A 72,089-nucleotide genomic window follows, 5' to 3' on the forward strand; every position below is an offset into this window, starting at 1 on the left:
GAGCCAGAGACAGAGAGAGCCAGAGCCAGAGCCACAGCCAGAGAGAGCCAGTGTTGGAGGGGTTCAAACAGAGGGCAACCTGGAACATACACACTGATATTTAATCAAGAGAAAAGACAACAGTTTCATACCAGAATCCTCACTGTCATCATCTTCATCGTCGTCTTCATCAGACCCAAGATCCCTTTTGTCGTCATCTGCCTCCTGAGACTCTGAATCTTCATTTTCCTCGTCGTCTTCATCAGACCCAAGATCACTTTTGTCATCGTCATCTGCCTCCTGAGACTCTGCATCGTCATTCTCATCAACACCCTCCTCCTCTGATGGGGTGTCTAGATGCTGAGCTGACTTAGAGCTAACTCTGTAGAAAGAAGAACTATTAAACACAACACTTCAACAATATCCTGGCTGCAATACTCCAGTCTTTAGAACCAAAGACTGGCCAAAGAAGACCAATTTAGACATAAAATGGGTTGTTTGGATCCTGATTGGTTAACTGCCTGTTAACAGTTCAATTTGAATTATCAATGCAGATTCACTGTCCTACAGCCCAGCCAGGAAATCTATAAACTTAATCTCCCCTGGAAAAAGGTTGACACATTATTAACTCATTCTACTAGGCTAGCATTTGGTTTGCAACAGTTGGGGTTTGTCTAAATCTTGCTGCTTGCTTTTCCGACATGTGCAAAAACATTAGTTTTTTTTGGCAATCTCCACCCTTCCATAGGAGAGAATAAACATGACTGACAATCTCTGAGCCAGACGAATACATTTATCAGGATCATTTTAATGGATATATCAAAAGAACTGGCAATAGAAACAAACATAAAACAAATGTCTGTTGTCATTTCAGCTGCTTGATTTGATTGTGTGTTAGCTTTAGTTGGCTAGCTAGCAAAGAAGTAGCAAGCCTGCATGGCAACCTTTTTTGCATAGAATGTTTGGAATAGACAAAGGTTGTTTGGCTAGCTACTTCGGAATCTCAGAACTAACAACTGGCTTTTGCCCAGAGTATATTGTCTGGTGGAAGGACGAAATTAAACAAATTTGCTCATTTTCATTTTCATTTATGAAAACATGTCATTCATCTTTAAAAATATATGTTGGTAACCATTTTCTAAAAAATGAATGATAGTGAATAACACTCTCCTATGGGCTATTTCCCCTGACCCCCCGAGCTGTGTTGGGTCTTCGAACAGCCCATAGTCGGCAGTTAATCACACGATAATCCCTAGGTTCTCATGCCTTATTTCTTAATTACATCTAGGTCAAGGTCTACATATTTACAGCCCATCTCAAACTGAGGACATGCAGAAATAGAGATAAAAAAAGACAGCAAAAGCTCATACTTGTTCTTTTCTACTTCTTCCTCCTCCTCCTCTTCAGTCACCGGTTTCTCTGCTGTGACCTTTTCCACTTTCTTAGCTCCTGGCTGAGTAGCGACAAACTTGTCTTTAGCCACAGCCCAATTTTTTTTTTTTTTTTTTTTTTTTATTTCACCTTTATTTAACCAGGTAGGCTAGTTGAGAACAAGTTCTCATTTGCAACTGCGACCTGGCCAAGATAAGGCATAGCAGTGTGAACAGACAACACAGAGTTACACATGGAGTAAACAATTAACAAGTCAATAACACAGTAGAAAAAAGGGGAGTCTATATATACATTGTGTGCAAAAGGCATGAGAAGGTAGGCAAATAATTACAATTATGCAGATTAACACTGGAGTGATAAATGATCAGATGGTTATGTACAATAATGTACAATCAATAGCTACCTGCCTTCCTGTAAAGGACAGAGGAGAGAACGACTTGATTGCAGCAGATGAAGCCACAGTAGACTATTGAGATGTGCCTCATCTTTATCAGAGATATTCACAGGGCAGAAAAAGGTCTCACACACTGTTAAGAATGCTATTTTCTTATGAATATTCTCTATTGGAATTTGGCCTCTAGGTACCCTCTCTCAGGCCAGAGGTCATCGTAAAGCAGGCCTCAGTAAATGGTATCTGGGCCCCCATAACCATAGGTGTCCTTAAATGATTAAGATGTTTCAAATGTATAGTCTATTCAACCCCAAGGTCTCCACCTTGATCGAATGTTTTGGCACCGGGCACAGAAGGGTGAAACAACAAACCGATATGGTAAGAGTATTTAGATCAGCCCTTATAGATTTTGCGCAAACCTCTTAGAGGAACATTTGTCTTCACATATGCATATGTCTGTCTCTGTCAATTCAACTTTTAATTAAGAAGTTGTTCCCCTTTTCAATTCCTAAACACACACACCAGGTTAAGGTGTCTCACCTTTGATATCCTTTAGGTTTATTGCGTTCAAGACCTTTCCTGCCTCCAAGACATTCTTAAACTGGACAAACGCAAAGTCTTTCCATCTGATGAAACACACACGGAAAGGTAAACAGAGTGAGGAATAGTCAGACACCAGATAGAAAACATGTTACTGACTCTGTAGTTGTCTTTGCGCAACTAAATCCACAAAGGCTCAACAGTGCTTAGTGTGGTTGGGTGGTGATTCTCTCAAGTTGAAGTCTGTACCTGGTTTAAGGGGGATGTTAGCCTCCAGAACTGTCCCAAACTTGGCAAAGGTCTGCTTCAGATCATCCTCAGAGCACTGTGGGAACACAAGACAAACATTAACAACTAAATGCAGACAAAGCATCCTCGAACAAAGGGGAGGCCAAAGGAAAAGATTGTTTGTCTGTTAGTTATGCAAGGGTTCTCGTAACCCACAATCCCCGTGGTTATATCAGCGGAGTGGGCAGGTTTAGGGCAATTAAATATTGTGTGGATGAAAGGCGGGTGGGTGGCGGGGAGGTTGAATAAAGAGAAAACAATGCATTAAAAATCCAGAAATGTACACAGTGAACAAGACAATAGGAACAACTTCCTAATATTGAGTTTCACCCCCTTTTGCCCTCAGAACAGCCTCAATTAATTGGGACATGGACTCTACAAGGTTTCGAAAGCATTCCACAGTGATGCTGGCCCATGTTGACTCCAATGCTTCCCACAGTTGTGTTAAGTTGGCTGGATGTCCTTTGGGTGGTGGACCATTCTTGATACACACGGGAAACTGTTGAGTGTGAAAAACCCAGCAGCGTTGCAGTTCTTGACACACTCAAACCAGTGCGGTTGGCACCTACTACCATACCCCGTTCAAAGGCACTTCAATATTTTGTCTTGCCCATTCACCCTCTGAATGGCACACATTCATGTCTCAATTGTCTCAAGGCTTAAACATCCTTCTTGAACCTTTCTCCTCCCTTTCATCTACAGTGATTGAAATGGATTTAACAAGTGACATCAATAAGGGACCACAGCTTTCACCTGGTCAAATCTGTGTCATGGAAATAGCAGGTGTTCCTAATGGTTTGTACACTTAGTATAATTATTGTGCAATCATATCTATGAGCTACATTTAGGTTTTTCTTTCATTATTTTTTATCTGCTGTTGGTACGTAGATTAAGCCTAAACTTCATGGCCTAACTGTAGCGTGCATCAAATACACACCAATTGCGAAACGCTTTGGGGAACTTGGGTAGAAAAAGTTAATGATGAGCCACTGAGGCAACAAGGTCAGCGTTTCATTCAATAAGAGAAAAGCTGTGAAATGGAGAGTTGAAAATAAATAGAAGGGAGGGCCAGAACAGTATACTAATGATTGGGAAAGATTAAATTAAGTGGTAAAAAGAAGATTGTGCAATGATTGCGAAGCGCTATACAAATTCAACCTCTCACAATGTCTAAAATAATATTAACTCCCTCAGAATTAAGCATTTATTGCAGTAAAATTATACACCAAATGTAATATTGTTACTCTGGATCAGGAGTGAGGAAATATGATCTTTCTTTCAGCATCTAGAGAGAATAAATGAGCAAATTTGTGAAAGGCGTCATCTTCATCAGCATCATAAAATATGAAATTTTATTAAAAAACATGTTGGGTCATTTTAACAGCTACTAATTTCCTTAAAACCAGTCACTGATGCCATTTGGAAATGTAGCATAGAAAAACGTTGCATTTTCTCCCTGGTTCCTAAACATCTTTGCTGCGGGAGAGAAGCAGAGATGAAAGAGGAAAGAGAAAAACTATCAATTATATCAATTTATGACATTCTGATGAGCAAGGGTTTATTTAGTCTTCTAGGGCAACAAGTAATGATAGAAGAGAAGCTGCATGTATCTAATTATAGACAAGTTGACTAAGTCTAAAATGTTGGAAACGATAAGCAAAAACACAAGCCTATCTAAAAAAAGGCCCGTCAAAAACGAATTCGGCCATCTCTGACTGTGCAGACAATTTTCTATATTTGGGGGTTATAGTTAAGTGCAGGCAGTGGCGGTTCTAACTTGTATGGCTCCCTGGGCAACCCCCCCCCCCCCCCCTCAAAAAAAAAAAAACAATTCTGCACTAATTGTAATTTTATTCAAGACGGGAAAACTTTTTATTTTAATCATAACATTTAAACTTTGATTCTATACTAGAATCAAATTTTTTCACTATTACCCTATTGCTAACAAAAAATAAATACAACTAAATTGCACAAATTCTATATCACACAAATAGAAGAACACACTTATAAAGAAGAGAACCTGATTATATTATTGCACTTCAAAAACAAGAAACACACTAACTAAATTGCATTACTAAATGCATTAGTACCGTACAAAGTTAGAGGTGCACTATTTGATAGATTCCCCTGCTCCCCCTACCTCGGGCTTCCAGTGGGGAGACCGTGAGGTCAACCTACCCCTGCCCCATCTTGTATTTCTGAGTGGGAGACCTTCCCAGGCACCCACTCCGACAGTCAATTGACCTACAGTCCCACACGGTGACATGATATCATTGAAGTGATGTGCAAATGAGCGATAGAAAATTGATTGCGCAAATGTCACCAGAATATTTTTTTGTGCATGCACCCCATGCTTCCCTGGGCGGCTGCCCATGTTGCCTATGCCTAAATCCAACCCTGGGTGCAGGCCTCAGATTTGAACTTTCTCACAGTGTCAGGCAGTTGTGGATGGGTTGTTAGCAATTGAGGACAGGTGAAAAGCTGGCTGATCATCACTAGTGTGTCTGTGTCAAACCTTGAAACTGAGATTCCTGATGATTAGTCTGGCTTTCCTTCAGTTTTTCTTTAAAGCTCCTTGAGATTTATGGTATTTTTGTGAAACTGGTTCTTTTGGTGCTGTAGCTGTGTAGAAGACAAGACCACACATGTTTGATCCTCTAACTTCACCATAAGAAATGGAAGGTAGGCATCTAGCTAAGTAACAGCTAAGCATCCACATAAGGTTTTTATACCCGTTGTTCCCTTTTTCTTGTCGTTTAGTTTCTTCTTGGCCACCGACACGTTGATCTTCTGTCCATCAGTCTTTCACCTCTCTAACCACGGGCTGTGCATCCTCCTACATGGAGTAGGTGACGTACCCAAACCCCCGAAATGTGTCTTCACCTGTAGGGACCATGTATCAGAGTTGTCTTTTCACACATATTCTTTAATACTATTACAAAGCAGGACATTGTCTGAATTACATTGAGATCAGCACAATTTTACAAAGATGACAAATGTCATGTAACTAGTAGCCGTTTCACAAAACAGTGCTTCACAGGTCCAATCTCAGAGAATATCTCCTCCAAGCGGTAGTTAGATGCATCTACTGGCAGACTCCGGACGAGAATTGTTAGGGCTGACATTGTTTAAGGAAATTTCCTTTAAAATTATTCATAAATATTATCCTGCCAACCACTATATGAAGAAGTTTAAGGAAAACATCAACTCAAATTGCTCCTTTTGTAATGACCACCCAGAAACAGTGCTGCTTCTTTTTTGGCATTGTGTTCATGTAAGAGAACTGTGGCAAGACATCAGTAGGTTTATAATTGAACACATTTATGAAGATTGTACACTATTGTGGAGAGATGTACTGCTTGGATTCTTTACATACAATAGAGATAAGCTGAAACATTATGTAATTCATTTCATTATTCTTTTGGCCAAATTTCATATACACAAATGTAAATTTACAAACAAAAAACATTTTCTTACCCTACAAAAGAAATGTAACTGTATTTTAAGACAGTTAAATACTCTACTAACAAAAAAAGCTATTGGAATTGTAAGTGTATGTATGTCTCTTAAGGTCCTTGTGTAATTGTAATGTGATATTGTACCCCCTAGCTCGATTGTCCATTGTATGTAGTCTATATGTACTTGTGTTACCTCATGTACTTTCTGTATTGATTTGTTGTTAATCAAAAAGGATGAACATTTATTTTTTAGCTTTGAGAAAGATCCGGCAAGCAATGCTTTTTCCCGGGAACTGCTCACACGAGCATAGTAACATAGTAACAAGCGATGCGTTTTCCCGGGAACTGCTCACACGAGCATAGTAACATAGTAACAGATTTGTGGGAGAGAAGCCGCAACCAAAACTTTTATTTGTGATGCAGATCGGCGTGACGGTTAGTAAAATCAAACCACATTTTATTGGTCACATACAAATGGTTAGCAGATGTTAATGAGAGTGTAGCGAAATGCTTGTGCTTCTAGTACAGACAGTGCAGTAGTATCTAACAATTATCTAACAATTCCCCAACAACTACAGTTGAAGTCAGAAGTTTACATCCACTTAGGTTGGAGTATTTAAAACTAGTTTTTCCAACCACTACACAAATTTCTTGTTAAACTATAGTTTTGGCAAGTCGGTTAGGACATCTACTTTGTGCATGACAAGTATTTTTTCCAACAATTGTTTACATACAGATTATTTCACTGTAGGTCAGAAGTTTACATACTAAGTTGACAGTGTCTTTAAACACATTAGAAAATTCCCAAAAATTATGTCATGGCTTTAGAAGCTTCTGCTAATTTGAGTCAATTGGAGGTGTACCTGTGGATGTATTTCAAGGCCTACCTTCAAACTGCCTCTTTGCTTGACATCATGGGATCAATAGTACACAAGTATATACACCATGGGATCACACAGCCGTCATACTGCTCAGGAAGGAGAAGCCATTTGATTTGATTTGATTTCTGTCTCCTAGAGATGAACGTGCTTTGGTGCGAAAAGTGCAATTCAATCCAAGAACAACAGCAAAGGACTTTGTGAAGATGCTGGAGGAAACCGGTACAAAAGTAACTATATCCAGAGTAAAACGAGTCCTATATCGACATAACCTGAAAGGCCGCTCAGCAAGGAAGAAGCCACTGCTCCAAAACTGCCAAAAAAGCCAGACTACGGTTTGCAACTTCACATGGGGACAAAGATCGTACTTTTTGGAGAAATGTCCTCTGGTCTGATGAAACAAAAATAGAACTGATTGACCATAATGACCGTCGTTATGTTTGGAGGAAAAAGCAGGAGACTTGCAAGCAAAGAACACCATCCCAACCGTGGAGCACGGGGGTGCAAGCATCATGTTTTGGGGGTGTTTTGCTGCAGGAGGGACTGGTGCACTTCACAAAATAGAAGGCATCATGAGCAAGGAAAAGTATATGGATATATTGATGCAACATCTCAAGACATCAGTCAGGAAGTTAAAGCTTGGTTGCAAATGGGTCTTCCAAATGGACAATGACCCCAAGCATACTTCCAAAGTTGTGGCAAAATGGCTTAAGGACAACAAAGTCAAGGTATTGGAGTGGCCATCACAAAGCCCTGGCCTCAATCCTATAGAAAATTTGTGGGCAGAACTGAAAAATCCTGTGCGAGCAAGGAGGCCTAGAAACCTGACTTAGTTACACCAGCTCTGTCAGGAGGAGTGGGCCAAAATTCACCCAACTTATTGTGGAAAGCTTGTGGAAGGCTACCCGAAACATTTGACCCAAGTTAACCAATTTAAAAGGCAATGCTACCAAATACTAATTGTGTGTGTGTGTGTGTGTGTGTGTGTGTGTGTGTGTGTGTGTGTGTGTGTGTGTGTGTGTGTGTGTGTGTGTGTAAACATCTGACCCACAGGGAATGTGATGAAAGAAATAAAAGCTGAAATAAATCACTACTATTATTCTGACATTTCACATTCTTAATATAAACTGGTGATCCTAACTGACCCAAGAGATGGAATTTTTACTAGGATTAAATGTCAGGAATTGTGAAAAACTGAGTTTAAATGTATTTGGCTGAGGTGTATGTAAACTTATGACTTCAACTGTAAGTGTCCAACAAGCTTTTGTAGTCTTGCTTTTCCTGGGACTCCAGAAGATTTAAGAGGAACAGGTATGGCAGCGGAGAGGCCTGGTGTTTTCCTGGGACTCCAGAAGATTTAAGAGGAACAGGTATGGCAGCGGAGAGGCCTGGTGTTTTCCTGGGACTCCAGAAGATTTAAGAGGAACAGGTATGGCAGCGGAGAGGCCTGGTGTTTTCCTGGGACTCCAGAAGATTTAAGAGGAACAGGTATGGCAGCGGAGAGGCCTGGTGTTTTCCTGGGACTCCAGAAGATTTAAGCGGAACAGGTATGGCAGCGGAGAGACCTGGTGCGTAATTGTGCAACAGAACAAAGACAGACAGGCTTGGGATGTAGACTATAGTCTAAATTAGAAGCATATGCATATTAGCCCATAATTCCTAAGCTCAATACTGCAGTGAATATATCCCGTAAATTTACACAAAATATTTATTTTTTATCAGATAACAAAATCATAGGTAGCCTACACTGTGCTCCCGAGGCTGCGCTGAGTGCGCTCCCTCCCAGTCCCCTGGTACCAGCTTGAAAAGCTACCCTATAGTTTCAGCCTTTTAGGGACAAGAAATGTAGCCTACAACAACGTAATGAAGAATGTTATTGTTTTCAAGTGAGTACAAAACTCTAGTCTAGGCTGTAGACTGCAGTGAAAAGCCTGTCATTTGAATAACTGCTCAAAAGCCTGGTGTTTTGAATGCATATTCATTTCAAATTGATTGCATCTAGCCTGCCTGATTGGACAATCATTTGGATACATTGTTTTTCCCCCTCAAATGTTTAGCCTTCAAGGTCCAGGCACATTAGCAAGCCAGCAACATGGGGTATTTTCTCAGGATTTATCAGCTAACAGAAACATGCTAATGCAGGGATCTCTAGTGGCGAGCATACAAATTATGATAATGCGGAGGAAGTTTGGCTTCAGTGTTTAAAAGCGTTTGAAAATTAAGTGGATACTATTAGAGATTGGTGCTGTTGAGGTATTCAGAGCACTACGTAACCTACGTAATGCAGAGCCTATATCACATGACATTTCTGGTACAATTCCGAAACATCTAAACAATGACTCCTTTTGCGAAAAGTCTACTAAACAAGAGTTAATTTAATGTTTTTCCAAGAATGTAAAACTGTATACAATAAGTCCCCACTATACCTAGGGTACTCAAACGTGGAACTTGTAGGTAAGTGAAGTGCAAACTGTCACGTCCTGCAGTCACATCCTGGTCTTGAGGGGGTCCTGAGTGCTTAGGGGGTAGGGGCTAGAGGCTATTTCTGGACTGGACCACAGCTGTGCCCTGTTGTCACTTGGCCTTGCTGGGGGCCATGCCGAGGGACTAAGGGGTAGTGGATAGGGATAGGGATTGTTTCTGGACCGGACCACAGCTGTGTGGGTCCTGCCTAGCGTCACATCTTGGCCTTGAGAGGGACCATACCGAGAGTCTTTAGGAAGGTCTCCAAGGTAGACAGGTACTCCTGGGGGTGTTGTCTCAGGTGGCCTGCATGTGTTGACTCCTCCCATTTCCTGTCTGTCACCTCCATCCCTCGTTTTCTCCAATAGGCGATGATCTCCTCCATGCCCTCCGGGTCGCACAGTGCGTCGTTCTGGCAGAAGAAGACGAGGGCGGGTGCGGTGACAGGGTTATTCCAGAAGACATCAATGCCGTTGTTGAAGTAGTCGACTGTGTGGTGTTTGAAGGCTCTGAAGTAGAGCATACTGGCCCATTTCACCTGGCTCTCCAGCCGGGGGAGCAGGATCTTACCTAGACCTGAGGAGATAATCAATGACAAAATGTAGTGAACAAAAAATATAAAAACGCAACACGTAAAGTGTTGGTCCTACGGTTCCGGAGCTGAAATAAAAGATCCCAGAATTTTCCACACGCACAAATAGCTTCTCTCAAATGATGTGCAGAAATTTGTTTACATCCCTTTTAGTGAACATTTCTCATTTGCCAAGATAATCCATCCACCTGACAGGTGTGGCATATCAAGAAGCTGATTAAATAGAATGATCATTTCACAGGTGCACCTTGTGCTGGGGCCAAAAGTCCACTAAAATTTGCAGTTGTCACAACAATGCCATAGATGTCTCAAGTTGAGGGAGTGTGCAATTGGCATGTTGACTCCAGGAATGTCCACCAGGGCTGTTGCCAGATAATTTCATGTTCATTTCTCTACCATAAGCTATCTCCAACATAATTTTAGGGAATTTGGCAGTACATCCAACTGGCCTCATAACCGCAGACCACGCATAACCACTCCAGCCCAGGACCTCCACAGTCGGTTTCCATACCTGCGGGACAGTCTGAGACCAGCCACCCGGACAGGTGATGAAACTGAGGAGTACTTCTGCCTGTAATAAAGCCCTTTTGTGGGAAAAAACTCATTTGGATTGGCTGGGCCTGGCTCCCAAGAGGGTGGGCCTATACCATCCCAGTCATGTGAAATCCATAGACTTGGGCCTAATGAATTAATTTCAATTGATTGTATTTTATGAACTAACTCAGTAAAATCATTGAAATTGTTGCATTTATATTTTTGTTCAGTATAAATGTCCTGAGGATAAAGGACAACATCAGCTCACTGGTTAGCTTTATAACCTCTAACCAGGCTATACTAGACAATGCTAGGCTGTCATATGTGTTACACCTGGTCGGTATCTGCTCACGGTAACCCCTGTCCCCCAGACTCACCTGTAGCCATCCTCTCCAGTGAGCCCAGCACAAGGCTGTCATAGATGTGGCCTCTGATCCTCTGAGTGAAGCCGTAGTACTTCTGTGTGTCGCGGGACACATGCACCAACAGCTGGGTGAAGGTGTACCCTCCTATGGAGAAGGCGTGCACGAGCAAGGGGCGTGACACAAAGCAGTCACTCTGCAGGAGATCTAGTACCCTCGCCCCGTAGTCCAGGCCCCAGCGAGGCCACAGAAACTGACTCACCTAGGGTAGAGGAGAGGGGATATAAGAGGTATTTTAGAGAGAAAGGAGACCATAGAGAGGAGCATTCTAAACAGAATGTTTAAATTGTTACAGATTTTCCACCCATGAACGTTGTCCCTTCCTCACCGCACTCTCCACTATGAGCACGTCAAAGCCTGTACGGAAGTAGATCTCACAGTACTTGGCCACAGCCTGAGGTCGCGACCCCAACCAGGGCAGCATCAGCAGCAGGGGCTTGGTTGGGGCAGAGGTAAGGGCTAGGGATGGAGAGGTACTGGCTGCATCGTTCAGGGCAGACAGAGGGCCAGGGGAGGGTTTAGGTGAGGCTGCGTCATTCAGGTACAAGGTGATGGTCTTGCTGATGCGGTGAACGGTGACCCTATGGGCTTGCATGGTGACAGCAGGGATTCAGAGTGCAGGGTTAGGGAGCCTGGAGGTGGTGCTGTAAGGCAACTGTGGTGAAGGCTTTGATCTGGAAGGGGAAAAATATTTTGCAGTCAGATTTGCTGTTTAAACATGCAACATTACAGATAGGGTTTGGAAGCATAAGGACCTTATCTTTCACATCAGCGAGAAATAATATATATTCAATTGATACACACCTTTATAGGGTTAGGTTTCCCACACTTCCATATTACAGAGGTTCTTTACAGAAAACAGACGGAAGACCGAGTGGACTAGCTACCTATGCTAATTAGCTATATGCATCTCCAAACACATGTGTAAACGGAAGGCCCCAAACGTGTTGTCACTGAAAAATACTGTTGGCTGCAATGGCGTTAAAACAGTGTACTTACATTTGGGCAGTGGTGTAAAAGATGCCTTAAAAGAAAATGACTCAAGTACAAGCCACCCAGTAAAATACTACTTGAGTAAAACTCTTAAGTATATTTAAAACCAAATAATTTAAGTATCAAAAAGTGAATGGAATTGCTAAAATCTACATAAGTATCAAAAGTAAAAGTATAAATCATTTCAAGTTCCTTATATTAAGAAAACTAGACGGTAAAATGGAATTTGTTTTAATGACAGATAAAGCATTTGTGTTTAGTGAGTCCGCCTGAGCAGAGGCAGTAGGGATGTTCTCGACAAGTGTGTGAATTGGACCATTTTTCTGTCAAAATGTAATGAGTACATTTGGGTATCAGGGAAAATGTATGGAGTAAAAAGTACTTGATTTTATTTAGGAATGTAGGTTAGTAAAAGTTGCCAAAAATATTAATAGTAAAGTAAAGATACCCCAAAAACTACTTAGTAGTACTTTATTTTTACACCACTGCATTTGGAAAATTATTTTGATGTGATATGAAAGAGGGATGTGTTTCTAGAACCGTACTGCAATTGAGAATCGATTCACGTTTAAATGGTGCATTTAACTGTTTTGTCTTCTAGAGCCAATTCGCCTTTAAACGGAACATGTAATGTCCTTGGACTATAAGGAGCAACGTTAGGCTCCTTTAGTCCATTATTGGGCTAGTCGTAGCCTACAACATTCTGCCTTCTTCCTACAGTTTTCAGCCATTAGCTCCGCCCACCACTGACTCATGTGAACTACAATCCCGACGCTGTGTTTTAATGTTTAGAAACGTCAATAATCATTGCTTGTAATATGGCTTTCCAAACATATGGCCCTTATCTTTCAGCGAGAAAGAATCCTTCTGATAAAAAATATATATATTGTAATGACCTGACTAGATCATAAAGGAACAATTGTCCAGACAGAGGGTTGAGTTTACGAATTGACGGTTTATTAACCCAACTTTACACAGGCTACTGTTTGGCCGTAGCCCACACCAAATAAACGAAAGATACCCCACAAGCCAACCGTGACCTTCTCTTGTGAAGGCCAGACATAAGAGAGAAAACAAAGGTTAAACCTGGTCTTAACTTCCAATGCTCCATCCCCCTGCCCAACCCCCCTCCACGCCACTACGCCAACCGCCAGGAAGCCCGGCATCAGAACATTCCAGGCATTCCCGTGATTGGCAGATAGCAGATTGATTGACATGTCGGACCCCGCGAACACTGGGTACTGGTAAGTACAACACAACCACCTACTAGCCTAACACATAACACACAGCTGTCTGTGCGGGTCGCTACAATATACAGTGGGGCAAAAAAGTATTTAGTCAGCCACCAATTGTGCAAGTTCTCCCACTTAAAAATATGAGAGAGGCCTGTCATTTTCATCATAGGTACACTTCAACTATGACAGACAAAATGAGAGAAAAAAATCCAGAAAATCACATTGTAGGATTTTTAATGAATTTATTTGCAAATTATGGTGGAAAATAAGTATTTGGTCACCTACAAACAAGCAAGATTTCTGGCTCTCGCAGACCTTCTTTAAGAGGCTCCTCTGTCCTCCCATCGTTACCTGTATTTGTTACTTGTATTTATTTACCTGTATTTGGAGGACAAAGAATGCTGAGTTGCATCCAAAGAACACCATACATACTGTGAAGCATGGGGGTGGAAACATCATGCATTGGGGCTGTTTTTCTGCAAAGGGACCAGGACGACAGTCTCCAGATCTCAACCCCATAGAAAATCTTTGGAGGGAGTTGAAAGTCTGTGTTGCCCAGCAACAGCCCCAAAACATCACTGCTCTAGAGGAGATATGCATGGAGGAATGGGCCAAAATACCAGCAACAGTGTGTGAAAACCTTGTGAAGACTTACAGAAAACGTTTGACCTCTGTCATTGCCAACAAAGGGTATATAACAAAGTATTGAGATAAACTTTTGTTATTGACCAAATACTTATTTTCCACCATAATTTGCAAATAAATTCATTAAAAATCCTACAATGTGAAGTGTACCTATGGTGAAAATTACAGGCCTCTCTCATCTTTTTAAGTGGGAGAACTTGCACAATTGGTGGCTGACTAAATACTTTTTTGCCCCACTGTATATACACACTCACTGTACTGTAGCCGTTTTGCACAGATCCATATGTTTTTATTTATTTTATTTTATTTCACCTTTATTTAACCAGGTAGGCAAGTTGAGAACAAGTTCTCATTTACAATTGCGACCTGGCCAAGATAAAGCAAAGCGGTTCGACACATACAACGACACAGAGTTGCACATGGAGTAAAACAAACATACAGTCAATAATATATACGATGTGAGCAAATGAGGTGAGATAAGGGAGGTAAAGGCAAAAAGGCCATGGTGGCAAAGTAGATACAATATAGCAAGTAAAACACTGGAATGGTAGATTTGCAATGGGAGAATGTGCAAAGTAGAAATAAAAATAATGGGGGTGCAAAGGAGCAAAATAAATAAATAAATAAAATACAGTAGGGAAAGAGGTAGTTGTTTGGGCTAAATTATAGGTGGGCTATGTACAGGTGCAGTAATCTGTGAGCTGCTCTGACAGTTGGTGCTTAAAGCTAGTGAGGGAGATAAGTGTTTCCAGTTTCAGAGATTTTTGTAGTTCGTTCCAGTCATTGGCAGCAGAGAACTGGAAGGAGAGGCGGCCAAAGAAATAATTGGTTTTGGGGGTGACTAGAGAGATATACCTGCTGGAGCGTGTGCTACAGGTGGGAGATGCAATGGTGACCAGCGAGCTGAGATAAGGGGGGACTTTACCTAGCAGGGTCTTGTAGATGACATGGAGCCAGTGGGTTTGGCGACGAGTATGAAGCGAGGGCCAGCCAACGAGAGCGTACAGGTCGCAATGGTGGGTAGTATATGGGGCTTTGGTGACAAAACGGATTGCACTGTGATAGACTGCATCCAATTTGTTGAGTAGGGTATTGGAGGCTATTTTGTAAATGACATCGCCAAAGTCGAGGATTGGTAGGATGGTCAGTTTTACAAGGGTATGTTTGGCAGCATGAGTGAAGGATGCTTTGTTGCGAAATAGGAAGCCAATTCTAGATTTAACTTTGGATTGGAGATGTTTGATATGGGTCTGGAAGAAGAGTTTACAGTCTAACCAGACACCTAAGTATTTGTAGTTGTCCACGTATTCTAAGTCGGAGCCGTCCAGAGTAGTAATGTTGGACAGGCGGGTAGGTACAGGTAGCGATCGGTTGAAGAGCATGCATTTAGTTTTACTTGTATTTAAGAGCAATTGGAGGCCACGGAAGGAGAGTTGTATGGAATTGAAGCTTGCCTGGAGGGTTGTTAACACAGTATCCAAAGAAGGGCCAGAAGTATACAGAATGGTGTCGTCTGCATAGAGGTGGATCAGAGACTCACCAGCAGCAAGAGCGACCTCATTGATGTAAACAGAGAAGAGAGTCGGTCCAAGAATTGAACCCTGTGGCACCCCCATAGAGACTGCCAGAGGTCCGGACAGCAGACCCTCCGATTTGACACACTGAACTCTATCAGAGAAGTAGTTGGTGAACCAGGCGAGGCAATCATTTGAGAAACCAAGGCTGCCGAGTCTGCCGATGAGGATGTGGTGATTGACAGAGTCGAAAGCCTTGGCCAGATCAATGAATACGGCTGCACAGTAATGTTTCTTATCGATGGCGGTTAAGATATCATTTAGGACCTTGAGCGTGGCTGAGGTGCACCCATGACCAGCTCTGAAACCAGATTGCATAGCAGAGAAGGTATGGTGAGATTTGAAATGGTCGGTAATCTGTTTGTTGACTTGGCTTTCGAAGACCTTAGAAAGGCATGGTAGGATAGATATAGGTCTGTAGCAGTTTGGGTCAAGAGTGTCCCCCCCCTTTGAAGAGGGGGATGACCGCAGCTGCTTTCCAATCTTTGGGAATCTCAGACGACACGAAAGAGAGGTTGAACAGGCTAGTAATAGGGGTGGCAACAATTTTGGCAGATAATTTTAGAAAGAAAGGGTCCAGATTGTCTAGCCCGGCTGATTTGTAGGGGTCCAGATTTTGCAGCTCATTCAGAACATCAGCTGAGCAGATTTGGGAGAAGGAGAAATGGGGAAGGCTTGGGCGAGTTGTTGTGGGGGGTGCAGTGCTGTTGACCGGGGTAGGAGTAGCCAGGTGGAAAGCATGGCCAGCCGTAGAAAAATGCTTATTGAAATTCTCAATTATGGTGGATTTATCAGTGGTGACAGTGTTTCCTATCTTCAGTGCAGTGGGTAGCTGGGAGGAGGGGTTCTTATTCTCCATGGACTTTACAGTGTCCCAGAACTTTTTTGAGTTAGTGTTGCAGGAAGCAAATTTCTGCTTGAAAAAGCTAGCCTTGGCTTTTCTAACTGCCTGTGTATAATGGTTTCTAGCTTCCCTGAACAGCTGCATATCACGGGGGCTGTTCGATGCTAATGCAGAACGCCATAGGATGTTTTTTTGTTGGTTAAGGGCAGTCAGGTCTGGGGAGAACCAAGGGCTATATCTATTCCTGGTTCTAAATTTCTTGAATGGGGCATGTTTATTTAAGATGGTTAGGAAGGCATTTAAAAAAAATATCCAGGCATCCTCTACTGACGGGATGAGATCAATATCCTTCCAGGATACCCCGGCCAGGTCGATTAGAAAGGCCTGCTCGCTGAAGTGTTTCAGGGAGCGTTTTACAGTGATGAGTGGAGGTCGTTTGACCGCTGACCCATTACGGATGCAGGCAATGAAGCAGTGATCGCTGAGATCTTGGTTGAAAACAGCAGAGGTGTATTTAGAGGGCAAGTTGGTTAGGATGATATCTATGAGGGTGCCCGTGTTTAAGGCTTTGGGGAGGTACCTGGTAGGTTCATTGATAATTTGTGTGAGGTTGAGGGCATCAAGTTTAGATTGTAGGATGGCTGGGGTGTTAAGCATGTTCCAATTTAGGTCGCCTAGCAGCACAAGCTCTGAAGATAGATGGGGGGCAATCAGTTCACATATGGTGTCCAGAGCACAGCTGGGGGCAGAGGGTGGTCTATAGCAGGCGGCAACGGTGAGAGACTTGTTTTTAGAGAGGTGGATTTTTAAAAGTAGAAGTTCAAATTGTTTGGGTACAGACCTGGATAGTAGGACAGAACTCTGCAGGCTATCTTTGCAGTAGATTGCAACACTGCCCCCTTTGGCAGTTCTATCTTGTCTGAAAATGTTGTAGTTTGGAATTAAAATGTCTGAATTTTTGGTGGTCTTCCTAAGCCAGGATTCAGACACAGCTAGAACATCCGGGTTGGCAGAGTGTGCTAAAGCAGTGAATAGAACAAACTTAGGGAGGAGGCTTCTAATGTTAACATGCATGAAACCAAGGCTATTACGGTTACAGAAGTCGTCAAAAGAGAGCGCCTGGGGAATAGGAGTGGAGCTAGGCACTGCAGGGCCTGGATTCACCTCTACATCACCAGATGAACAGAGTAGTAGTAGAATAAGGGTGCGGCTAAAAGCAATAAGAATTGGTCGTTTAGAACCTCTGGAACAGAGAGTAAAAGGAGGTTTCTGGGGGCGATAAAATAGCATCAAGGTATAATGTACAGACAAAGGTAAGGTAGGATGTGAATATAGTGGAGGTAAACCTAGGTATTGAGTGATGAAGAGAGAGTTATTGTCTCTAGAAACATCATTGAAACCAGGAGATGTCATTGCATGTGTGGGTGGTGGAACTAATAGGTTGGATAAGGTATAATGAGCAGGACTAGAGGCTCTACAGTGAAATAAGCCAATAAACACTAACCAGAACAGCAATGGACAAGGCATATTGACATGAAGGAGAGGCATGCTCAGTCGAGTGATCAAAAGGGTCCAGTGAGTGGAGAGGTTGGTTGGGGGTCACGGCGATTTAGACAGCTAAATCGGTAGCAAGCTAGCATAGGAGCAAGCTAGCATAAGATGGAGGTCTGTTATTAGCCAACTCTTGCGTTCCGTCAGTAGATTAGTGGGTTTCCGTGTGGTAGAGGGGATGAATCCAAATCACACAACAACAACAAAAATAAAAACAATATATATAGTTATAGAGGCCCAAGAAGAAAAATAAATCAATAAATAAAAATAAAATAAAAATGGTCCGATTGTCTATTCAGATAGCAGCTGATAAGATAGCCAACGGCTAGCAGGCCGCAGATGAGCGCCCAGGCAACGTTGCGCCGGAGGAGCCAGCCGGACAGTTCCCTCGGGTAGACAACGTCGGCAGTCTAGCCGTGAAGGCCCGGTGGGGCTCCGCGTAGGCAGCAAAACGGGTCCGGATAGGTGACTGCAGCCCAGGAGTGATTGATGGAACTCTTCAGCTGGCTAGCTCCGGAACAATTGATGTTAGCTCCGGAATCGACGAAAGCCGATAGTCACACGGATAGCAGCTAGCTAGCTGCGAGATCCAGGCATGGACGTCCAGAGCCAGCGGCCGAAATCCAGGGACATGGAGAGAAAAATTGGTCCGATATGTTCCGCTCCGAGCCGCGCTGCACCGCGCCGTACAAAACTGGCGATAGATTCTCGAGCCAAAGGACAGCCGATGACCACAAACCGTGGTCAGCTGAGTACCAACGATTAGCCAGTAAATAAGCTAACTAGCTTCTGAACTAGCTTCTGGACCAGCTTCTGGCTAGCTCCCGGCTAGCTTCTGGCTAATTTCTGGCTAGCCTCTCGGAGAAAACCGATCTGAGGTAAATAATACTTTTTTATATAAATATAAATTGGTGAAACGGATTGCAGGAGAGTGTTCTGAAGATGAGTTTTTGGAAAATTAAAAATGTATGTGAAAAAAAAGTTGTAAATATATATATATATATATATATATACGGGACACGACAGGACGAGGACAAAAATACGTCTGAACTGCTATGCCATCTTGGGAGAGTTGATATAGCTATTAGTCCCTCCAAAACTATACTTCTGCTACACTTCCAGAGTTAGCTTACACACAGGTGTTCGCAGCATACTAGATAGCTAATTTTTAAAAAAATCTCTATATTTTTTTTCCCCTCACTGATATGAAAGAAACTCTGTATGCATCCAAAACAGTTAGGCAAAGGACGAATGTTACTGTTCAGATTGAGCATCGGGGCTCTTATCAACAGGCCAATGACTTGTGTCAGTCATTCTCAAGGGGAAATCGTACCCCTGACTTTCTCAAGGACACAGTCATTATGTGCAAACACAACTAAAGGTTAGCTGCACATTTGGTAGCTGATAATATCATTGAAAAATGCTGGTAGCTGGCCAAATGAACGAAAATGGATCGTTCCATATGTTTAAAGACATGTTAATGATTCATTTATAACTATTCCCCAGGTCGTTGCTGGAAATGAGAAGGTGTTCTCAGTCAACTTACCTGGTAAAATAACGGGTAAATAAATAAAATGGTCAATGTGGCCGAGATAAATTCAATAACAAAAAAAAACACTTTAAATTGTATGATCAAGCGGTCAAAACTGGCAAAGCTAACTTAGCTAGTTATCTTACTGTCGTTAGTTATCGGGCTTAGCTGCCTATGTCGCAAAAGGCATACAGTATCATGTATACAGTATTGACCTCAACACTAGGAATGTTACTAGCTAGCTATCATAAGAACTTTCCTTACCTGTGAAAACGTGTTTTGTGCCAAAGTGCCCCGCCCCAACGTCCCCGAAGTACTCATCAGAAACGGTGGTACACATGTAACAAACCCACACGAAAGGGGTTATTTATATATCTTAGACAACCCGGTGAAATCGTGCCTACATCCGAATGGCGCTGATTTAAACAACGATGAGCATTCCGGCTCTTTTCAGTGAGCCGGCTCGTTCGGCTCAGCTCACCTAAAAGAGACGGCTCTTTTGGCTCCCAAACGGCTCTTTAAAGAAAATATGTTTTGTATTTTTTCAAGTCAGTTTGCGATAGTTTTTACTCTGATTGGTGTTAAAACAACTAATTAAATGAAATCATACACTACCTTAACCACAATGTATTTAAAAATGCATTGGTTTGTTATGAAAAATAATGCTATTAAATATGTGCATTTAAAGTATAACTTTTTTAATGTAAATAAACGAAGTGCATATAAATGTAACAATTCAAAACGAATACAATCTGAACAACATAATAATAGAATATTGCGCCATATCAAAGAAAATAAAAAAACAATGTGCAAAACTGCAGCATCCCACTTAAAACATTAAACATCCCTCTTTTCTCTATTTTTTATTGCCATGTTATAACCAGCAGCACACAGGAATACTGACCATATTTTGCTTTTATGAGGGATTTGCATTCAGAAATGCAAGCTGCCTCACTTTCGAGGGGCTGATGCGGTTTCTTCTCTCAGTAATTGTTTTTCCCGTTTTTGAGAAGACCCCCTCAGAGGGAACGGATGTGGCCACAATGCAGAGTCTCCCCGTCATGACTTTAGTAAGCCGTGGGTAGACAGAGGCCTTGTTCTTCCACCAGCTCAGAGGATCTGCAGATCTTTGGAGTGGCTCCTCCAAATAGGATCGGACCTCCATTATGGCATCTGCTAAAGGGATCCCTTCATGCTGCATCCCCAGTTGCTCTCTCGTCAAACAGCATCCATTCGTTATTTGAATTAGTTAATTCTATTCTTTTAAATATTTTGATTATTCATATCTTAATTTTTTTATAAATAGATTCGGCTCTTCTGATATGCGAGCCGGCTCTTAGAGCCGAGTCGTTCGCGAACGACCCATCACTACAACGAGCTACATAACCCGTTATGCATGCCGTGGTTATATGAGCGCTCTAATTTTTATCCAAACAAAGCCCATTGTATTTGCCTTGAATAGTTCAATTAAGCCTGGCTGGCGCGCGACCCACGTGACACCTACGAGAGCTGGTGTAATATGGAACGCCAACAAAGATACGCGTCAAATAACACAGCTCTATTATAGAATGTTGTGTGTTCTGAACGTGTACGTGTAAACCAAGCGCCACCACTATTATCAGTAGCCACAGCCGGCGAAATCGTGCCTACATCAGAATGGGGGCGCTGATGGTTAGCGAATTTAAACAACGAGCTTACATAACCCATTATGCATGCCGTGGTTATATGTGCACTCTAATTTTTATCCAAACAAAGCTCCTTTTATTTGCCTTGAATAGTTCAATTAAACCTGGCTGACACGTGACCACGTGACCAGGACACCTTCGAGAGCTGGTGTAATATGGAACGCCAAAAAAGATACACGTCAAATAACACAGCTCTACTATAGAATGTTGTGTGTTCTGAATTTGTACGTGTAAACCAAGCGCCACACTACTATCAGTAACACTGTCAAAGCTGTACAAAAATGTCTGCAAACAAGTAAACACCGGCCACGAACGATGTGTTTGCAATACCGCGTTGGTATTGATTTGATTTGGTAATAAAGCATTATTTGTTCGACCGCAACTCCTGGATTAGCTAGCTAGCTTTAGTTTGGTACCTAGCTAGCACCAATAGAACCAGACTGAAAACAATGACCAGTAGAAACTGCAGTCCTTCTCATTATTCTTGCAATGATGTAGGAATCCATGTGAGTAAGTATTAGCTAGGTAGCAACTTGTTGTTTGCCTATTGAAATTGAACTCCTGTTCATGAAAATAAATAGCTAGCCAGCTACTTATTAACCCCGTTGCCTAAATATAACGTTATAAGCAGCCAGCTAGCTTCATCTGGCTTGTGAGGCTCGACCGGACCGGGTTATGTGTTGTGAGACTAGCCACAATAAGGATTAGGCACAATAGTGTAATTTGCGGATTCCCTTCAAAATACAAGTAAAAGTGTTGCAGAAGGTTACAATTGGTGGAATCATGACATATTTAGACTAGATCATGTTAAACCAGATTGGAATGTGAAGCAATGAAATGGGTAATCAATCTACTCTGTGACACCCACAGAACACAACTGTGAAGAGTTTACGCAAATATTAGCATTGTAGTTCTTATCGCGGGACTGTGACTGTGAAAGCACCTCTCCAGTCAGCATATTGTGTGTATTGACATTCATATTGCACTCTACAGCTTTACCTACGGATTGGGGATCAATGAAATGGGGTATCAGTCTACTCAATACCCAAGATATGTTTTCCCAACGTCCTCCTCAGAGTTATCAGACTCCAAAACATCATTTAAAAAAAAATTTTTTTACTCGGGAATAGTGTACACATAGGTTGACAATAAATGTGGCTCTATTCACAGTTGTTTCAGAGTCCCGCAATAACTACGACACTAATGATCTCTGGGTGTCACTGAGTAGACTGATACCCCATGTCATTGATCCACAATCCATAGGTAAGGCTGTACAGTGAAATATGTATGACCCCAATGCAATTCTAAAGTATAATACATCCAGTGTGATTTCAACAGATTTTTGCCAAATTAACAAATTATTGTCTTTTGTTGATTTTATATAAAAACATTCCAACCTCGTTTAGCATGATCTATTCAATTATGGCATATTATTTGTATTAATTTGCGTCACTGTCAAATACATACTTTTATTTTGAAGGCTAACCGCAAAGTCCACTATTGTGGCCAATCCTTATTGTGGCTAGCGTCACATAGATGGGTCCGATCACCATTAATCAAATAAGAACTGTTTTTACAAATGACGGTTATTTTAGATGATGACACCTAGCTAGCTAGCTAGCAACTGAAACAGATTATGTCGTTTTGCAATGTTTTTGGGGAAGAACAGTATTGCTGTAACAGTATCTGTAACAGTATTGCTTCCATACCTCTCCTCGCCCCTACCTGGGCTCAAACCAGGGAGGGGCCCTCTGCACACATCAACAACTGTCACCCCTGAAGCATTGTTACCTATCGCTCCACAAAGGTAAAAAGGTACAAATCTGTCGTTCAGCCCTTGAACAAGGCAGTTATCCCACAGCCGTCATTGAAAATAAGAATTTGTTCTTAACTGACTTGCCGAGTTAAATAAAGGTTTGAAAAAATACTAAATAAATAAATAAAAAAGCAGCGGCCGAAACAACTACTTCAAGGTCTCAGAGTGAGTGACGTCACCGATTGAAAAGCTATAAGTAGCTAGGCCTTTCACACCGGTTACACATCCGTGAACTTGCTAGCTTTTTTTATGACTAGCACTGTAGGTGCGCGAGACAACTTTACCAGCATCATAGCATACTTATCGATGAATCGTTGTGACATACGAAATATGAGTGATAGTTATTACACATTGATTACACTATGTAAAACGTTTATGAACGCATTAAATTATTATGTGACGTGGAGTCATATTCAGATCCTGATTGGTCAAGAAGCTTATTTGACACGTCAGATAGTGTTTTTTGACACGCAAAGACCCAAACGGCGTTCCATAGCTAGAAGGGATCCAGCATTTGTCAAATTAAAGTCAATAATTGACTTTTTTTGTAACAGGTTAGGATCATTTATGTAGCAGGTTAGGAAAATGAACATAGCAATTTTATGTATAAATTAGCCTCTAAAATATATATAAACAAACCATAAACGTCAACATTTTTGTTTTTTCTTGGAAAGCTGTGAGTGCTATTATATGACACAATATCAGTACTTGTTGCATTTACAACTTGTCTAAATCCTATCATCAACTGATTTCAGTGGAATGTTGGCATATTGTCAGTGAATTACAAATATTCATGGAATCTCTCAAACTGTCTGGCTAGCAAACATACATTGCAGATAAATTATTCTAATTCCTTTTTTATACAACATCTTATCACATCACTGGCAAACCATGGTTGGCCAACTCCCTGACCAAAATAGCTGACCTTTATCCCATCATAAGAATTCTATGGTCCCTATCTAAACGCTAATCCTAACCTTAACTCCTACACTAACCCCAAACTTAACCCTTACCTAACCTTTACCTTAACCATTTTACATTTCAACTTCAATGGGGTGATGTCAGAGTTGGAGGTCTCAGGATCCCAAATACTAAGGACCAATTTGTATTTATTTTAGTATTTTTTATTTAACTAGTCAAGTCAGTTAAGAACAATTTCTTATTTACAATGACAGCCTACCAAAAAGCAAAAGGCCTCCTGCGGGGATGGGGGCTGGAATGAAAAAATATATATAGGAAAAAACATACATCACGACAAGAGAGACCTAAGACAACAACATAACATGGCAGCAACACATGACAACACAGCATGGTAGTAACACAACATGGCAGCAGCACAACATGGTAGCAGCACAACATGGTAGTGTGACACACACAAAATGTATGGTCACATTTGTGTTTATGATGTGTTTCTTTGTTTTGGGAAAGGATGCTTTTACTGAAATGTCAGTCCTCCAAGGTTTCGCCATTGCGAGGCATTTATACAACTGTTGGCCAGTAGATGGCAGTGAAACATGTTCGCTTTGCAGTGGGACTATATGTGATTCTGCACCTGTGTGTTCTTATAATTAAGAGAACTGTTGAAAGATAATCCATGCACTCCTGTTTCATCATTTCTCCTGTAATACAGGACAGTGAAGTGCAAAAATACACTGCAAAAATACACAAAATATACTGAATACCACAATATAGTTTTGTAACTTGCCTGCTGAAGTTAATATAATGGTTTTGAACTACATGGTAATTGTATAACTTCGTACTGGACAGAAAGCGAATGTCAAGCGTAAAATGAAATGATAGCAGTGTATTCCTTTTATCAACAAAAAACGAATTGTTAACTCCTGAACATTTTTCTTTTTGAAAAAGACACTCCTGACAATATCCTAAGGGTTTAGAGAATTTAATGTTGTAGATATGCTAGCTTGTTCAGTCATTTTCCAATAATTAGCATTAATGTCAGTTGCAATAGTTTGGCCTTTTCCGTTAGCCCTTCTTACACTGGGTGACTGTATTTTGAGCATGGGTATAAAGTAACTTCTAATGAGTTATACCAGTCTTTAAAGACTCATGTTTAATAGTCTCCTATGGGGCTTTAGCGGGCAACAGTCAACTACATAATTACAACCTAAACAGGTGAATTAAAGTTAAGAGTAAATGTGTGTTGGGGTATGAATGTAAAGAATTTTAGGATGTGAATTGGATTGGAATTTAATATTTTTTATATGTGAAGAAGCTCGTCAAAGGTAAGGCATGTTTTATATTTTATTTCTGCGTTTTGTGTAGCGCCTGCAGGGTTGAAATATGCTACTCTCTTTGTTTATTGTTGTGCTATCATCAGATAATAGCTTCTTATGCTTTTGCCAAAAATCCTTTTTAAAATCTGACACGTTGGCTGGACTCACAACGAGGGTAGCTTTAATTTAGTATCTTACGTGTGTGATTTAATGAAAGTTAGATTTTTATATCATGTTATTTGAATTTGCCGCGCTGCATTTTCCCTGGCTTTTGGCCAAGTGGGACGCAATCGTCCCCTATGCATTAAGGAGTTAAGGCAGCTCCAAAATGCAGGTGTTTTAGCCTAGCTAAATGCTTTCTGTGGTGGTGAGGCAGCCTGCGGAAAATACGGAGCGTAGGTGTTGGTAATGTTCTCCAGTTGAGCCGTGATCAACAGTGTTCTCTCACTCATGGGGACACTACGTCACCGCAAAGTCTACAGGTAGAGCTCGAAAATTCAAGACTGTCATAGATTAGAAGTGCCCATCAAGAAGGCTTAAGGTCATTGGCCACAGATAAAATTACGTCAAATCACGTTATATCTACCGTAGCTTTGATTGGACTGTTTATGTCAAAATCATACTTTCATAATCTTAGCTATCAAGCTAGACACGCAGTCATCATCATGCATTAAGTCGGCAATCTACTATCAAATCCTTTTCAATCCTTGTCATGTGAAGAGAAATTATAGATAAAACATATCGGTGCTCATCGGCCATTGGACATAAACATTACACAACAAGTTGGAAACCACAAATTCAACAATGAGTGCTAAGGCGCCACTGCAACCCCGGGTTCGATCCCAGGCTGTGTCTGTGACCGGGAGACCCATGAGGCAACGCACAATTGGCCCAGCATCGTCCGGGTTAGAGGAAGGTTTGGCCGGCCGCGATGTCCTTGTCTCATCATGCTCTAGCGACTCCTTGTGGCGGGCCGGGTGCCTGCAAGCTGACTCGGTCGTCAGGTCGACAGTGTTTCCTCCGACACAGTGGTGCGGCTGGCTTCCAGGTTAAGCGACCAGTGTGTCAAGAAGCATTGTGGCTTGGCTCTCGTCCTTCGCAGAGTCCGTAGGGGAGTTGCAGCGATGAGAGAAAAAACTAGCTCTGACTGGGAAAATACGGAGAATTATTTTGAATGGTTATCCAAATCAGAATTCCTAGTTGGGATTTCGGGCTTATTTCTAGATCCCACAAGAAGTACCGCCGCGCCACCTTTCTGTTCAAGTGAACACAGCACAACAATGTGAGTCCAAATATGCCAGGGAGATACAGTGGGGCAAAAAAGTATTAGTCAGCCCCCAATTGTGCAAGTTCTCCCACTTAAAAAGATGAGAGAGGCCTGTAATTTTCATCATAGGTACACTTCAACTAAGACAGACAAAATGAGAAAAAAAATCCAGAAAATCACATTGTAGGATTTTTTATGAATTTATTTGCAAATTATGGTGGAAAATAAGTATTTGGTCACCTACAAACAAGCAAGATTTCTGGCTCTCACAGACCTGTAACTTCTTCTTTAAGAGGCTCCTCTGTCCTCCACTCGTTACCTGTATTAATAGCACCTGTTTGAACTTGTTATTAGTATAAAAGACACCTGTCCACCAGCTCAAACAGTCACACTCCAAACTACACTATGAGCGAGAGAGCGAGAGCATACTTAAATTCACACAGGACACCGGATAAGACAGGAGAAATACTCCAGATATAACATACTGATCCTAGCCCCCTGACAAACTATTGCAGCATGAATACTGGAGGCTGAGACAGGAGGGGTCGGGAGACACTGTGCACCGTCCGACGATAACCCCAGACAGGACCAAGCAGGAAGGATATAACCCCACCCACTTTGCCAAAGCACAGCCCTCACACCACTAGAGGGATATCTTCGAACCACCAACGTACTACCCTGAGACAAGGCTGAGTATAGCCCACAAAGATCTCCCCCACGGAATGAACCCTTGGGGGACGCCAACATGATTGTCTACTTATTTACTATTCAAATCTGGCGGCTGAACAAAAATATATATTGCCGATAAAAAGTTAACTTTTAGTAACTGCATGAACAACTGCCATTTTGAGCATTCTCACAACAAATCAGACAAAAACTTAGAGCATATGCAATCTTCCTCTTCTTCTCTGTTTATCAAATATGAAAGCGGATTAGGAATAGCTTCTACCAATCAATAGGTAGAGCTGTTTTAATAACTCATCGAATCCTTTCTTTAAATATTTGTTTCAGACTGAACAGCTAGAGCTAAGATTTCAAATGCTTCCCCAGTCTGGACGAACTGGAATGATACAGAAAATATTTCTAAAGCTCACTAGTGTCATCCTCCTTCTCAGGATCGTGCTCTGTGCTCTAAATAATTCAACTGGCTAGTTTGCCTGTCTGGAATAGAAGGTTGATCCTGCTGCTCTGATTGGATAGAGCAAAGCTGTCTCATTCACTTGCTTCATAATTCACCCGAAACTGAAAGTGAGATGAGAAGTTTTTCACACGCAACAATTGTATTTTAGACTCTGACCACAACCACACTCTTAGAAAAAAAGGTTCTGGATAGAACCAAAAATTGTTATTTTGCCTGCTTTATCAGGGACCAAGGTAAGACCCAGATGCAGACCGTGTCGAAGTAACAATGTTCATTACAGCAACATGGGCAAAGGTACATTACGGCAGGCAGGCTCAGGTCAGGCAGAGGTCAGTAATCCAGAGGTGGGGCAAAGGTACAGTACGGCAGGCAGGATCATTCAGGGGCAGGCAGAGTGGTCAGGCAGGTGGGTACAGGGTCAGGACAACAAGGGTCAAAAACCAGAGGATGAGAAAAGAGACTGGGGAAAAGCAGGCGCTGACACAACAATGCTGGTAGGCTTGACAAACACGATGAACTGGCAACAGACAAACAGAACACAGGTATAAATGCAGGGATAATGGGGAAGATGGGTGACACTTGGAGAGGGGTGGAGACAATCTCAAAGACAGGTGAAACAGATCAGGGTGTGACATGCTTCATATATAGCACCCTTAAAGATTCTATATATAACCTTTTTGTATGGTTCTTTGATCAGAACCCCAGGGGTTCTTCTTCACTGAACCAAAATAGGTTCCATATTGGACCCTTGGGTTCCATATAGGGTTCTATATGGAACCAATTTCTTAACCCTAAGAAGCAAGCATATAACCCATATAACACTTTTTGGTTCTTTCCAGAAACTTGTTTTCTAAGAGTGCACACAACTACTGAACACAATCAGACAATTATTTACAACATAACTACTGAATCACACAACTGCTGACCACAACCACTAACCATAACAACATAATTACAGACCATGAATACTGACCACAACAACTAATCACAACTATTGAACACAACTCCTGACCACAACCACACAACTACCGAGCCACACAACTCATGACCAAAACTCCACAACTCCACAACTACAGACCATAACTCCTGACCGCAACCACACAACTCCTGAACACTACTGCCTGCAACTATTGACCACAACTCCTGACAAAAACAATACAATCACTGACCATAACTACTGAACCATACACATACTTAAAACTACTGAACACAACTACTGACCACAGCCAGACAATTATTTACAACATAACTACTGAACCACACAACTACTGACCACAAATCTACTGGCCACAACAACACCACAGACCACAACTACTAATCACAATTACTGACCACAACCACCGACCACAAAACTACTGTCTACTACTGACCACAACCGCACAACAACAACTAGAGACCAAATATACTGACCACAAATACTGAACACAACTCCTGGCCGTAACTGCAGCTACTGAACCACAACTACTGACTGCAACCACACAACCACACAACTACTGACCACAACCACACAACTACCGAACCACACAAGTAATGACCAAAACTACACAACTACAACTACTGAACACAACTCCTGACTACAACCACACAACTACTGACCACAAAACTACTGAACCGTACACATTCTTACCAAAAAGACTGACTACTGACCACAACTACTGACTAAGACTACTGCTCATAATACCACAACTACTGACCTCACAACTCCTGAGCCACACAACTAATGACCACAACTACACAACTACTGACCACACAACTGAACCAAACACATACATACACATTAAAACTACTGACCACACCACAACTACAACTAGAGACCATAACTACTTACCACAAATCCTGATCACAACCACAAAACTACTGACCACCACTACTGAACCACAACCACACAACTACTGACCACAACCACAGGCTACTACTGACCACAACCACACAACTACTGACCACAACTCCTGACCACAACCCTACTGAAACATAACTACTGAACCACACAACTACAATTACTGACCACATCCACACAACTACTGAACCACACAACTACTGAACCACAACCAACTAACCACACAGATACTGAACCACACAACTACAATTACTGACCACATCCACATAACTATTGACCACACCTAACCAACTACTGACCACACAACAACACAATGAGAGAGCATAACAACTGAGAACAACTCCTGACCAGTTGTCATGGAAAATATTAATGTTGTTTCCAACTACCAATCAGCTACTGCGCTGGCTGCATACTTAGCGTTGGGACTGCCGAAAGGCCAGTCTCTTTGGCAAATGACAGGAGTGATAAGGAGTGGAATGTTAGCTAAAACAACTGGCCGACCATGAGGTGGTGTGGTGCCAGGGAAGAGATCAATGGCACAATCATAAGGACTGTTCGGTGAAGAAAAGTAGCACGTGCCTTACTGAATACCTCCAGGTCATGGTACTCAGTGGGAACGGCAGAGACATCCGAGGCTTTGCCTACGCACTGAGGAGGACGTCTCGGGGACGGCTGTGCCTCTTTAAGGCAGTGGGAATGACAAAACGGTCTCCAACTCAGGATGGAGCTCGTGGTCCAGTCAATAACAGGGTTGTGTTTTTGGAGCCAAGAAAATCCCAGAACAACAGGAACATGGGGTGAATCGATGAGAAGGAACTGTATGTTCTCACTGTGGTTTCCTGAAACCCATGTCTGAATGGGCACTGTGCTATCGGTGACTGATCCAATTGAGCGGCCGTCCGGTGCCCTTGAATCCATGGGGACTGAGAGAGGTTGAGTGGGAATACCTAATTCAGAAACCATGGTAGCATCCATAAAACTTTCATCAGCCCCAGAGTCAATCAGCACCCATAGAGACTTAGACTGGTCTCGCCACCGCAGAATCACAAAAAAGGGTGTACAGGTGATGGGAATTAGGGAACTCCCAGTCTGGCTCACCAGAGTACTTGTACCCACTAGAGAAAAGGGTTTCTTGACAGAGCAGGTGGCTATATAATGTCCCGCACCCCCACATTACAGACAACAGTTAGAACTCAGCCTGTGTGAGCGTTCCCCAACCGATAATCTAGCTCTTCCCAGTTGCATGGGCTCTGGAGTATCCAACTCACCCGTCGCCGATGATTCTCGAGGCTCTCCTCGGAAATACACACTTCGGGGATTTCTGGATTCCTTAGGGCATGCGCCAGCATCAACCGATGAACGAGTGTTCCCGAAGCCCGACCTCCTCTCACACCGATGTTCTCATAGGCGCCCATCAATCCTAATCGAAAGGGCGATGAGGGAATCGAGGTTCAGTAGTAAGCTGCAAGTTCGTCCTTTATCCCCTCCGACAGTCTGTGGAGGAAGGTGTCGAACAGAGCCTCCCGATTCCAGGAACTCTCGGAGGTCAAAGTGCAAAAATCTACTGCCTAGTCTGCCACACTACTGGAGTTCTGATGTACCTGCAGTAGTTTGAGCCGCCTCCCTCCTGGGCACCGGAGAATCAAAAACCTTCCTCACCTCTGCCATAAATTCCTCCAGGCTATGGCACACCGCGGTATGCTGCTCCCACACAGCTGTTGCCCAGGAGAGCACCCTTACAGACATTAGCGTGATTAAATACGCTATCTTCGACCGGTTCGACAGGAACAAAGAGGGCTGGAGTACGAAAATGAGGAAGCACTGGGAAAGGAATGCCCGGCAGGTACCAGGATCACCTGCATAACACTCCGGAGGAGGTAAGCGGGGTTCTTGTGGAGCCGGGGTAGGTTGAACCAATCCATAACTAGTAGAAAGGTTACTGGATGGTTGGGAGGTTTCAAATGTGGCGTGCTGCCTGTGAGCTACTTCACGGATTTGCTCCATTATCACCTTAAACCCTTGGTCGTGGTGTTCCGTCAGGGAACGAAACCCTTCCAAAAGGTCCCGAAGTAGCTCCTCATGCCTCCCAATGGTGGCTCCCTGCAGGGAGACAGCGTGACGGAGCTGGTCCAAGCTGGGTCTGTCATGGCCAGTTCGTACTATAAGGGCACAAGACGAGAACCAAATACAGACACAGGAGGCAGATGGTCAGGCAGGCGGGCTCAGAGTCAAGACAGACAAGGGTCAAAACCAGAACGCGAGAAAAGACAGACTGGGAAAGCAGGAGCTGAGGAACAAAAATGCTGGTTGACTTGACAAACAAGACGAACTGGCACAGAGAGACAGGAAACACAGGGATAAATACACGGGGAAAATAAACGACACCTGGAGGGAGTGGAGACAAGCACAAGGACAGGTGAAACAGATCAGGGCGTGACAAGATTGTTCAAACTAAAGCATTTTGAGAGCGTAAACACATTCTATGGCTTATGATGCTACAGTACACACTGTAATATTTCCACACCTACAAACCATCCCAGAATAGGTCACTATACTTTAACTATTACTACTACTACTACTACTACCACTACTACTATTTCACAACCATAAATACTTCAAAACTAGCAAGCACCCAAATTTACTTCAGAAAATGACTTTTTTCTAGTTCTTTATTATGTTTCTATCCTCGATCATTCTCAACCTGCTGTTTTCGCATAGTTGAAACAGCAATGTGTTTTAAGAGTATTTTATTCGTTCATATGGCTGCTACAGTGCGCTTTGCAGCAGAGGGCACAATCCTCGTTATCAGGTATGATCTGAATCGTAGCATCTCTTGTGCATGCAAATGGGTTTCTGCCTTTATGACACACACACACACACACACACACACACACACACACACACACACACACACACACACACACACACACACACACACACACATTTGGACACTGCCCCACTGTTTGGACAAGTCATCCCCTGTCAAACCTGACTCAGCAACCATACAGGCAGACAATGTGTGTGTGTCTGCGTGCGTGCGTGTGCGTACATGGTGTGTGTGCGTGTAGCTGTGTATGTGAGTATGTTGTTTTTGTGTTCCCGAGTGTCGGTGATCCTGTGCAAGTCTGTGTGTGTATATCCTCCTGTGTGTAAGTGTGTGTAGGGGGTTTGTATAGCCAGTGTGAGGCGTGCCCAATACTGGTTTGCCATGCCCAACACTGAGATCATGTGTTTGGTCAGTCATTGTTCCACTCCGGACCCCTTTAGTTCTGGCTGGTTGGTGCCTTCCTGTGCGGTCATCACACCGGGTGTCAGTCGGCTCTGGTGTGGCTTTCCTAACCCACTACAGCACATTTGGCCACCTGTTGTCGGAAACCGGAAGGATTGTGTTGAGTCTCGGAGCTTTAGCTCAGTGGACTAACAGTTTTATATGTGGTACAGAACACCCCTGGTTGAATGCCCGGTTAGTATTTTACCCCAGCTAACTATCCAATACTCTGTGACCCTTCACCTCCAGTCTGACCTATTGTGAGCAGGTCCTAGTGACTGTTATTGATCCATCATTCATCAGTTGTTGGTCCTCTCTCTGGTTATGGATCAATGATTTTGCTGATCCACAGGGATAGATAATGCTACAGCCCTGAGACCAAACTCTATCTCATTTTACACTGGCCTTTCAGAAAAAACACTTGATTTCACGTGGAAAAATCACATGATTTCCCGAGAAATTTCCCATGTGAAATCAAGTGAAAACATGTGTTTTTCGAACACTTCACATGTGATCGCATCTTCACGTGTAGTTTAATGTTATCACATGTTGCTTTACATGTTGTGACATTAACTTCACATAAGATCACGTGATCGCATGAAACCATCTGTGTGTCTGCCCGTCTGCCTGCCTGTCTTATATTTCCCTGGGGTAAATAAAGGTGGGACAAAGTGCTCTACTGTGTCTGCTACAGCCAGGGATAAATAAGAGCTTTATTTATCATAAACCTGCCTGATTGTCTGACCAACAGACAGGAGGGACGGAGGAGATGTTGATGCTGAAGAGGATCCATTCTTCATTGCTCTAAATCCAATTGATATTTGGTCAGTACTAATGTAAGTTCAAGATACTGGAATACTGTATACCAAAGCATGTTTGTTATTGCTCTATCTATGTACAGTGCCTTGCGAAAGTATTCAGCCCCCTTGAACTTTGCGACCTTTTGCCACATTTCAGGCTTCAAACATGAAGATATAAAACTTTATTTTTTTGTGAAGAATCAACAACAAGTGGGACACAATCATGAAGTGGAACGACATTTATTGGATATTTCAAACTTTTTTAACAAATCAAAAACTGAAAAATTGGACGTGCAAAATTATTCAGCCCCTTTACTTTCAGTGCAGCAAACTCTCTCCAGAAGTTCAGTGAGGATCTCTGAATGATCCAATGTTGACCTAAATGACTAATGATGATAAATACAATCCACCTGTGTATAATCAAGTCTCCGTATAAATGCACCTGCACTGTGATAGTCTCAGAAGTCCGTTAAAAGCGCAGAGAGCATCATGAAGAACAAGGAACACACCAGGCAGGTCCGAGATACTGTTGTGAAGAAGTTTAAAGCCGGATTTGGATACAAAAAGATTTCCCAAGCTTTAAACATCCCAAGGAGCACTGTGCAAGCGATAATATTGAAATGGAAGGAGTATCAGACCACTGCAAATCTACCAAGACCTGGCCATCCCTCTAAACTTTCAGCTCATACAAGGAGAAGACTGATCAGAGATGCAGCCAAGAGGCCCATGATCACTCTGGATGAACTGCAGAGATCTACAGCTGAGGTGGGAGACTCTGTCCATAGGACAACAATCAGTCGTATATTGCACAAATCTGGCCTTTATGGAAGAGTGGCAAGAAGAAAGCCATTTCTTAAAGATATCCATAAAAAGTGTTGTTTAAAGTTTGCCACAAGCCACCTGGGAGACACACCAAACATGTGGAAGAAGGTGCTCTGGTCAGATGAAACCAAAATTGAACTTTTTGGCAACAATGCAAAACGTTATGTTTGGCGTAAAAGCAACACAGCTGAACACACCATCCCCACTGCCATACATGGTGGTGGCAGCATCATGGTTTGGGCCTGCTTTTCTTCAGCAGGGACAGGGAAGATGGTTAAAATTGATGGGAAGATGGATGGAGCCAAATACAGGACCATTCTGGAAGAAAACCTGATGGAGTCTGCAAAAGACCTGAGACTGGGACGGAGATTTGTCTTCCAACAAGACAATGATCCAAAACATAAAGCAAAATCTACAATGGAATGGTTCAAAAATAAACACATCCAGGTGTTAGAATGGCCAAGTCAAAGTCCAGACCTGAATCCAATCGAGAATCTGTGGAAAGAACTGAAAACTGCTGTTCACAAATGCTCTCCATCCAACCTCACTGAGCTCGAGCTGTTTTGCAAGGAGGAATGGGAAAAAATTTCAGTCTCTCGATGTGCAAAACTGATAGAGACATACCCCAAGCGACTTACAGCTGTAATCGCAGCAAAAGGTGGCGCTACAAAGTATTAACTTAAGGGGGCTGAATAATTTTGCATGCCAATTTTTCAGTTTTTGATTTGTTAAAAAAGTTTGAAATATCCAATAAATGTCGTTCCACTTCATGATTGTGTCCCACTTGTTGTTGATTCTTCACAAAAAAAATACAGTTTTATATCTTTATGTTTGAAGCCTGAAATGTGGCAAAAGGTTGCAAAGTTCAAGGGGGCCGAATACTTTCGCAAGGCACTGTATGATATTGAATAGACAGAGTCTAGATGTATTGGTTCATGTCCTGTGAATGCACTATTGTAATCAATTATGCTCCCCCATAATCCAAACCCCAGTCAGTCGTATACTAGCAGAGCTGATCTATAATATAGATACAGCAAAATGGACCATATGTGGAGTCCTATTCCACTCTGGACAGTCATTGAGTGCAGATTGAAGATTTACACAGATTAACAAGGTACAGTATGTGGATCAGTGTCTATTTTAAAGTATCCAGAGAGGAATTAAATGAGGACAGGAGCCTGGACTTTACCCCGCAGGGAGATAAAGTACTATATCTATCAGAGTCTGATGACATCAACATGTTGAGTAGGAGAGAGATAATGATGATTAAAGACAGAGCGAGAAGTGGGTATGTATATAAGATGAGAGAGAGAGAGATGGTGTGATAACAGAAGGAAGATGCCAAACTAACAGCATTACAATGCAAAATCACAAGTTGTGCATTCTTAGCTTACAAAGAAGTTCCAAATTCCTTGTGATGTTTGTTCTATAATTTGTGATGTACTGGCTTCACTCTCACACTGACTATTGCTTTTATGTTAATCATGACAGAAGGGTTGGTTTCAACTCCAGCTGCAAATTACATCCAATACACTATATTGATCTGATAGTTAGTTCTATGCACAATACCACCCTCCTGTTAACGATTCGTTCTTACAGGCATATTTATCTGCAGTGTATGTGTGTGTGCGCCAACCCTTTTTGTCCCCCACTGGCTCCCATCCCATAATACGACCAGACCGCACTGATGAATTATTTGCCCAGTGAGGTGTATCCACGGGAACCATGCATTCCTGACACACATCATAGAGAGAGAGAGACACACACACCCTTGAACGAGGGAGGGAGGGATAGAAAGAAGGAGCATACTGAGTGTGTGAGTGATACTGAGAAGAGGAGTGAGCAGAGTGAACCTGTAACTCAGTCTAACACACACAGACAGACGGAGGGATCTTTACAGCAGCAACGGAAGCAGCAGGAGCGTGGTGTGGGACAGAGAGGGATGTTGTCTGGCTGAGCTGGGACCTCTCCCTCTCCTGTCTGTCTGATGGAGAGCAGAGGGACGCAACACAGTGAGTACTACAGGCTGTGTGTGTGTGTGTGTGTGTGTGTGTGTGTGTGTGTGTGTGTGTGTGTGTGTGTGTGTGTGTGTGTGTGTGTGTGTGTGTGTGTGTGTGTGTGTGTGTGTGTGTGTATGTGTGTGTGTGTGTGTGTGTGCGTGCGTGCGTGCGTGTGCATCCAGAAGATATAGATTGAGGTAGGGTTTGGGGAGTTGTGAAGGGCTAAGGAAGAGAGACAATGATTAAGAGGAAGAGATTGAAATTGTTTGTGTTGCTGTGTGCCCAGCTAGCACACAGCATATATTTCTTAGCACTTGGTGAAGGCGGGGTTGACCTATGGTTATTTTGCATACAACCTTCCCACAATGTTCTGGGAATGGTGCAGGATAGTTGCTTGGCTTTGGAACATTTCTCAGGACATTTAAGGAACTTGACAAAATAACTTTATTTTCTTGGTGTTTCATTACTTTAACAGAACATTTCCAAAAGTTCAAACATGGTAACATTTAATATATATCTTTTGTCATGTTCTAGGATTGTTCTCCTACTGGTTTGACATTGAGCATTTTCTCAATTAGTTCAGAGAATATGAAGAAACAACGTTCTTCTGTTGGAATTTCAATACTTCAGCAAAACGTTTCCAACAGATTTCCTCATGGTTCTATTTTAAGTAATGTTCAAAAAAATGTTTTAACAACGTTGAGAAACAACGTTCTTCAGGTTTCCTTGTGGTTCTATTTAAAGGCATGTTCTCAGAACATTATGAAAATGTTCCATAAAAACGACACGAAAACATTAGTAATGTTCAAATAACTTTTTAATTATTATATTGAAAATCCTATACATTCCGTCTTCTGCATCAACAAAACTCTCTCTATCCTATGTCTTGTTAAGTGTGTTCAGGTGTGTTGGTCGAGACCACTAATTGGCCACACCTGACTTTAATGAGTGCTTGTTTCCTCTGAAATGGGGTCCATTTGAATAGACCAAAATGAACAGTTTTGTATGAGTAAAAAAAAATACTAGTTCCATCCTGGTGGCGCAGTGGACTAGTTCCATGGCTAGAGAATAGAAAATCCTAGGTTCAAACCTCACTGATGCTGTGCCACAAATTATTATTGAATTCCTAAGCAAATGAATTTCCATGTGTCCTATCTGTACCTGGAGTTAAAAACTATTAACCTAAGCTAGCAGTCTTTTTGAAAAATTATACAAAAAAAACTCTAAATAACCTCTAATTTCTGTTCTCAGAACATTAACAAAACCTCCCAGGAAAACTTTCAGGAACCCATAGTAAAATGTTCTCAGAACCTCCCGGCAACCTAAAAATTAACGTTCCCAGAACATGTTTAAAAAACGTTAAGTTTTACCGGTCAGGAAACGTATGACTTCATTCCCAGAACCAATGGGAAACCAAAGATGTAGGTTCCCACAACTTCCAAAGAACCAAATGTGCTAGCTGGGTGTGTAGGAATATATATGGTGACTGCTGTGCTACTTCCTGAGAGCATTGGCAGAGAGAGGCATGGAAAAATCTCACGGGGTATGCGTGTATACATTGAAGGGTATGTTGTTTTCTAGTGGAGGAGAAGAGGGATATGGCTCCAGTTTTTTGTATTCTGACTTTGAGGTGTGTGTTGTGTGTGTTCTGCAGGTGAGCTGATACTAAGGTGTGTGGGGTCGAGGTGAAAGAGGAGTTCGCTGGGAATCATGTGATTGGACAGCGATGTTTACCTGCATCATGTGACTTCACAGAGAAGATTATACTATAGGGTCTCCATTATGGCTGTTGTGATGTGTATCTCTCTCTTCCTCTTCCTGCTCCTCCTCTGCCTGTCCCTCACTCCTCCCCTCCATCTGCATGCCTTCCCCCTGGCGGCAGATGCACCACCTCACCCACACACAGACACACAGACAGATGTACAGGTTTCACACAGCCCTTTAGGGGCATCCTGGGCTCTGGTAGGCCTCAACGCTGGAGCCAGAATGGCCGACTCTCTGGGTTGGTTTCCAGGGCTGAGGGGCCCCATACTGGAACCTGAGGAAACTGAGAAACAGGACTACACAGACGAGTTTCAAGGAACTATTGGTGAATACCATGATTTGCTGGAAAGCCCTGAGCAGTCACCTAAGACTGTCCCCAGACAAACAGGGCTGGAGACATTCAGATTCACAGAGGCAGACAGTGTCACTGCATGGATGGAAATCAAACCCCCAACTGGGACCTTATTTAGGAATGGACTACCAGACAGGATCCAGGATGGAGATCCTGAAAACGAGCTGAAAGAGAGCAACACCAGGGAGAAGGCTGGATCCCCACTAACAACTTCACTGGATGGACAGACTCCTCTGGTACATCTGTCACTCCCACAGAATGGAGATAGTATTGGTAGACCAACACCCATCCTTCTCTTTCGCTCTGACTATACAGAGACCCCAGGCTTTAATCCACTCACTAGGCCTACTTTACCAACCCCAGTGACAGCACAGCTAGGCTCCACTACTGACCCGGACCAAGACCAACCCATAGCCTTGGCCACAGACAAAGGGTTGCTATCTCTGGACCAACCAACCACCCCACACAGAGACATGATGGAAGGAGATATCGTGATGGAGACTGGAGACTTCTCAGAATTGGAGGACGACACAGAAAACCTCACAGATTCAGGAACAGACACAGGTAAGACAAACTTCTCAAATCCAACCCCCATTCCCGTCTTATGTCCGCTTTTACAATACGCTCAGGATGTTAGTAAGAAAGAATAGGATATTGATCAGAAATAATTGTCCTATTTTTCTATGTTGTGTAACACTGGTGGTGAATTAACTGATTTACTGTGGAAGTGTGACGAGTATCCCCTTATATATTTCCCTTCATGACATCCTACCTCTGATGTCAGGAAATGTGTATTTTATGTTTCCATACCTCTGTAGCAGTACATAGTAGTTAGTGGTAGTATGTTTTCTGTTGAAGTCAAATCAAATCTATTTGTCACATACACATGGTTAGCAGATGTTTATGCGAGTGTAGCGAAATGGTTGTGCTTCTAGTTCCGACAATGCAGTAATAACCAACGAGTAATCTAACCTAACAATTTCACAACAACTACCTTATACACACAAGTGTAAAGGGATGAAGAATATGTACATAAAGTTATATGAATGAGTGATGGTACAGAACGGCATAGGCAAGATGCAGTAGATGGTATCGCGTACAGTATATACATGAGATGAGTAATGTAGGGTATGTGAACATATAAAAGTGGCATTGTTTAAAGTGGCTAGTGATACATGTATTACATAAAGATGGCCAGATGCAGTAGATGGTATAGAGTCCAGTATATACATATGAGATGGGTAATGTAGGGTATGTAAACATTATATGAAGTGGCATTGTTTAAAGTGGCTAGTGATGCATTTATTACATACATTTTTCCATTATTAAAGTGGCTGGAGTTGAGTCAGTATGTTGGCAGCAGCCACTCAATGTTAGTGGTGGCTGTTTAACAGTCTGATGGCCTTGAGATAGAAGCTGTTTTTCAGTCTCTCGGTCCCTGCTTTGATGCACCTGTACTGACCTCGACTTCTGGATGATAGCGGGGTGAACAGGCAGTGGCTCGGGTGGTTGTTGTCCTTGATGATCTTTATGGCCTTCCTGTGACATCGGGTGGTGTAGGTGTCCTGGAGGGCAGGTAGTTTGCCCCCGGTGATGCGTTGTGCAGACCTCACTACCCTCTGGAGAGCCTTACGGTTGTGGGCGGAGCAGTTACCGTACCAGGCGGTGATACAGCCCGACAGGATGCTCTCGATTGTGCATCTGTAAAAGTTTGTGAGTGCTTTTGGTGACAAGCCAAATTTCTTCAGCCTCCTGAGGTTGAAGAGGCGCTGCTGTGCCTTCTTCACCACGCTGTCTGTGTGGGTTGACCAATTCAATGCTCCCTCTGCTGTTTCCTGAAGTCCACAATCATCTCCTTTGTTTTGTTGACGTTGAGTGTGAAGTTATTTTCCTGACACCACACTCCGACTGCCCTCACCTCCTCCCTGTAGGCCGTCTCGTCGTTGTTGGTAATCAAGCCTACCACTGTAGTGTCGTCTGCAAACTTGATGATTGAGTTGGAGGCGTGCATGGCCACACAGTCGTGGGTGAACAGGGAGTACAGGAGAGGGCTCAGAACGCACCCTTGTGGGGCCCCAGTGTTGAGGATCAGCGGGATGGAGATATTGTTACCTACCCTCACCACCTGGGGGTGGCCCGTCAAGAAGTCCAGTACCCAGTTGCACAGGGCGGGGTTGAGACCCAGGGTCTTGAGCTTGATGACGAGATTGGAGGGTACTTTGGTGTTAAATGCTGAGCTGTAGTCGATGAACAGCATTCTCACATACGTAGGTATTCCTCTTGTCCAGATGGGTTAGGGCCGTGTGCAGTGTAGTTACGATTGCGTCGTCTGTTGACCTATTGGGGCGGTAAGCAAATTGGCGTGGGTCTAGGGTGTCAGGTAGGGTGGAGGTGATATGGTCCTTGACTAGTCTCTCAAAGCACTTCATGATGACGTAGTCGTTTAACTCAGTTACCTTAGCTTTCTTGGGAACAGGAACAATGGTGGCCATCTTGAAGCATGTGGGAACAGCAGACTGGGATAAGGATTGATTGAATATGTCCGTAAACTGTTACTGTAATTTAGTTATTCCAATATGTTTTCATTAATTGAATTCCCTTAATCTATTTTATGAGAATTTGTAAGATTCTAGTTTGCATAAAATAGACGGAGACCAGACTTTTCAAATATAGGTAACATAATTTATTCTCGGAGCGCGCTGCCACATTACCACGAGCAACAGTTTATATACAATAACATGACGTCACTTCATTGCTCCTAAAATGAATCTCCTCCTCCAGACCGGGTCAAAAGGAACTTTAAAAGTTAATTTTGAGTTCATTCTGACCCCTTAGCACATACACAGGACACACAACACAGCTGACTTAACTTTTGACTCCTCACCATTATCGATCACCATTTAGCTGACAGTTCTAATTAACAGAAAACCTAGGAATGCACTCACAGCCTTATCTAAAACACCCCAGAGCTCAGTTTCGTCGGTTCAACCATAGGTTAACTACCTTATCTGTTTACTTAATCCACAACCCATTCCTTCCTTCCCAGTTGGAATGGTGTTCATTAACTTTAATTACTCCTTGTCCGTGTCACACAATCCCTTCTTATGAACTCATATTCTTAATCAGATATAATAAAACAGAGTATAAGTTTACTTAGTTACAGTTCCATTTAAAATTATTTGTTCAGTCATTTAATCATAATTTTCCTAACATAAACACATGCTCTGAGGACGCGGCTGGGGATGCCGTTTGGGCCTGCAGCCTTGCGAGGGTTAACATGTTTAAATGTTTTACTCACGTTGGCTGCAGTGAAGGAGAGTCCGCAGGTTTTGGTAGCGGGCCGAGTCAGTGGCACTGTATTGTCCTCAAAGCGAGCAAAGAAGTTGTTTAGTCTGTCTGGGAGCAAGACATCCTGGTCCGCCATTGGGCTGGTTTTCTTTTTGTAATCCGTGATTGACTGTAGACCCTGCCACATACCTCTTGTGTCTGAGCCGTTGAATTGCGACTCTACTTTGTCTCTATACTGACGCTTAGCTTGTTTGATTGCCCTGCCCTCCGCAGCTACACTGTTTGTATTCGGTCATGTTTCCAGTCTTCTTGTCCTGGTTAAAAGCAGTGGTTCGTACTTTCAGTTTCGCGCGAATGCTGCCATCAATCCATGGTTTCTGGTTTGGGAATGTTTTAATAGTTGCTGTGGGTACGAGAATCGCAGATGCACTTGCTAATAAACTCGCTCACCGAATCAGCGTATTCGTCAATGTTGTTGTTTGATGCAATGCGCAACATATCCCAATCCACGTGATCAAAGCAATCTTGAAGCGTGGAATCAGATTGGTCGGACCAGCTTTGAACAGACCTGAGCGAGGGAGCTTCATGTTTTAGTATCTGTCTATAGGCTGGAAGCAACAAAATGGAGTCGTGGTCAGCTTTTCCGAAAGGAGGGCGGGGGATGGCCTTATATTCGTCGCGGAAGTTAGAATAACAATGATCCAAGGTTTTACCAGTCCTGGTAGCACAATCGATATGCTGATAGAATTAGGTGAGTCTTGTTTTCAGATTAGCCTTGTTAAAATCCCCAGCTACAATGAATGCAGCCTCAGGATATGTGGTTTACAGTTTACATAGAGTCAAATAAAGTTTGTTCAGGGCCATCGATTTGTCTGCTTGGGGGAGAATATATGCGGCTGTGATTATGATCGAAGAGAATTCTCTTGGTAGATAATGCTGGTCGACATTTCATTGTGAGGAATTCTAAGTCAGGTGAACAGAAAGACTTGAGTTCCTGTATGTTGTTATGATCACACCACGTCTCAATAATCATAAGGCAGACCCCCCCGGCCCTCTTCTTACCAGAAAGATGCTTGTTTCTGTTTTTTGTTTCAATGTGTGAAGAAACCAGGTGGCTGTACCAACTCCGATAGCATTTCTCGAGTGAGCCATGTTTCCGTGAAGCAAAGAACGTTACAGTCTCTGATGTCTCTCTGGAATGCTACCCTTGCTTGGATTTCATCAACCTTGTTGTCAAAAGACTGGAAATTGGCGAGTAGTATGCTCGGGAGCGGTGTGCGATGTGCCCGTCCCAGGAGCCTGACCAGAAGACCGCTTTGTCTGCCCCTTTTACAGCATCGTTGTTTTGGTTCGCCTGCTGGGATCCGATCCATTGTCCTGGGTGGTGGGCAAAACACAGGATCCGCTTCGGGATAGTCATATTCCTGGTCGTAATGATGGTGAGTTGACGTTGCTCTTATATCCAGTAGTTCCTCCCGACTGTATGTAATAAAACCTAAGATTACCTGGGGTACCAATGTAAGAAATAACACGTAAAAAAACAAAATACTGCATAGTTTCCTAGGAACGCGAAGCGAGGCGGCCTTCTCTGTCGGCGCCAGAAGTAAGTGTGTGTTGGAAAGGAATGGGACCCGTCTGCTCAGTCTTCTCTGTGCCACAGTGTGTGTGTGTGTGTGATATGTATTCTGCCAGAAAACACGGTTGTTTTATATTCACAGGGCAGTTTACTCCACGACTCCTCATCTCCCACTCCTTCAATCCCCGTTCTCTTCTCCCCTCTCAATCCCCCTTTCATCTCCCATTCATCTCTACCACTCCCTCTCTCTCCTCTGTCACAGACACAATATCTCCCTCCCCTGCTGTCCTGTCTTCTTTAACAGCTAAACTGAGGGAGACTGTGAATTAATTCCATGTGAATAACAGTAAATGAGATGAATGGCAAAACATAGCTGGACTGGTGGTTGTCGGACATCCCAGAGTCGCCTCTTCCCTGTTGACGTTGAGACTGGTGTTTTGCGAGTACTATTTATTGAAGCTGCCAGTTGAGGACTGGTAGAAAACCCTTTTGCAATTATGATAGCACAGCTAAAAACTGTTGTTCTGATTAAAGAAGCAATACAACTGTCCTTCTTTAGACTAGTTAAGTATCTGATCTCATAAAACGCTGTGTACTACTCCATTCACAAAACAGCGCAAACTGGCTCTAACCAGAATAGAAAGAGGAGTTGGAGGCCCAGTGCACAACTGAGCAAGAGGACAAGTACATTAGAGTGTCTAGTTTGAGATATATATATATATATATATATATATATATATATATATATATATATATATATATATATGTGTGTGTGTGTGTGTGTGTGTGTGTGTGTGTGTGTGTGTGTGTGTGTGTGTGCGTATGTATATACATTTGAAGTCGGAAGTTTACATACACTTAGCCAAATACATTTAAACTCAGTTTTTCACAATTCCTGACATTTAATCCTATTACTGTCACGTTCTGACCTTTATTTCCTTTGTTTTGTCATTATTTAGTATGGTCAGGGCGTGAGTTGGGGTGGGCAGTCTATGTTTGTTTTTCTATGATTTGGGTATTTCTATGTTTCGGCCTAGTATGGTTCTCAATCAGAGGCAGGTGTCATTAGTTGTCTCTGATTGAGAATCATACTTAGGTAGCCTGGGTTTCACTGTGTGTTGGTGGGTGATTGTTCCTGTCTCTGTGTTTGCACCAGATAGGGCTGTTTTGGTTTTGTCACATTTATTGTTTTGTTAGGTTATTCATGTATAGTGTCTATTTTAAAGAACCATGAATAACCACCACGCTGCGTTTTGGTCCGCCTCTCCTTCACTTCAAGAAAACCGTTACAATTACAAATTCCCTGTCTTAGGTAAGTTAGGATCACCACTTTATTTTAAGAATGTGAAATGTCAGAATAATAGTAGAGAGAATTATTTATTTTTACTTTTATTTCTTAAATCACATTCCCAGTGGGTCAGAAGTTTACATACACTCAATTAGTATTTCATAGCATTGCCTTTAAATTGTTTAACTTGGGTCAAACATTTCGGGTAGCCTTCCACAAGCTTCCCACAATAAGTTGGGTGAATTTTGGCCCATTCCTCCTGACAGAGCTGGTGAAACTGAGTCAGGTTTGTTGGTCGCCTTGCTCGCACACGCTTTTTCAGTTCTGCCCACAAATGTTCTATAGGATTGAGGTCAGGGCTTTGTGATGGCCACTCCAATACCTTGACTTTGTTGTCCTTAAGCCATTTTGCCACGTCTTTGGAAGAATACTTGGGGTCATTGTACATTTGGAAGACCCATTTGCGACCAAGCTTTAACTTCCTGACTGATGTCTTGAGATGTTGCTTCAATATATCCACATAATTTTCCATCCTCATAACATCTATTTTGTGAAGTGCACCAGTCCCTCCTGCAGCAAAGCACCCCCACAACGTGATGCTGCCACCCCTGTGCTTCACAGTTGGGATGGTGTTCTTCGGCTTGCAAGCATCCCCTTTTTTCCTCCAAACATAACGATGGTCATTATGGCCAAACAGTTCTATTTTTGTTTCATCAGACCAGAGGACATTTCTCCAGAAAGTACGATCTTTGTCCTCATGTGCAGTTGCAACTCGTATTCTGGCTTTTTTTATGGTGGTTTTGGAGTTTCTTACTTGCTGAGCGGCCTTTCAGGTTATGTCGCTATAGGACTCGTTTTACTGTGGATATAGATACTTTGTACCGGTTTCCTCCAGCATCTTCACAAGGTCCTTTGCTGTTGTTTTGGGATTGAGTCTCACTTTTCGCACTAACGTACGTTAATCTCTAGGAGACAGAACGCGGCTCTTTCCTGAGCGATATAATGGCTGCGTGGTCCCCTGGTGTTTATACTTGCGTACTATTGTTTGTACAGATGAACATGATACCTTCAGGTGTTTGGAAATTGCTCCCAAGGATGAACCAGACTTGTGGAGGTCAATGTGGAGGTGTACAATTTTTTTTTTTAGGTCTTGCCTTATTTCTTTTGATTGTCCCATGATGTCAAGCAAAGAGGCACTGAGTTTGAAGGCAGGCTTTGAAATACATCCACAGGTATACCTCCAATGGACTCAAATTTAGTTAATTAGCTAGCCTATCAGAAGATTCTAAAGTCATGACAGCTGTTTAAAGGCCCAGTCAACTTCGTGTATGTAATCTTCTATCCCACTGGAATTGTGATACAGTGAATTTTAAGTGAAATAATCTGTAAGCAATTGTTGGAAAAATTCCTTGTGTCATGCACAAAGTAGATGTCCTAACCGACCTAACCAAAACTATAGTTTGTTAACAAGAAATTTGTGGAATGGTTAAAAAAACAAGTTTTAATGAATGTATTTAAGTGTATGTATACTTACAACTTCAACTGTATGTTGGGTATAGTGTGTATATTTCTGTTGTATTGTACAGTGCTCTGCACACACAGACAACATCATTACCCATCATGCCACAAAAGCCACGGCCCTTGCAGAGCAAGGGGAACAACTCCTTCAAGGTCTCAGAGCGAGTGACGTCACCGATTGAAACGCTATTAGCTCCCACCACCGCTAACTAAGCTAGCCATTTCACATCAGTTACACTCAACCCCCTTTTGACCTCCTCCTTTCCCGCAGCAACCAGTGATCCGGGTGAGCAGCATCAATGTAACAGTTTCACCTTCCGTCCCTCTCTGGGCTCGAACCAGAGACCCTCTGCACACATACAACAGTCACCCTTGAAGCATTGCTACCCATCGCGACACAAAAGCTGCAGCCCTTGCAGAGCAAGGGGAACAACTACTTCAAGGTCTCAGAGAGAGTGACGTCACCGATTGAAACGCTATTAGCCAACTAACTTGCTAGCCATTTCACATCGGTTGCACACACATGCATGTGAAGAGGAGGGACCAGAGGTCTTGTCGCAGAGCGGCAGGGTAGCCTAGTGGTTAGAGCGCTCGACTAGTAACCGGAAGGTTGCAAGTTCAAACCCCCGAGCTGACAAGGTCTTTCTGTTATTGAAAATAAGAATTTGTTCTTAGCTGACTTGCCTAGTTAAATAAAGGTTTAAAAAAAAGAGCTGTACTGTATTTACTGTATTTCTCTATGAAGAGGCAGTTCATAGGGAATAGAAGCATCTACATTATTCAGATGGTATGTATTCATAGGGGACAGACAGGAAAGGGTATGGGTATGTGCATCTACAATAGTATGTTATAAATTATGTAATGTTAGTGAGTGTGCCAGTTTCTGCAATCTATAAATAGTTCACAAATGAGAACAGCAATGGGGTCAATACTACCTAATCTGCCCGCACAGTCTCACTTTCCCTCCCTTGCTCTCTCTCTCTGACCCAGTTAGAGATTCCCAGTTACGAGCATGTACTTTTGCACTCGCTGATGTTTCACCCTATGAAAGCCCTCAGATCTGAGGATAGGGGCAAGGAGTTGATTTGGGCATCAGTTTCAACCATCTTTGTTTCTGTTTTACAGGTGTGTCTCCAGAGAAGGTGTGGCCTAAGGCAGCCACCAATGAGACACCTATCCTCGACTGCAGCCTGGAGACCAAGGCCACACCCTGCAACACAAATCAATCCTGGAGCCCTGTTTACCCTGATGACATCATCTCAAATAAATCCCAGCGCCCCATTCTGTCTCTAACCCCTCCTCTCTTCGTGCCTCTGTATTCTGATTGGAACTCAGCTATGGCCACCTGGGGCTTTGCCTGGGAGGTCCACATCTACGGTCTAGGATCTGTGTTCGCTGCATTAGGTCTGATATCTGTACTCTGCCTGTTAGGCCTGCCCCTGCGCTGCCCCCCTGGAAGCCCCTATTTCACCCTGCTGCATCTGTTCCTCCTGGCCACTGGAGGCACTAGAGCATTCACTCTGCTGTATGATGCTTATAGTCACCAGGACCGCCTGTCTGCTCTGGGCTCTCTCCTACTTTCTGAGCTACCCTTACCCTGCCTCACCTCTGCCTTCTCCCTCTCTTTCCTCCTCATCTCCCTCCGCTCTCGCATGCACCTCTCCCTCCCTTTCTCCCTCTCTCTCTCCCTCCCTCTCTCAGCTCTACCACGGCCTTGTCTCTTGTTCTCCCTTTCCCTGTTGCACTTTGGGGCCTCCCTGGGCTCCATAACTCTCTTCCATGTCTTCCCCAGCCTCCCTGTCCTCCTCCTACTCCCCCAGGGAGTGTTCATCCTCCTCTGCCTCCTCCTCCCCTGCTCCTTCCTCCTCTTCTACTGCTTTGTACGACAAGACACCAAGCATGTCCAACGGCTGAGTGATGGTGAAGGAGAGGTAACAGGTTCCCCGGTGTTGGTGGGGCGGCCGTCCCGCTGCCCATTCGCTGAGGCTGGGGAGTGGAGCAGGGCGGCAGGGGCTGGGGTAGGAGGGTCTCTGTGCCTGTTAAGCTGTGGGGGGCTCCAGCTGTATGGGATGTTACATGCAATGGGGTTTGGAGGGGTGAGTGCTGGGGCAGGGTTTCAGCCCTGGCCTTGGTGGGGCTACCAGCTGGGCTGCAGGCTCTGTGAGGTGGGGGTGTGTCTGTCCTTGTCAATCATCGGCACTCATCCCCTCCTCTTCTGTTGCTCCAACTCCTGCCCCTGGACTAAACCCAACTGCAACCCCCGTCCGGGGTCCTGGGTGCAGCTGCCCTGTGCCTCACCCTCTGGAGGGCCTAGCCACCCCATTCCCCTCTCCCCAGCCCTCCCCCCTCCCTACCCCTGGTCCCTGGGGCAGGAAGAGAAGCTGGTGGTGTGTGATGTCATCAGTAAGCGCCAGTCCAAAGCGTTCCCCCTTTATACACTAATGGACCCCCCCTCAAACGGACTGAACCTACATCCTAACCTTAACACCCACCCTGGCCAGACCAGAACCTCAAGACACCCCCACCTCCCTGACCCTCCCAGCCCACCATGGATGCCTCAAGCTGGGGTTGCATCCCAGGGCTCTTCCCAGGCTAGTCTAGTTCTGGACACTGACTCCACAATGTACCTGCGCCCCCCCTCTCCAATCGACCTGTCCCGGAGCATAGACCAGGCCCTGTACAGCGAAACCTTGTTCCCCCACAGTCTCTTCAGTCATCCCAGGCTACTCCACGCATCCTCCAGCCTCTCCTTGAACTCCCCTGGCTCCCACCTCAGCCAGAGTGCCTCACAACCTGGACACAGCTCAGCCAACAGCTCCCTCTACCGGAGCTCTTCCTGTAGAGATGTTGATATGTCTCCTACACGGCCTCCCCAGCCAGGGTGCTTCCTCCCAGGCCACGGTGATCCCATCTCTCCCCCTGAGCGCTGGTGGAGAGGTAGTAACTCCAGCTGCATGTGCCAGGAATCCCTGAGTGGGTCTTCCCAGGGTCTGTTCTCCAGCCCGGGGGCAGGAGGGGCGCATTCGCATCCCCACTCCACGAGAGGGCAGCTCCCCTCCCAGAGCAGTCTGCCCAGGACGCTCCCCAACCTCTCCCACCACAGACGCTACCGCACCCTCAGCTCCTCCTCGCAGGACAGTCAGGGGGAGGGGCGGCTGGCGGGCAGAGAGGACCTGAGTGAAAGCAGGTTGCTGGAACGGGATCTGGCCGTACAAGCAGAGTTCGTCAACGTGTGCCGACAGATCGATGCTCTTAGCGTGTGCAGTGACACTATTGACCTGTAGGTCGATACTACTGGGTTTGAACCATGAGTCATCTATGCGCCACAAGACACTGTTAGTCTGCAGAGCTAAACCAATATATTTATCTGTTATGTATGGACATAAGGATATGATGTAAAATGCATAGAGATTATATATTGACCTCTAGAGAGATCTAAGGACCTAACTGATAAGCTAACGTTTGTGTTTGAGTGGTTAACATTGAGCTCAATTAGCTTTTTCACTGCTACATCAGACGTGTTTGGAGGCATTACTATTAATTACAGTTTTCTGGGATTCTACATGTAGAAAATAGACATAAGTTAGACTTAATTAGAACTAAATAAAGAGATACAGCTCTGTTTGATTAGTTATAAGTGTACAGTTATAGAGTTACAATATGTGCTAAATGAAACAACTTTCTGAACCAACCAATGTGGAGTAGATTAGAACACTAATGTCAGTGTAGTGTTGACGATAGCCATAGACATTTGCAAGATCACTTCATGCTTTAGTGGTACTTACTGGGGGAGAGGGAACATAGTGTAACAGATGCTGTCATACCTTACATTATATCTGTTTTTTTATTAAAACATTTCTTCTTATAAAGCATTTATAACTGGTGCCCTACCACAAGCGTATCTGTTTAAGTTGCAACAGCAATATTAACCAGGAGTTGTGTTAGTGTCCAAGTGCCAAATGTTGCTATGGAACCAACACCAAATCAATCTGAGAGACCTAACAACGTTTTTCAGACTGAAAACCAGCTCTGATATTCACACTGACTTCAAACCTTTTTTCTACAAAGAGTATTTGTGTCATACTGTACATACATCATTAAAGGCTGTGTAAAATGTTTTATTTGTAAATACAATGTACATGGAAAACATTTATACTGTATGGCATGTATCATAGACAAGGTATGATAAACAAAACATTAAGTTTATGATAATGAACATAAGTCATTAATTGTAGTGTATGAACATGCAACAGATACACTATAGATAATACCGTAGACCTTTTTGGGATTCTCCAACTCTATACATTGTCATGAGCTACAGGCCATATCACATGGAGTTGTTTCAGTTGAACTTACAGTACCTGTCAAAAGATTGGACACACCTACTCATTCAAGGCTTTTTCTTCATTTTGACTGTTTTCTACATTGTAGAATAATAGTGACGACATCAAAACTATGAATTAACACATATGGAAACATGTAGTAACCAAAAAAGTTTTAAACAAACTAAAATAGATTTTAGATTCCACCCTTTACCTTGATGACAGCTTTGCACACTCTTGGCACTATCCCAAACAGTTTCACCTGGAATATTTTTACAACAGTCTTGAAGGAGTTCCCACATATGCTGAGCACTTGTTAGCTGCTTTTCCTTCACTCTGCCATCCAACTCATCCCAAACCATCTCAATTGGATTGAGGTTGGGTGATTTTGGAGGCCAGGTCATCTGATGCAGTACTCCATCACTCTCCATTGACCTCTGTGAAGCATTTATTTGGGCTGAATTTCAGAGGATGGTACCTAATGAACTTATCCTCCATGGGTCTTCCTTTCCTGTGGCGGTCCTCATGAGAGCCAGTTTCATCATCGCACTTGATGTTTTTTGCGACAGCACTTGAAGAAACTTTCAAAGTTCTTGAAATTTACCAGATTGACTGACCTTCATGTCTTAATAATTTGAGCTGTTCTTGACATAATATGGACTTGGTCTTTTACCAAATAGGGCTATCTTCTGTATAACACAACTGATTGGCTCAAACGCATTAAGAAGGAAAGACAATCCACAAATGTACTTTTAACAAGGCACACCTGTTAATTGAAATGCATTCCAGGTTACTACCTCATGAAGCTGGTTGAGTAAATGCCAAGAGTGTGCAAAGCTGTCATCGGAGAAAAGGGTGGCTAACACTTTTTTGGTTATTTCATAGTTTTGATGTCTTCACTATTATTCTACAATGAAAGAAAAACCCTTGAATGAGTAGGTGTGTACAAACTTTTCACTGGTACTGTAAGTGTTGAAAATTCAACATAGTTTGAAGTTTGTTTCAGTAGTCAGCAGCAATAGTTAAAAATAGAAATAGTAATGAATTCAATGTCTGTTCATCTAGCTACCACAGATGTAAATCTGTAGTGTAAGCCTTGAGTGTGGTTTATGTTGCTATTAAACAGCTTAGGCTTGGGAAAAGAATTAAAAATGGAGTGAGGAGAAAGGGGTGAAATAAGGAGAAAGAGAAAAGGGAGAAAAGGAACGAGTGAGGGAGCAAGCATAACAAAGACCGAATTGTCCTCTGTTGGTGTGGAAAAAATATGCTGTCGCAATGTTAGTGATGACGTTATGGGCAGCAACTGATGTAATGATGTCATGTAATGTCAATCAGCTCATTGATCATGATAGGCCTACACAACATACATACACCAAATAAAGAGATCAGTAGATTAGTTCAATTCTTTATTCTGGTTTATGCAACAGCATGGTACAGCTTGAGTGAATTAAAAGCCAGAGATTGAGATCGCCAGGATAGAACAAAATAAATAACACTAATAAAACATCTGATCAGCTTTTGTGCAACTTTCAGCACCCAAGGTTCACTTCACACAAAGGTTAACACAACAGACAGAGTGGTTCTGTCGTTGCTGGTGGTTGACTAACAACTGATAGTGGTCTACTGTTATAAACTAGCTGCAGGTCTTCTACAGGAATAAGATTTATGAAATGGAAGATGGATAAACAACATTTCTTCACTCACTGCCACCAGGTACAGATGTAGAATCTTCATTTGAGCCAGTTTGCTATAGCAGGAAAATAATCCTGCATCAACAGAAATGTTGAATTATTAAGTGGATCACTGGAGGTTGGTGTGGTAATGGCTGGAGCAGAGTAGGTGTGGAATGGTATCAAATACATCAAACATGGTTTCCATGTGTTTGATGCCATTCCTCCCCTCAGCAGCCTCTACTGATGTGGATTATAATTCAAATTTACATTTTTGAAGGGGTTGATACATTTTTTGTTGGGGCAAATCAAGTCTGACATTTTAAACTGGAAATTACAAACTTTAGAAGCCTTTTTCAAACTCAAATACACAACAAGCTTGCATTTCCTGCTGTGTAAGAACATTCTGAGCAACAAAATTGTGATCAAATTAAGATCCTACATCTGCAGTAGCAGTACATGCCTGGTTAACAAGATAATTATAGAAAGACATCCAGGGGTGGTTTCCAGGACACACACTCTACATTGAGCATGCTAGGCTTAGTCTGTGTTCAGGAAACCAGCCCTAGGTACTTATATTGTGGCCTACATATATATTCCTTTTCTCAAATCCACTCAAGTACTACAGTATATATTTACAAATACATCATATTATTAACAGTCTACTGATGAACTAAAGACTAGGCCAAAGTCACTGTACAATTATGCTCTCATCAGATAACACGTCACAAAACTTTACACAAAGACAAAACAGAATTTGGGTATCTACTTTCTATCTGTTTTGTTTGATTCCAAACTGATGAGAATCCACTGAGAGCCTGAGTACAGCATATCCACAGTGTAGACCGGTGATGTAGTCAACAAACTAAACCTCGAGTCAGAGTCGAGTCCAAAGTCCCTAGTGTTAAAGTCCTTTATACTTGAGTCAAGAGTTCCTTGGTAGTGCTAAAAGCTGTGGTCCAACCATTTAAAAATCTAAATTCTGTTACATTGTTGCACATTGTAAAGATATCTACATAATACAGCACTCTAATATTTGCTGTTGTAGCTACTTTGTTAAATCATGCAACAAAGAGATTTTCTGACAACAAAATCACTACTGATCGAGTCCGAGTCTTCACTGGTCGAGTCCGAGTCAAGTCATAAGTCATGAAAATCGTGACTCGAGTCCAAGTCAAGTCCAAGTCCTGGGACCTTATTTATCAATATTGCGGTAGAAATGATTATAAAATACTACTTACGAAGGGAATTTGGAATGTTTAATAAGCTAAGCGTATGTCGCACGTCACTAATTCACAAGGGAGGCATTTTAACAAAAAATGTTTTTATCAAAATGTGTTTTTTTGGCAGAAATGCCTTCTGGAATATGTGAACTTTCATGTGCCTAGCTACAAAGCAAATGGAAAAGACATGCTGCCGTGAAGTGTTTATCCATGTACACGGGTAAGAGTCTAGCTACATTTTCAGATATTATACATTTCTAATTTTGTCAGAAAGTCATTTTCATTGCAAGTTAAAGTGTACTGTTAGTTAGCTGGATCACTAGCTAACATTACGTGTATGATCTGTGTGGTAATATGTTTAGGATCTCAGAAATCCATTTGCATTGCTAGTTGTAGCCCAATGTTAGCTAGCTAGCTTTGAACCTAGTTTGTTCGCTTTAGCTACCTGCATATTCATACTCTAGCATTTTATGCATAGTGGCAAGCTATGACAATCCATTTGTACTGTAGCTATGGGTTGGGAATATAGTTCATTGTTTAGCCAGGTAGCTACACGTCTAAACAAGACTCCACTTTGCAAGAGAATGATTACTTGACCCATCAAGTTAGCCAGGTGTGTCTGAGGTTGATTATGGCCATTTATTGTATTTCAGGAACATGTGTACATGTATAGACAATAGTGACCCATACACATCATTAGATGTGGTTGGGGGTGGTTGTAGCATTTCTTTCACATGACCCATCAATGTAGACAAGTGTCTGGGTAAGCATCATCTAATTATACATTATTTTTATCTGGACACTTTCAAAGTCAGATTAGGATATAGGCCAAAGAGTAGATAAAGTGGAAATTGTAAAGAGATGGGTGGGGCTAAGGCTTAAGAGGGTTAAGAGGGTGTGAATAGGTGTAGACAAAGAGCTCTCCAGTAGGTCTACCATGTACCAAAACATCCAAGGGCCCTTTCCTCAAAAGTGGGGTTACAAGTTTATAAACTTTCAAAGCAGAATTACTTTCCCATTGTTCCTCAATTGCAGTGTATGGCTGATATACCCTTTAGTAGCTCTGAGTCTCTACTTTATTCCAAATTAAAAGTAAACATTTTTTTTTAATGTTGCTACTAGAACCCAATCAAGCCGGTGGTTCACATACGGTCATAATAATCTCTTTAAAGCCTGTGGGGAATACACTAAGCCATACCATGAAATATAACCTACAACGGGCAAACAAAAAAAGCTACGAAAAAATATATAATTTTCCGAGACTGAAATAGAGGTGCCTAGTGTCAGAGATTGAGTACAATCAGTTGTGGTTACCTGTACAAATTAAAACATAGCTAAAAAGAGAGGACCATTAGGACAATTCAAGTCACTTTACCAATGGCAAATATACTTAAAATGAGTAGCTAGACAACTCACTAATATGCCATCCATCCTCAACAGCACCCTCCTGTAGGCATATACAGTGCCTTGCAAAAGTATTCATCCCCCTTGACGTTTTTCCTATTTTGTTACATCACAACCTGCAATTAAAATGGATATTTATTTGGATTTAATGTAATGGACATACACAAAATAGTTCAAATAGGTGAATAGAAATGGAAAAAATGACTTGTTTAAAAAAATTCAACAAAAAAAAAAATACAGAAAAGTGGTGCGTGCCAAAGTTGTGGAGACAAAGTTGTGGAGACAAAGTTGTGGAGAACAAAGTTGTGGAGAACAAAGTTGTGGAGACAAAGTTGTGGAGAACAAAGTTGTGGAGAACAAAGTTGTGGAGACAAAGTTGTGGAGAACAAAGTTGTGGAGACAAAGTTGTGGAGACAAAGTTGTGGAGAACAAAGTTGTGGAGAACAAAGTTGTGGAGACAAAGTTGTGGAGAACAAAGTTGTGGAGAACAAAGTTGTGGAGACAAAGTTGTGGAGAACAAAGTTGTGGAGAACAAAGTTGTGGAGAACAAAGTTGTGGAGACAAAGTTGTGGAGAACAAAGTTGTGGAGAACAAAGTTGTGGAGAACAAAGTTGTGGAGACAAAGTTGTGGAGAACAAAGTTGTGGAGAACAAAGTTGTGGATCAGGGTTGGGTTATAAAAAAAATGGAAAGAATATGGCACCACAACAAACCTGCCTTGAGAGTGCCGCCCACCAAAAAATACAGACCAGGCAAGGAGGGCATTAATCAGAGGCAACAAAGAGACAAAGAGACAAAGATAACTCCACAGAGCTGGGCTTTACAGAAGAGTAGCCAGAAAAAAGCCATTGCTTAAAGAAAAAATAGCAAACACGTTTGGTGTTCGCCAAAAGGTATGTGGGAGACTCCCCAAACATATGGAAGAAGGTACTCTGGACAGATGAGACTAAAATTGAGCTTTTTGGCCATCAAGGAAAACGCTATTTCTGGCGCAAACTCAACACCTCTCATCTCCCTAAGAACACCATCCCCACAGTGAAGCATGGTGGTGGCAGCATCATGCTGTGGGGATGTTTTTCATCGGCAGGGACTGGGAAACTGGTCAGAATTGAAGGAATGATGGATGGCACTAAATACTGGGAAATTCTTGAGGGAAACCTGTTTCAGTCTTCCAGAGATTTGAGACTGGGACAGAGGTTCACCTTCCAGCAGGACAATGACCCTAAGCATACTACTAAAGTAACACTCGAATGGTTTAAGGGGAAACATTTACATGTCTTGGAATGGCCTAGTCAAAGCCCAGACCTCAATCCAATTGAGAATATGTGGTATGACTTAAAGATTGCTGTACACCAGCAGAACCCATCCAACTTGAAGGAGCTGGAGCAGTTACGCCTCGAAGAATGGGCAAAAATCCCAGAGGCCAGATGTGCCAAGCTTGTAGAGACATACCCCAGGAGACTTGCAGCTGTAATTGCTGCAAAAGGTAGTTCTACAAAGTATTGACTTTGGGGGGGATGAATAGTTATGCATGCTCAAGTTCTGTTTGTTTCACAATAAAAAATATTTTGCATCTTCAAAGTGGTAGGCATGTTGTGTAAATCAAATGATACCAACCCCTAAAAAAATCTATTTTAATTCTAGGTTGTAAGGCAACACAATAGGAAAAATGCCAAGGGGGTGAATACTTTCGCAAGCAACTGTGCCATTGCTGTTCTGCAGAATGAACGAGTTGTGCTTTCCACATGGCCACCTTGCCACCACATTCAACAACTTATTTTGCACATCACTTAACCTATCACCTGCAGATGAGTGGAAGCCTTTTCTGTTCACATGCTGGCTGAGGCTACATAGTTTACCTCATTTTGGGATGGTTATTTTATGGCGATGTGGGGGCCATCCATTACTCTGTTCATATTTGGGAACGCTGATGGCAAAGAAACCCCTATTGACTTCAACCTGTTGTGCGATGGTGTATGGACATTTTATGTAACTGGTCGTTTTGCTGATGACTGCATCCAAAACATAGGCTCATCAAGGGCTGTGAGATGCCGATCGGCAAGCTCACACTGAAAGGTTCCCGTTGGCAAAAACCAGAGGGTGGATAGCACTTGCATGTGCACCGGAATAGCATGTGTGTGTGCCTTTCTAAAGCAGGTCTTAAATAAAAATCCAATAAGATTAGTTTTGGGAAACGATATCTGATGAGCCAATCTGTACTTTCTGCAAAAAAGTCCCACCGATCTCTAAAAACGCACTCTCTGCAAAATGCAGCGTGTGCCGAAAGAGCAAGCTCAGCTAACTCTCGTTTTATTTCCCATCTGTCTTTTATAGTATTTCACCTGCACCTCTAATATAACAAATGACTGTAGCCTACTTTATATGAATTATTATCATAAACAGATGCTCTGACATGGTCCAATTATACAGTACCAGTCAAAAGTTTGGACACACCTAATCATTCAAGGGTTATTCTTTATTTTGACTATTTTCTACATTGTTCAATAAGAGTGAAGCCATCAAAACTATGAAATAACACATATGGAATCACATAGCAACCCAAAGTGTTAAACAAATCTAAAACATTTTATATTCTCCAAAGTAGCCACCCTTTGCACTGATGACAGCTTTGCACACTCTTGGCATTCTCTCAACCAGCATCATGAGGAATGCTTTTCCAACAGTCTTGAAGGAGTTTCCACATATGCTGAGCACTTGTTGGCTGCTTTTCCTTCACTCTGCTGTCCAACTCATCCCAAACCATCTCAATTTGTTTGAGGTTGGTGATTGTGGAGGCCAGGTCATCTGATGCAGCACTCCATCACTCTCCTTGATCTAATAGCCTTTACACAGCCTGGAGGTGTGTGGGTCATTGTCCTGTTGAAAAACAAATGATAGTTCCACTAAGTCCAAACCAGATGGGATGGCGTATCATTGCAGAATGTGGTATCCATATTGGTTAAAAAAAAATCTGTGTAACCAGCAAAGCACCCCCACACCACCTCCTCCATGCTTCACGGTGGGAACCACACACGTGGAGATCATCCATTCACCTACTCTGTGTCTCACAAAGGCACAGCGGTTGGAAGCAAACATCTCACATTTGGACTCATCAGACCAAAGGACAGATTTCCACCGGGCTAATGTGCATTGCTCGTGTTTCTTGGCCCAAGCAAGTCTCTTCTTCATATTGGGGTCCTTTAGTAGTGGTTTCTTTGTAGCAATTTGACCATGAGGACCTGATTCACGCAGTTTCCTCTGAACAGTTGATGTTGAGATGTGTCTGTTACTTGAGATCTGCTCTGGGCTGCAATCTGAGTTGCAGTTAACTTTAATGAACTTGTCCTTGTCTCTCCTGCAGAGGTCTTCCTTTCCTGTGGCGGTCCTCATGAAATCCAGTTTCAACATAGTGCTTGATGGTTTTTGCGATTGCCCAATTTTCCATATTGACAGACCATCATGTCTTAAAGTAATGAAAGGCTGTTTCCCTGTGTTATTTTAGCTGTTCTTGCCTTAATATGTACTTGGTATTTTACCAATTTGGGCTATCTTCTGTATACCACCCCTACCTTGTCACAACACAACAGACTGTCTCAAACGCATTAAGGAAAGAAATTACACAAATTAACAAGGCCCACCCGTTAATTGAAATTCATTCCAGGTGACTACCTCATGAAGCTGGTTGAGAGAATGCCAAGAGTGTGCAAAGCTGTCATCAGTGCAAAGGGTGGCTACTTTGAAGAATATAAAATGTATTTTGATTTGTTTAACACTTTTTTGCTTACTACATGATTCCATATGTGTTATTTCATAGTTTTGATGTCTTTACCGTTATTCTACAATGTAGAAAATTGTACAAATAAAGATTCACAATGGAATACAATTAAATCGAAGAATGATTTAATTATTACTCAACACAAAATTTCACACATTTTTAACATACAGAATATTTTCCCCATTCTATGCTTGACAAGCAGTTCCCTTATTCCGCCACTTTGCACTGTGCCTATGCATTGTTATGGCTGTGCATAAATGTATGCACACTCTCAAGCAAAGTTCATAGTGATAAATCTCACACTTTGCATGGAAATGATCCCACACATGGTTTACCCCCAGATTTGATAAAATTAGGCCCCCGGACTCTAGTACTACAACACTGGTATAGCCTCCATGTGCAGTCTTAAGGCGCTGTGGTTATCCCTGATTTAAGGCTAGCGCTTACCTTATAGCTTATCCTAGCTTTGGTCCTCTCTACAGTAGAGCCACGCAGACAGACCTCTAGGCTATTCCATACAGTAAAAAACACTACTGTACCTCCAAACCAGTGGAGGCTGCTGAGGGGAGGACTGCTCATAATAATGACTGGAACAGAGCGAATGGAATCAAACCCATGGAAACCATGTTTGATTTATTTGATACCATTCCGCTCCAGCCATTACCAAGAGGCCGTCCTCCCCAAGCAAGGTGCCAACTGTGCTCCAAACACATCTGAGACCTAGGACCATGATCAACCAGAACTGGTTTAAAGAGTTACAGGGTACATAAAACAAGGATTATTATGTTCAAACAGTCTCTCCCAGGACACAGTAGTCACAGTTCTACATTAGCTACGTACATTTAAAAAATTGTCAAAGACCCCAGCCACCCTAGTCATAGACTGTTCTCTCTGCTACCACACGGCAAGCGGTACCGGAGCGCCAAGTCTAGGTCCAAGAGGCTTCTAAACAGCTTCTACCCCCAAGCCAGAAGACTCTCTCTCCCCCCCCCCCCCCTACTACCTCAACTAACCGGTGCTCCCGCACATTGACTCTGTACCGACACCCCCCTGTATATATATTGTTATTTTTAATGCTGCTCTTTAATTACGTGTTACTTTTATCTCTTATCCGTACTTTTTGAAACTGTACTGTTGGTTAGGGGCTCGTATGTAAGCATTTCACTGTAAGGTCTACACCTGTTGTATTTGGCGCATGTGACTAATACAATTTGATTTGATTTATACAGCCCGATGGCTCTGTGCCATAACCCAATACATCTGCCCATTGAAGCTTAGTCCCTAGTCCCTGTGGTTTATGTCATAACATCAATTAAGTCATAGGTCAGAGGTGACTCTTTGGTCTCTCAAAAGCATCTTACACAACACAGAGAAAGAGTAGGTAGAGGTAGACAAGAGGAGAGGAGTCCAGGGGTCTTCCCTTGTATAGCCAAAGGTTATGTAATGGTTGAACTGAGTAGTAGCTGAGTAGTAGCTATGGTTAGGTCAGATGTGGTAACTTGGGTGGAGGTTGAGTAGTGGTTGTAGGTAGATCAGATGTGGTAACATGGTGGAGGTTGAGTAATGGTTGTAGGTAGGTCAGATGTGATAACTTGGGTGGAGGTTGAGTAATGGTTGTAGGTAGGTCAGATGTGGTAACTTGGGTGGAGGTTGAGTAGTGGTTGTAGGTAGGTCACATGTATCCGTTGTGCCTGGTGGCTGCTGGTGAGGGTACACTGGGTGCTGCTCGTGAGCTTACTCTCCCTCCTCCCTCAGTATAGCCGCTTCTCATAACTACAGGAAGACAACACACAGAGACAACTGTCAGGAATACAAGTCAAGCTTAATTGAAACTCATATTACACTACATAAACTAGATTGAGGGTTTTAAGAAATTGGTAGGGCTTTAAAAAAAGTAATGACCTTGATTTTTGGGTCTTCCTGAAAACAAAAAGGGACCAACAGAGAAAATTGCAGTAGGAAAAGAGTTAGAGTTGTGAGCACAGGGAGAATGTACTTACATGGCACAAAAGAATATCTATGATGAGAGCATGAGTCAGAGAAAGAGAGAAGACAGACATTGTGATGTTTTGCTTGCTTCAGTGCTACTGTTTAGCTCAGGGGTAGGCAATTCTATCCACAAATGGTCAGAGTAGGTGCAGGATTCTGCTCCAGCTAAAACCGTGACACATCCAAAACAATAAATCAACCAATCATAGTCAAAAGTGAATTACTTGCATCTGCTGTTACTGCTTTGGCTGGAGCGAAAGCCTGCACCCACAATGGACCTCGTATGGTATAACTGCCAATCCCCGGTTTAAGTAGCAACTCCTAAACAACATATAGTAAAGGAGATATGGACGCCACTGGTGAGAACAAACACACTCACACACTACCACCCAGGCCAGAGATAAAGGACATCGGACACAGAACATGGGACACAACAGGACAGGTTAGTCGATCACACAGGAGAGTAGCACAGGATCTACAACGAATACCACAGGACAGGATGTGTAAACGATGCCAGAGCCAGGCAGGGGCAGACTTACGAGTGGAGCCCGTGTACTCCCCCCTCAACCTGAGCTGACATGGTCCTCTTCTCAAACTTCAGCTCCCCAGAATACATCATGGACCTGGAATAACATACAACAATACAATTATATCACAACAATGGAACAGAGAGACACAGATCATATCAAAGTGGAATACAATAACACAGTCTAACATCTGTTCAGACTTACCGCAGTATGCAGAGGCTCTTGGCTCCGATGTCTTGGCAGCCATGTTGTATGCCAGCGATAAGGTAGGGGGCAAACTTATGGATAGAACCTTTATCCTGAACCGACCCTGACACACCCTGAGCCACCTTCACCTTGTCCCCCTCACTGTGGAGATAAACACACAATCACAATATCCCTATCACTGCAAACACACACACACACACCTTCTCCTCCTCACACCTCTGGCCTTTGCCCTATCGCTGGAAATACACAAGACACACCGTGTCTTTCTCTCTACCTGAAGTAGCGTTTCTGGCTGCTGCTGTTCTTCTCCATGGCGTCCAGGGAGCCCATCCCACGGTACTTCTTCAGCCGCACGCCATCTGAGAAGAAATACTCCCCCGGGGCCTCTGTGGTTGCTGCGAGCAATGACCCCATCATCACTGAGGGTACAGAAGTCAGAGGTGGATGGAGGTGAAAGTTAGACCATTGATAGTATGGTGTACATTTTCCTGTTTGTGGGAAAAGGCTCATTATAATGCTCGGTGGGTTCAACACACACACACACACACACACACACACACACACACACACAAATACACACCTGTGGATGCCCCAAGAGCGAGAGCTTTTACCACATGTCCAACGGTCTGGATGCCTCCGTCTGCAATGACGGGCACACCGAAGCGCCTGGCGTACTCTGCCACCTTGTACACTGATGTGCCCTGGGGACGCCCACACGCCATCACTGGCACACAATACAAACATAACACAAAGCAACGTGTCAGCAATTTGACAACAAATAGTTTTTCTTTTTAACTAAACATTTGTACAAACTGTACACTCTCCTCCCTCCTCATTTACTGTTCCTCCCCAGTCTCTCGTTACCTTCCTGGGTGATGCAGATGGAGCCGCAGCCCATCCCCACCCTCAGAGCGTCCACACCCGCATCGATCAGATTCTTAGCCTGGGCTGCAGTCACCACTACACACACACACAGAGAGAGACAGAGATACACATAGAGAATGTAAATTGAGAATGGGGAAGAAAGAAAGAAAGAAAGAAAATGTGTGAGATTAAAATGAAAGAGACATTGCTAGAGAAGGTAGAGGAGACTCACCGTTTCCTCCCACCACCTGTAGTTCAGGGTATTTCTGTTTGATGTAGTTGATCATGTTGATCTGATAGACAGAGTTCCCCTGGGAGGAGTCCTACATGGTAAACAGACAGGGGTTAGAGAGGAGCAGAACCCAAAGATAAGACAAGTAACCAAAAATACAATATAAACAACTCAACTTCCCCAGACCCACCAGCACTACCACGTCAACCCCAGCCTGCATCAGCAGGTCCAGTCTGCATTTGTCCTCCTCTCTGGTTCCGATGGCCGCTCCACACAGCAGCTGTTTCCTGGAGTCTTTAGAGGCAAGTGGATAGTCTCGGTTCTTCTTCAAGTCTGTCCTGGCAATGATGGCAACTAGCTCATCACTGTCATTCACTATGGGCAGTTTACCTGAGAGAGACAGAAGTTCCAAACAAAGATTGATCTTTTGCCATGTCCTCTCTAAAGTGTCACTACAGGAAATGTTGTGTCACTACCATACAGTACCTTTCTTGCTGCGCTGCAGGATGTCGTTGGCCTCTTTCAGTGTGACGCCAGCTGGTGCAACCACTAAATCTTCCCTCTTTGTCATAGCCTGCAAGAATCAGCCATTCATGTAAACCTCACAGGAATAGTATTCAATTATACAAGAAATAGACTCATCCAGTTTACAATGTGTTATGATAGTATATTGTCAATATTGGACGTGTACAAACAAACATGTCATGCCCACACACCTCTTCCAGGGGTCTGTCATGGTCTTTCTCTGAGAGGAAGTCAATGTCTCGGGAGGTGACGATGCCCACCAGCTTGCTGCCCATCTTGCCCGTCTCGGTGACAGGGATGCCAGAGAAGCCGTGGCGGACCTTGGCTTCGAATACGTCTCCCACTGTGTGGCGAGGACTCATCACCACTGGGTCTGTGATGAAACCCTGCTCAAATTTCTGACCACAAATAAATAAACATCATTCAGCGAATGTACATTTGTATTTATTAAACCAGCAAGTTTAAGTGTATTCATGTACTGTTACATTGTCAAATGACGTTGTGACATGAGACTTTATACTGTTGATGTAACGATCTATCAATATACTGTATATCATCATGTTGTCCCACCGCTAGCCACCATCTTACCTTAACCAAGCGGACCTCGTTGGCCTGGAACTCTGGAGTACAGTTATGGTGCATGATCCCGATCCCGCCCATGAGCTATAACAAACAGAGCACTGACCAATCAGGGTTTGCCGAACAATCCAATCAGACTTCAATATGCGTCAACCAGAGTCCATGTATTACAAGACATATTTTGTTTTTATTTATGGAAATAGATAAAAACTCATTACCACAATCAAAAATACCACTAGTAAATGAAGTTTTATAACAGATTTGTGGTCTTGTCTTATTGCTGTTGGCTGGCTGAGCAGATGAGGAGTGGCTCTATACTCACAGCCATAGCAATGGCCATGGAGGACTCAGTGACTGTATCCATGGGAGATGAGATGATAGGAGTCTTCAGGGTGATCTTCCTGGTCAGAGCTGAGGTCAGGTCCTAGAAACAGGAAGTAGAGAAGGAAATAGATAATTATTACATTACAGTGATCTGAGAAGAAAAACGTAACTACGTAAATAATGACACCCTGTCACCAAATACCTGTGACTGGAAGGCAAGACCAATCTGAACATGCAATACCTCCTCATTGCCATTAGGTAGCAGCATGGACGTCAGCTGTCCCTGCTCAGTCCTGTATGTACAGTCATGTACAACAGGAGACATACCCTTCTGCCAGTAGAGAACAAACAAGCTAAAAACACCAGCACCTGTAGCCTACTAAAGCAATTAACCCGGGCATGACTCTGACTCTCAGCCATGAGGGACTGGTGTTGCTATTCTCAGTGTTGTTGTGGAGTGAAGTGGTCTGGCTGGCTATGTTATGAGCCGAGAGTGCGTGTGCGTGTGTGTGTGTGTGTATTCAACAGAGAGGAACATAAAGCAGCCTCCTGTTCTCCTCAGGGAAGCAGAGAGGACCACATGAGAGGAGTGGCTGCACACACACACACAGGGCTATACTGGGCTGTGTATGAATGGGTACAACATCATATGCCAGAAAACAGCAATGGAGTTGACTAAAGCAGTAGCATGGCTATGATACTGTAGCTTCTGTTGTTAATTAGCAAATAAAAGGTTAAGCAAACACACTGGATACTCACCACTTCATCAGAAATAAAGTCTATGAAACCAGGCAGAATCAGGAAATCACTGTAGAGGGGGGAGAGGGACAAAAACAAATTAACAGAGAGAATATTGTGTGGTCTATGAATAATGACATATCATGTTGTCCTGAAAGGTGGATACACATCATTCTGCCAAACAGTGAGGGAAATGTTGTGTGAACACTTCCCACGCCTTGCGTCCCAGCACCAGTCCCTTGACCCCTGCCCAGCACAGAGTCACATCCCTACACCCTCAACCACTTTGCATATCACACACTCTCACACAGACTGGAAATAAAGCCTTTTTCTAATCCACCCACTGTACTAGATGTGAGGATATGATGTTCTCTCTGTGTAAATCTCCATTAGGACTGATAACACAAGCCTAATATACTCATTCTAATTTGAAAATAAAATATTCCTCTTATGTAAGGCTGCATAATGATGATTATTCTACTGGTCTGGTCTCACCATACCATCACAGCAGTCAATTAATGTGTTTACGCTGTCAGTATCACACTAACACTTAAGGTCTTACTGAACGAAAGGTCGAAGTGGGTCTCTGCTGAGAGAGGATTTGTTATATCTATGATACATTAGTGTGGTCATTAAGATAATACACCAGCCATATCCGTACATATTCAGCCATCTATGAGATGTTTCAAATTAAGGTGGAGGAGCACATGTCTACTAGTATCAGAACTAGGCCTACTACATACCATACTAATTTGAGTGTCCCGGATGTACTGTATGTTTACTATGCTGATCTATGAGACCAGGCTGAGTCACTTTCTGTCATACACTTTCAATTGGAAACATTTCAAGAATTTCAATCAAGATCTTTGGAAATGCTCCTCTCTAAGTCTGATAGAATGTATAAACAAAATCTTACTTGTATGTGAGTCCATCTCCGATAGAGAAGAGCTGCTGAGCCGTCAGTCCATCTTCAGGCACGTACCCTGTCCCTCCACTGATCAGGTAGTCGGCCATGCTGGAACACAGACACACACGCAGTATATATACAGTACATGTGTGTATATATAAACTCAGCAAAAAAAGAAACGTCCTCTCACAGTCAACTGCGTTTATTTTCAGCAAACTTAACATGTGTAAATATTTGTATGAACATAAGATTCAACAACTGAGACATAAACTGAACAAGTTCCACAGACATGTGACTAACAGAAATGGAATAATGTGTCCTTGAACAAAGGAGGGGGGTCAAAATCAAAAGTAATAGTCAGTATCTGGTGTGGCCACCAGCTGCATTAAGTACTGCAGTGCATCTCCTCCTCATGGACTGCACCAGATTTGCCAGTTCTTGCTGTGAGATGTTACCCCACTCTTCCACCAAGGAACCTGCAAGTTCACAGACATTTCTGGGGGTAATGGCCCTAGCCCTCACCCTCTGATCCAACAGGTCCCAGACATGCTCAATGGGATTGAGATCCGGGCTCTTCGCTGGCCATGGCAGAACACTGACATTCCTGTCTTGCAGGAAATCACGCACAGAACGAGCAGTATGGCTGGTGGCATTGTCCTGCTGGAGAGTCATGTCAGGATGAGCCTGCAGGAAGGGTACCACATGAGGGAGAAGGATGTCTTCCATATAACGCACAGCGTTGAGATTGCCTGCAATGACAACAAGCTCAGACCGAGGATGCTGTGACACACCGCCCCAGACCATGACGGACCCTCCACCTCCAAATCGATTTTTCTCCATAGTACAGGCCTCGGTGTAACGCTCATTCCTTCGACGATCTGACCATCACCCCTGATGAGACAAAAGCGTGACTCGTCAGTGAAGAGCACTTTTTGCCAGTCCTGTCTGGTCCAGCGACGCTGGGTTTGTGCCCATAGGCGACGTTGTTGCCGGTGATGTCTGGTGAGGACCTGCCTTACAACAGGCCTACAAGCCCTCAGTTCAGCCTCTCTCAGCCGATTGCGGACAGTCTGAGCACTGATGCAGGGATTGTGCGTTCCTGGTGTAACTCGGGCAGTTGTTGTTGCCATCCTGTACCTCTCCCGCAGGTGTGATGTTCAGATGTACCGAAGCTGTGCAGGTGTTGTTGCACATGGTCTGCCACTGCGAGGATGATCAGCTGTCTGTCCTGTCTCCCTGTAGCGTTGTCTTATGCGTCTCACAGTACGGACATTGCCATTTATTGCCCTGGTCACATCTGCAGTCCTCATGCCTCCTTGCAGCATGCCTAAGGCACGTTCACGCAGATGAGCAGGCACCCTGGGCATCTTTCTTTTGGTGTTTTTCAGTAGAAAGGCCTCTTTAGTGTCCTAAGTTTTCATAACTGTGACCTTAATTGCATACCGTCTGTAAGCTGTTAGTGTCTTAACGATCGTTCCACAGGTGCATGTTCATTCATTATTTATGGTTCATTGAACAAGCATGGGAAACAGTGTTTAAACCCTTTACAATGAAGATCTGTGAAGTTATTTGTATTTTTACGAATTATCTTTGAAAGACAGGGTCCTGAAAAAGGGACGTTTCTTTTTTTGCTGAGTTTATATATCACACACAGTGAATTCGGGAAGTATTCAGACACCTTGACTTTTTCCGTATTTTGTTGCCTAAAATTGATTAAATCGGTTTTTTTCACCTCAATCTACACACAATACCCCATAATGACAAAGCAAAAACATTTTTAGAAATGATTGCCCATTTTTTTTTTTTTTTATGAAATCACATTTACATAAGTATTTACTCAGTACTTTGTTGAAGCACCTTTGGCAGATATTACAGCCTCGAGTCAGATATTACAGCCTCGACGCTACACGTTTGGCACACCTGTATTTGGGGAGTTTCTCCTATTCTTCTCTGCAGATCCACTCAAGCTCTGTAAGTTTGGATGAGGATTGCCGCTGCACAACTATTTTCAAGTCTCTCCAGATGTTTGATCGGGTTCAAGTCCGGGCTCTGGCTGGGCTACTCAAGGACATTCAGAGACTTGTCCCGAAGCCACTCCTGCGTTGTCTTAGCTGTGTGCTTTGGGTCGTTGTCCTGTTGGAAGGTAAACCGTCGCCCCAGTCAGAGGTCCTGAGCAGGTTTTTCACCACTTTGCTCCTTTCATCTTTCCCTCGATACTGACTAGTCTGCCAGTCTGCAACTGACACCTCCCTCTGCAACTGGATCCTGGACTTCCTGACGGGCCGCCCCCAGGTGGTGAGGGTAGGTAGCAACACATCTGCCATGCTGATCCTCAACACTGGAACTCCCCATGGGTGCATGCTCAGTCCCCTCCTGTACTCCCTGTTCACCCACGACTGCATGGCCAGGCACGACTCCAACACCTTCATTAAGTTTGCTGACGACGCAACAGAAAAGGCTTCTCAACAGTTTTTACCCACAAGCCATAAGACTCCTGAACAGGTAACCAAATGGTTACCCGGACTATTTGCATTGTGGGCCCCGCCCCCAAACCCTATTTTACACTGCTGCTACTCTCTGTTTATCATATATGCATAGTCACTTTAACTATACATTCATGTACATACTACCTCAATTGGCCCGAACAACCAGTGCTCCCGCACATTGGCTAACCGGGCTATCTGCATTGTGTCCCACCACCCGTCAACCCCTCCTTTTACGCTTCTGCTACTCTCTGTTCATCATATATGCATAGTCACTTTAATCATACCCACATGTACATACTACCTCAATAAGCCTGACTAACCGTGTCTGTACATAGCCTTGCTACTGTTATTTTTAAATGTCTTTGTGCTGTTGTTCTTTTTCTTCACACACACACACACACACACACACACACACACACAACCTTTTTTTTCGCACTATTGGTTAGAGCCTGTAAGTAAGAATTTCACTGTAAGGTCTACACCTATTGTATTCGGCGCAAGTGACAAATAAACTTTGATTTGAAAAACATCACCACAGCATGATGCCGCCACCACCATGCTTCACTGTAGGGATGGTGCCAGGCTTCCTTCAGATGTGACGCTTGGCATTCAGACCAAAGAGTTCAATCTTGGTTTCATCAGACCAGAGAACCTTGTTTCTCATGGTCTGAGTGTCCTTTAGGTGCCTTTTGGCAAACTCCAAGCAGGCTGTCATGTGCCTTTTACTGAGGAGTGGCTTCCGTCTGGCCACTCTACTATAAAGGCCTGATTGGTGGAGTGCTGCAGAGAGGGTTGAGCTTCTGGAAGGTTCTCCCATCTCCACAGAGGACCTCTGGAGCCCTGTCAGAGTGACCATTGGGTTCTTGGTCACCTCCCTGACCAAGGCCCCTCTCTTCCCGATTGCTCAATTTTGCCGGGCGACCAGCTATATAAAGAGTCTTGGTGGTTCCAAACTTCTTCCATTTAAGAATGATGGAGGTCACTGTGTTCTTGGGGACCATACATTTTTTGGTACTCCTCCCCAAACAATCAGAAAGGGGATTCATCAGAGAAAATTACTTTACCCCAGTCCTCAGCAGTCCAATCCCAGTCCAGTCTGTCCCTGATGTTTTTCCTGGAGAGAAGTGGCTTCTTTGCTGCCCTTCTTGACACCAGGCCATCCTCCAAAAGTCTTCACCTCACTGTGCGTGCAGATGCACTCACACCTGCCTGCTGCCATTCCTGAGCAAGTTCGCTACTGGTGGTGCCCCGATCCCGCAGTGGAATCAACTTTAGGAGATGGTCCTGGCTCTTGCTGGACTTTCTTGGGCGCCCTGAAGCCTTCTTCACAGAAATTGATCCGCTCTCCTTGAAGTTCTTGATGATCAGATAAATGATTGATTTAGGTGCAATCTTACTGGCAGCAATATCCTTGCCTGTGAAGCCCCTTTTGTGTAAAGTAATGGCAACAGCACGTGTTTCCTTGCGGGTAACCATGGTTGACAGAGGAAGAACAATGATTCCAAGCACCACCCTCCTTTTGAAGCTTCCAGTCTGTTATTCGAACTCAATCAGCATGACAGAGTGATCTCCAGCCTTGTCCTCGTCAACACTCACTCTTGTGTTAACAAGAGAATCACTGACATGATGTCAGCTGGTCCTTTTGTGGCAGGGCTGAAATGCAGTGGAAATGTTTTGGGGGGATTCAGTTCATTTGCAATTCATCTGTTCACTCTTCATAACATTCTGGAGTATATGCAAATTGCCATCACACAAACTGAGGCAGCAGACTTTGTGAAAATTTATATTTGTGTCATTCTCAAAACTTTTGGCCACGACTGTACTGTACGTAGTTGTCTTTCTACAGCCCCTAATGATATGAATGGATAGGGGATAACATCAAAACAACACTAATTTACCTTCAGTGTGGTTGTTTACCTTTCAATTAGATAAATAGCTTGGCTCTGTAATCTGGAAATGTTGATGAACCTACAGACTCTATAACCCTGTCAACGGAAAGTCTTTCACTCTGTGTGACGGTCAAGCAGCAGGTAAGAGGCTTTAATTACGTCACTGTCTCCTGATAGCAGATAACTGGGATTTATAAAGCTCACTGACAACGTCAATGACAACACCTTGACTGGCAGATGGATGTTTGGTAGTTCATTAATGTAGATGAAAGCCAGTAATTCACTAGGCCAGTGGGGTCTGGCACCTGGGACCGAGCTAGGGCCTAGTTGTTGACTGATGGTTAGAGCAATTGGAGTTTAGATGATGACGAATGGTATAGGCGGACTAGTTTTGTTTGTTACCTGTGTGTGTGCGCGTGTGTGTCTGGCTCACCTTTCAGGTTCGTATCCGGCTTGGATGCGTGTGGCATTGTATCTCTGCGCGGCCGTCTCGTGCCCGTGGCCATGAGGGTTGGTGTGCGTGTAGGCTCCACGAGGGTTGGAGTTGGGGTGTGTGTGTTCCCCTTCACGGGGCGAGAGGCGCGGCCTGGCAGGCTCAGTGTCACCAACTATACGGCGGTAGTCGATCTGGTAGGTGTCTTGCTCAAGCTCACCAAACCGGTCGTAGCCTTGACCCTCCATCTCTGAGAAATCCAGGGCTAAGGCCTCCACGGTCGTCGTCTCTCACACACAGACCTGACTGACTCCTTTCACACACACACACAGACCTGACTGACCCCTTTCACACACACCTGACTGACACCTTTCACACACACACACACTCAACCTGACTTACCTCTCACACACATACACTACCAATGCCTCTGACACACTTGAGGCCTCTATCAAGTCTCACATGCACATTCAATGCCTTACAATTACAATGCCTCATTTACACACACCTGGCATATCACGGACACCTGCACACCCAACACCACTAGAACAGACTTCCCCAGAGTGTGTTCTTTCTCTAACACACTGCTTACATGAGTGGTCTGTGTCCATTCACTGCCACAGTCGTTATCAGAAACACACAGACACACTGTCTCACAACTGTGTCAATTAAATAGCCCTCTAAATCCTCCTGTCTCTGTCTTTGGGGTTCTCCTGTCTCTCTGCAGATACAGTCTATGGGAGATAAGGCCTAAAAGTGGGAGCTCTGGTGGTCCTGAGACTGATGTACAGAAAGATGGAGAACTACCTCTCTCTTCGTTAGACAGAAGTAGGGAGGGTGGGTCACGCTGCAGGCTCTGGAGTCCTCTGAGGAGGATACAGTTGCAGTGAGCTGAAATCCTAGGTCCTGGGTGAGGCTGAGTGAGTGTCCCCTGGATGTCCTCCGGTCAGGCAGGGTGGTGAGTCCCAAAGGGGAGAGGGAGCTGGGAGGGTAGATCAGCCCCCCTAAGGCCTGGAGAGCTTTGGAAGCTGAGCTAGTGGAAATGTGAGAGCAGTTTGTTCCTGAGACTACCAGCCTATTTTTCCTCCTCTCCTGGCTTAGCTCTGTTTGTGACAGTTGTAGACGTCAGTCCTACAAAGAGGATTGGAGGAATTAAAGCAGGAGGGGCAACTGGCTGGAGGGAGAGATGAGAGAGGGAGTGAGAGTTCAGTGATAGAGAAGGGGTGGAGGGAAGGGTTGGGGGTGGAGAGCTGTAAAACACACTTTCCCAGTATCTCCATGGTGAGGGGTGTGTGTTATCAGTCTCAGACTGTATTTTGTAGGCAGGTTACCTAAATGTAACTCTGTGCTCTGCTGAAACCATTGACTGAGGGGAGAGTGACTGGGTTGCTAGGGGCATTTTCAGGAACATCATCTGCAGATGATTAGTGCTTGTGACAGTTGCTGAGGGATTGGACCAGCAAAGCCTATTTAATACTCACTTACAGTCTCTTTCTCTCCCATTCTCTTTCTTTCTCCAGTAGCCTAATCCCATTGACCATATTGAAAAAAAAAGTATTCGTATTTTACTCTGTGGATGTAGGCCGATCTGTATTCTACATGTAATACAAACATGCATTTTCTTACATAACACAATGGAACGCCACAAGTATTTGTATCCGAACTTCCACCACTTTGTGCCCTGCTGAACTCGCCCCAAGTGGCATCCGTGATGATGACGTCTAATAAACGTGACAGCCACTGCAGTTGTAAAGACGCGACGAAAATGGCTACGTGTGTAATGCTACGTTGCCTGTCTTCCAACTTTACCTCTGCCATGCCCTTTCTCTACAGTTCGGCACAGATAACTCCCTCTCGGCTGGTATCCAGGGCATATGTACTACGGACTCTGTTCACTACCACCCGACTCTCATCAGGTACTTGGTTGTGGACCTCGCAACACAGGTGGCTAGCTAACACGCTAACGTTAGCTAGTTCATAACAAGGACGTTCTTGTTTTGCATAGCACGGACATAACGTAGCTAGTTAGC

The 72,089-nt window shown here is 43.4% G+C and overlaps 4 protein-coding genes across 5 annotated transcripts in view; 2 read left to right on the plus strand and 2 right to left on the minus strand.

Moving 5' to 3' along the window:
• Window positions 1-5,838: 5,838 nt before the first annotated feature.
• Window positions 5,839-19,822, minus strand: LOC110496186 (transmembrane protein 53). The gene is made up of 4 exons (XM_021571935.3): window positions 19,575-19,822; window positions 11,266-11,611; window positions 10,893-11,139; window positions 5,839-9,965 (listed from the first exon to the last, which is right to left on the minus strand). The coding sequence occupies exons 2-4, from the start codon at window positions 11,530-11,532 to the stop codon at window positions 9,604-9,606; spliced, it is 876 nt and encodes a 291-aa protein (XP_021427610.1). The 5' UTR covers window positions 11,533-11,611; window positions 19,575-19,822; the 3' UTR covers window positions 5,839-9,603.
• A 15,700-nt stretch (window positions 19,823-35,522) lies between these two features.
• On the plus strand, window positions 35,523-50,081 carry LOC110496192 (proline-rich transmembrane protein 4). The gene is made up of 3 exons (XM_021571949.3): window positions 35,523-36,192; window positions 37,835-38,860; window positions 47,092-50,081. Exons 2-3 carry the CDS (start codon window positions 37,963-37,965, stop codon window positions 49,248-49,250), a joined length of 3,057 nt encoding a protein of 1,018 aa, XP_021427624.3. The 5' UTR covers window positions 35,523-36,192; window positions 37,835-37,962; the 3' UTR covers window positions 49,251-50,081.
• Window positions 50,082-59,915: 9,834 nt separating this feature from the next.
• Window positions 59,916-71,179, minus strand: LOC110496199 (inosine-5'-monophosphate dehydrogenase 1a). 2 transcript variants are annotated; one of them, XM_021571963.3, is made up of 16 exons: window positions 70,060-71,179; window positions 65,261-65,359; window positions 64,366-64,414; window positions 63,605-63,706; window positions 63,292-63,366; window positions 62,895-63,101; window positions 62,665-62,752; window positions 62,369-62,568; window positions 62,179-62,269; window positions 61,947-62,042; window positions 61,663-61,806; window positions 61,357-61,501; window positions 61,080-61,223; window positions 60,888-60,971; window positions 60,360-60,376; window positions 59,916-60,132 (listed from the first exon to the last, which is right to left on the minus strand). In XM_021571963.3, the coding sequence occupies exons 1-16, from the start codon at window positions 70,305-70,307 to the stop codon at window positions 60,032-60,034; spliced, it is 1,890 nt and encodes a 629-aa protein (XP_021427638.3). In that variant the 5' UTR covers window positions 70,308-71,179; the 3' UTR covers window positions 59,916-60,031. The 2 variants fall into 2 exon arrangements, with proteins under 2 accessions (XP_021427638.3, XP_036811455.2); XM_036955560.2 differs by lacking the exons at window positions 59,916-60,132; window positions 60,360-60,376 and adding an exon at window positions 60,522-60,669.
• Window positions 71,180-71,740: 561 nt separating this feature from the next.
• gcsha (glycine cleavage system protein H (aminomethyl carrier), a) overlaps window positions 71,741-72,089 on the plus strand; it is a 5,486-nt gene continuing 5,137 nt past the window's right edge. Inside the window, exon 1 of the mRNA XM_021571992.3 lies at window positions 71,741-71,975. Within this exon, the coding sequence (XP_021427667.2) occupies window positions 71,771-71,975 (205 nt within the window). The 5' untranslated portion in view covers window positions 71,741-71,770. The remainder of the gene's footprint in view (window positions 71,976-72,089) is intronic.

This window comes from Oncorhynchus mykiss, chromosome 2, assembly GCF_057628025.1.
Source record: "Oncorhynchus mykiss isolate SJ-2025 chromosome 2, ASM5762802v1, whole genome shotgun sequence".
NCBI lineage: Eukaryota > Metazoa > Chordata > Actinopteri > Salmoniformes > Salmonidae > Oncorhynchus > Oncorhynchus mykiss.

Coding starts and splice junctions, on each gene's coding strand:
- LOC110496186 (XM_021571935.3), bottom strand. CDS start 11,532: ATGCAAGCCCATAGGGTCACCGTTCACCGCATCAGCAAGACCATCACC. Junction 11,140..11,265: donor TGCTCATAGTGGAGAGTGCG/GTGAGGAAGGGA, acceptor CCTCTACCCTAG/GTGAGTCAGTTTCTGTGGCC. Junction 9,966..10,892: donor ACTGGAGAGGATGGCTACAG/GTGAGTCTGGGG, acceptor TTATCTCCTCAG/GTCTAGGTAAGATCCTGCTC.
- LOC110496192 (XM_021571949.3), top strand. CDS start 37,963: ATGGCTGTTGTGATGTGTATCTCTCTCTTCCTCTTCCTGCTCCTCCTC. Junction 38,861..47,091: donor AGATTCAGGAACAGACACAG/GTAAGACAAACT, acceptor TCTGTTTTACAG/GTGTGTCTCCAGAGAAGGTG.
- LOC110496199 (XM_021571963.3), bottom strand. CDS start 70,307: ATGGAGGGTCAAGGCTACGACCGGTTTGGTGAGCTTGAGCAAGACACC. Junction 62,569..62,664: donor CCTGCAGCGCAGCAAGAAAG/GTACTGTATGGT, acceptor TGTCTCTCTCAG/GTAAACTGCCCATAGTGAAT. Junction 61,502..61,662: donor CGCTCTTGGGGCATCCACAG/GTGTGTATTTGT, acceptor CTGTACCCTCAG/TGATGATGGGGTCATTGCTC.